Source organism: Haliotis cracherodii, unplaced genomic scaffold, assembly GCF_022045235.1.
Source record: "Haliotis cracherodii isolate W230 unplaced genomic scaffold, xgHalCrac1.p SCAF_10, whole genome shotgun sequence".
NCBI lineage: Eukaryota > Metazoa > Mollusca > Gastropoda > Lepetellida > Haliotidae > Haliotis > Haliotis cracherodii.
The window spans coordinates 35,625,239-35,697,327 of NW_027266265.1; the positions used below are offsets into that span (position 1 = coordinate 35,625,239).

The 72,089-nt window shown below is 39.7% G+C and overlaps 2 protein-coding genes across 2 annotated transcripts; both read right to left on the reverse strand.

The window, feature by feature from the left end:
- Positions 1-19,804: 19,804 nt before the first annotated feature.
- On the reverse strand, positions 19,805-30,047 carry LOC139449898 (superoxide dismutase [Cu-Zn]-like). The gene is made up of 6 exons (XM_071231491.1): positions 29,959-30,047; positions 27,708-27,903; positions 26,613-26,692; positions 24,603-24,787; positions 21,849-21,966; positions 19,805-19,933 (listed from the first exon to the last, which is right to left on the reverse strand). The coding sequence occupies exons 2-6, from the start codon at positions 27,841-27,843 to the stop codon at positions 19,805-19,807; spliced, it is 648 nt and encodes a 215-aa protein (XP_071087592.1). The 5' UTR covers positions 27,844-27,903; positions 29,959-30,047.
- Positions 30,048-33,281: 3,234 nt separating this feature from the next.
- On the reverse strand, positions 33,282-41,649 carry LOC139449905 (superoxide dismutase [Cu-Zn] 1-like). Its single transcript, XM_071231507.1, has 5 exons — positions 41,511-41,649; positions 37,681-37,763; positions 36,036-36,223; positions 35,460-35,577; positions 33,282-33,386 (listed from the first exon to the last, which is right to left on the reverse strand). Exons 1-5 carry the CDS (start codon positions 41,647-41,649, stop codon positions 33,282-33,284), a joined length of 633 nt encoding a protein of 210 aa, XP_071087608.1.
- Positions 41,650-72,089: the final 30,440 nt, after the last annotated feature.

A 72,089-nucleotide genomic window follows, 5' to 3' on the forward strand; every position in this document is an offset into this window, starting at 1 on the left:
CGTTTCTGGACGTCGTAAATTAGTATTGGGAGAAAAGATACAGATAATCGACGTGAAAAATGTGAGAATTTTCGGGAAAGACCAAACTTAATCTCCCCCACCTGTTCATAAAATGGACTTGTTTGACATTGCCGCGGTCGGATACTATTCAGGGAGTCATCATTATATAAATACGGGTATATGCTTCTTACTAACACCCTCAAACAGGATTATGTAAAGTTGATTAACGACTCGAGGTCTGATATAGCACTGCAAAGAGATATAAACCATTCAAATTGAAATACAGAAACTGAAATTATCTCAGGACACGTTTTGTGATCCAATCATATCATTTTCACTGCTATTTTGCCTTTCACACACAATTGAATCTGTTTCGACGGATAACTGAGATGAAGTTTTATATTAAACTGTAACTACTCCACGGCAATAGTCGTTCTACAACCCTTTCAAGAGCATCCTCTGCCTCTGCATAATGATCAACTGGAGAAACCTACATATTTCTTCGACCACCTACCAAGGATGTATTGGTGATATCTATGACAATAGTCAAAATCAGACCATTGTCAGGGGCAGATATTTAAAATCTATTTCGATATATTTAAAAAGAAGGTATATATAATTTTATAATTGTATATTTCCAGGTATATCCACCGCCCAGATCCATAGTTTAATGTCGAAGTTTAACAATAACAAAACAAATGTTTTAACATCAGTATAGAAATACCGACACGTACTAACAAAACTGCGACTTTCATTCTTGATTATCTGCCGAATTAGATCCTATTGGGCCGCAAAAGGCAAGATAAAAAAGAGTGATGACACAAGGTGTTCGCGAAAAAAGTAAGCGTGTCCTGCTCTACCTGTACCCACACACATCTTCATCAAAATGTAAGAGTTTCTTCGTTGCCTAACGCCGTAGCAAGCAATACTCATCTTATACAACAGCGGCATGTAAACAATGGAACCTGGACCGGATAATCTTGTGCCTTGGGCAATGAACTACGTCGTTGTGGTACAACGCCAGACTGTCAACCAAGTCACCAAAAATGACCCGAAAAATTAAATTAAAGTGCCTGTAAGTAAGCATTTGTGAAAACGCCCAGAAAAGTTCATTTTATCAGATAGCATTAGCATCATGTTGCGAAGCAACGTGTGCTATCTATCCAATCCATTCCTCTGAATGTCTGCAATAAGATTTCTGAAATGACATTGTTGACGTACAATAGACTCTGTTTTAGCAGAGATTTCGTTTGAATATGGAAAGGGCTTCATCGCTATTAATTAGATATGTACATGGAAATGCACTTTTTCATCCCGTGTTATCTCGGTCGTCAACTGATGTGTAATGATTATTCATAGATAAGATACACAAGTCATAGCAAGACTCTTCTTGTGGCAGCGTTTCAGTAGATTCAGAATAGCATTTGGCATCTAACCATAAAAAGACGGGGCTAAACAATTTCTCATGAAAGCATCAAGATTCGTTCTCTCGAACAACTGTTCATAAACGTAAGCCAATTCCACTGGTGTTATATTTTCATGTGCAGCCAGTACCAATGTACCAGCGAATAGTTATGTTTGCTCTTTAATCAGACGTTTATCACCAGCAAATTTAAGAAAAGATTATCTGTAAAAATGCGGAGCTTGAACAGAATCATCCCTTGATATAACACATTACACTACAGATCAATGGAGTATTTGTCCACACCCTAAGGATGAAAAGAGGGATTTTTCCCTTACAATCTATTACCAATTCTCTCCACGATCGTCTTTTTTAGACAACGTTTTGTATTGAAAACTTATCTGTGCGCCGCATTGGTGAGTTCTGATGGCTTTCTGGCGAGTTTGCAGATAAGGTAACAGTGTGTGGCTGTATAATGATATAACCGGGGCCAGTTGATGTTGGAACAAAGATGTTGATATAATTACCACTTTAGTGAAACCCACGAACATGTGCAGAGTGATGAACATACTTTTACATCAGTTCTGCTTTTGATGGACTGTCATTAATGAGGCGCTGTAATGAAGGTCCAGTAACAGGGATTCGAACCGGCGTAGGCTGATCTTATCATCTAAGGGAGGCAACTCTGCGGGTGATGAGGCAACAGAGAATATAGGACGCCCGTGTCCCATGTCTAGTCTGTTTTGAATTATCCTTTCATATCTAGACAGTACTAAAACCTATTGTAGTTATTGATATATCTTATTTATCTGTAAATATGAAATACTTTTATATATTATATACTCCATATTACTTGCATGTCTTTGATGGGGTAATATGTTTCGAGTACATCTTCCACCTCAGAGATGTCTTTTCGTGGTCTGTCATCACGAATCACTTTTTGACAAAATCGATATTTGTTTTTCCCCTCTGCTACATCTGCAGACACCTGCATCGGTCACAGTTTCAATCTATTAGCTTGCTTAAATACTTTTAAATCAATTGTAAACCAATATGACGGCAGGGCTGTCCTCGTAGCCATGTGATTAAGCAAAAATGATGTCGAGCAAACAAGAACACGGCGTATTGGCAAATGGAATTTAATTGCATTACGTTTTTAATCAACAAACTTTAGCTAAGAAAATATTTCTTTGGCAACACAGAAGGCAAGCTTTAACACCGGCTGAAAAATATTCTTAGGTTTAAATGAATTCGTATTGGCTGAGTCAACCTTAGACGCAACTGTGGCTAGGCATATATATCGACTGTGCTCCACAATTTGGGGCCATTTTCGAGTTAGGTGTAGCTGAAAAAATATCTGGTCTCAATAAGAAATCCTAACATCACTTCCATCATCTATCTATAATTATATATTATACATAAATAGATGGAGGAATGGATGGATGGATTGAACGACTGGTGAAAACATTCCGCTTGTCATCTAACCTGACACACAACATTTAAATATGCCACAGTGTGCATTGTCAGGGCTTAATGTACGTGTCTGCCTTACATGCTGACAATAAACTACATTTCAAAATATGAAGAATGATTGAGGAATTCCATTGAACGATGAGTCAATGGATATTCAATGTTAGAATATTATTGGTTCACGAACATGTTGAACTTTCAAGTCACACTAGAAACTTTGTGAATCATCATTGTTTACTTTACATACATGTAGGTGTCAAAGTTTCAAATAAAACGATGGATTTTCTTCGGGAACAAGATTGCGGTTATGATCCTCAGAAATGTAACCTGATACCCAAGCATTCACTGGAGTACATGCTATTGTGTCGTATGCAGTCAATCATTGTTTTAATTAATTTCAAACACTTGGCGTTGTTTAAAAGATTGATACGACACAATCACTTCACGTTGTACATTGGCGTTTATTGTTTTGTGCCACCCTCAAATAAATTGTGACATGTTTTTCAGTCTGTTGTATTTTCTTTAACCTTTTATTCTTACTAAATTGGCTTTTTTTAAATCGATGTAAGGCATTATAGAATCGTGATAGTTTTTGTGAATTTGTCATGAAGAAAATATTCTTTTTGTCCCCGGAATTGATGTTTCATAGTTCTACGCCCTGAAATCGAAACTATAATCTCCACGGAGACCCATCGTTCAACGGAATTCATCAATCATTCTTTATATTTTGAAATGTTGTTTATTGTCAGAGTGGAAGGCAGGCACGTACATTACACACTGAATGGGATTAAAAGAATTATGGAAACTTAACTACTCAACACCTCGATCGATTGTTGAAAAGTGAATTCTTTGAACGTGTCAGCAGCGTCGCATCACTTTCATTTACAAGAAACAACATTGAACAGTAACTGGAAGCGCCAATTCGAAATATTGAGGGGGTGATGTGGTTGCCTGGTGGTTAAAGCGTTCACTCGTCACGCCGAAGACCCGGGTTCGATTCTCGACATGGGTACAATGTGTGAAGCCCATTTCTGGCGTTCCCCGACGTAATATTTCTAAAAGAGGCGCAAAACTTATTCATTCTAAGGTTGAATGCCTAAATGTTATGAATCACTGAAAACATGTAAATATGATAACAGGTGTTCGTCAAATGGGTGAATATGATACATGTATTTATAAACATCGATGAATCTGCATTATTTTATTATGAATATCCTGGGTCCTGGTATATTGGCATGTCGCTTTATAAGTGCAAAAATCACCTCACCTCGTATATTTCTTAGGAATATTAACCCGTGAAGATCCAAGGTAGAATAGGTCTTCAGCAACCCGTAAAAGGCGACCATGCTTGTCTCACGGGATTGGGTGGTAATGCGCGCTGACTTGGTAGATGCATGTCATCGTGTCCCAATTGTGTGGATCGATGCTCATGATATCAATCACTGGATGGTCAGGTCAAAACTCGATTATTTACAGATCGCCGTCATACAGCTGGAATATTGCCGTTTTAAACAACAAACAAACAACCAAACACATCTAATGAATATTAAATGGTCGGTACTTTTCGATAGCACGTAGCAGTAGATCTAGACACATTTCAAGGACATTGTGTCATCTGCAGGAATAAATGGTTGGTTGGTTGGTTGGTTGGTTTGTTATTTTACACCGCACTCAGCATTATTCCAGCTATATGACGGCGATCTATAAAATAATCGAGTCTGGACCAGACAATCCAGTGATTAATATCATGATCATCGATCCCCGCGCAATTGGGATCGATGACATGCATCAACCACGTCAGCGAGCCTGACCGCCCGATCCCGTTAGTCGTCTTTTACGACAAGCATAGTCACCTTTTACGGCAAGCATGGGTTGCTGAAGACCTATTCTACCCTGGATCTTCTAAGCTACTGGTTTGACTTCTCTGTCAGTGAATTGTTTGATCAGTTATCACGACTATTTCGATGATGATGCATGTAATAAATTGGTTTCTGCTAGGATGGACACAATCAAAACAAGGGATTTCGGCAAAGACATTTTTCCATGTCAGATTAACCGTAGTCATAGGAAAACTATGTCCTTTACATTCTTTGAGTAGTATATTTTGCCGATGATGTGTATGACATCATCACCGCCAATATCACCTCAACTACCAACACCATCCCCAAAGACAACTTCTACCATAGAACGTGAGGATGATTTGAGGTTGCCTCTTATGTTCAGCAGACAAAAACATTATGCTGGACTCAGACTACAAGATACCCCATCTTCAGCCTGATCTACACGGACGTGCTTTCACAAGGAGGGTAAATAACACGTAGTAGTCCGAACACTGGCATTATATTGGAATAACCTCATCAGGTTTCGATATACCATCTGGCTTATGCAGCCTTGTGCGAAAATTACTCTACAGTAATCAGTCATTATACCATCCAAATAAGGAGGATTAAACCGTTTGCTTGTGATGGAAGCATTAAGAATCGTTCAGTGTTACCACTGTGTTCACAAATAACCCAATTCCACTCTGGTTATAATTTCATATAGAGCCAGCACGCCAGCAGAGAGTTTCGTGTTTGCACGTAAAACAGATTTGATTCTTTCGGTCCATATAAACTGGAAAGGGATTTACTATAGAAAAGATGTCGTCTCTTTTTATTGAAACTGAGTCTGAACAAAGCCATCCCCAGCTGCAAAAAGCACCTTCACATTGAATGGGTTTCTGTGGAGACAGTTTGTTGACATCCTCGGGATGAAGAGTTGAAAGTGTCTTTTTTATTAACAAACTATTACCGATTCTCGTCACGATCGCTCTTTTTCATCGACTTGGGTTATTTCCACAATTATCGATGCACTGTACCACTGAATGCTGATAGCCCGTTAGTGAGCTTGTCATAAAGCTAATAGAAGTTCTGCTGCCTATGAAATTGAATTGACGTCCCCGTTGTCGACCAAGTCCTAAGTCAGTGTTTAGAAGTTAAAAGGGGTTATGCTTCATTCTCTTGTGCAAATATTCCACTTAAGTCTAGGCGCTGTAAATTGTGCCTTGTGTCAAACGGAAACTTGTCCTTGTTAAAGAGGGGTAATCATCAACTGCTAAAAAATAATAATAATAATAATAATAATGCTAGAATTGTTTTGTGCACTTTTGCACATATTTATTTGTCTTATGGTCTTCTTGTGAAGCATGTCAAGACTGATGATGAAAACAAAGCATTCCACAGTTTACTTAAACGAGCCAAGGGTTTGGGGCATGATCTCAATGTCGGGATTGATTTTGTTGATGGTTCTGTACTACTGGACGGTACAGAAATGAGTGTCAACCAAGCAAAGTGCCATATCAAATCGGCCCAAACTCAGTTTTTCAAGGAGAGGCTATCTGAACGACCACTGTATCGAGTTTGTGTGCAGTGTGTGGAGAAAATCAGCAGCCCCGCAGAGTTCCTCATTAAAATGAAGTCGGCTGGCCTGAAAAGTGAAAAAGAAGGCTTTCTGTTTGCTGCTCAGGACCAGTCACTTTCAACTCGAAACCGTCAATGTCTAATTTTGCATCAAAATGTAAATACGAAATGTAGATTATGCAATGAAATTAATGAGACTGTCCAACACATTGTTAGTGGATGCCCCGCGTTGGCACAGACACACTTTTATTTTAATCTGTAAATAATAATAATAATAATAACTCCATTTATAATGCGCCAAAGTCTATTTTACCATGGCTCATGGTTATTATCCCGATCAATGGATCAGTGTACACTCGTTTTAATTCGGATATCCCCGTGGACTATACAACCCAAACTGCCTGTGATGCGCTATGTGATGAGCATCATAACGTTTCAGCTTGCATGCCAAGCAAACGGATTGATTTAAAATGGCATGAATCAAATTTTATCTTGTCACCCTTCAAAAAGACTTTGTTTCAATTTGGGAATATCTTATTTTCAAAAACTATCATTATTGTCCAAAATGAAATGCAACCTATAAAATACATAATTGCTTACAATATACATCAAATCTTCGAATGCACCACTCCATGTTGACGTTTCTGATTGTAGACATCTGTAGCATCAGCTGCTGATAATGGACACGGTGTAAAGATATTCCTGAAGTAGATTGAATCTCGTCGTCGCTTCTGGACGTGACTGTGGTTACAAAATCGCTTTTTGTGGAAAAAGAATTCCCCTGGTGATATTCGAGGTGATTGCCACATAATTCCTAGTCATAAAACACATGTTTAACTTGGCAATCGTAAAAGTCTAGGGTAAATAACGCGAATGGGTGGGGTGGTTGTGGTTGTGGTGATGTGTGTGTGTGTGTGTGTGTGTGTGTGTGTGTGTGTGTTCGGAGGGAGGGTCTGTTTCTGTGTGTGTGTGAGGGGAAGAGTGCGTGTAAATGTGTTCCATTGTATCCTCAATGTCGGAGGGTAGCCTGGTGGTTAAAGCGTTCGCTCGTCACGCCGAAGACCCGGGTTCTATTCCCGACATGGGTACAATGTGTGAAGCCCATTTCTGGTGTTCCCCGCCGTGATATTGCTGGAATATTGCTAAAAGCGGCGTAAAACCATACTAATTCACTCACTCACTCAATGTCGGACCGTCAGATATACCAACCAACTATTGATGGTTGTATTGAGACATTACTTTTTAAAACAGCCACAAGGCAACAACTTATGCAGTTTTTTACTTAAGTTCATTTTACCTTGAAGTATATCGGGTACCCTACAGTGCCAGTGAAATATAGAGTAGTAGTTGCATGAAAACATATTAAAGTATTTACTCTTATTCAGCTCCAATCTTGACACTGCTTGTCGTCGAGGCGACTAATGGGTGGTCAGGCTCGATGACGTGGTTGATGTATGTCATCGTATCCAAATTGCGTGGATCGATGCTCGTGATGTCAATCACAGATTTGTCTGGTCCAGTTCGATTATTGACAGTTTCCGTCATATAGTTTGAATATTGCTGAGTTGCGGATTTAAACAACAAACAAATAACCAAACAATCTTGACACTAGGATATCCCAATAACGGGTTATTTAGTACATCTGAACATTAATCGGATAGTTAAGGACAAAGAAGGAGAATATTTCCCAATGTACTTGATTCTTCCCAAAGCAGTTTCTTTTCGGTTGGGACGCTTGAGAATGCAGGAATATTAAATAGGCATCTTTTCATGTAGGATTAAAACGTACGATTATTTCAGCCATGATAAACAGGATTCAAAGAATCGTGTTCCTAATATGTTGACTATTTTATGGGCTGAATCAAAGTTGATTTCCTTCTTGCGTACGAGTATGATACTTTTGTTTGTTGTTTAACGCCGCACTCAGCAGTATTTCAGCTATATGACGTTGGTCTGTAAAGAATCGAGTCTGGACAAGACAATCAAGTGATTGACGTCATGAGCATCGATCCACGTAATTAGGATACGATGACATGAATCAACCAAGTCAGCGAGCCTGACCAACCAGTCCCATTAGTCACCTTTTACGGCAAGCATGGGTTGCTGAAGACCTATTATAACCCGGATCCTCACGGATCGAATCCCGGTTCGCTCCGTTTATATTTTACTAAAGTGGTCAACGTCTGGGAACTGCATCACTTGTGGGTTTCCTTCCACATTAGGCTGACACGCCGTGATGTAAATGGAATACTGTTAAAAGCGTCGTCAACTCACTCACTCGTCTACTAATACTAATATTGAAAACAATAATGAATTTGAGTGATCATCATCATAATCAAATATTTGAGCCAGAGTCTTTAAATCAAACTGCTTGCATGGAGCCAGATTTGATTATTTGACTAGTGTGGCCCAAGTGGCATCAATTCCCTTCCCAATCACAATTCATCTCCAAAGAGATTTACTGAGAGGTAAAGTCGGTCAAAACGCCATCATGCCTGCATGACAAATTGACTGTGAGGCAATGAAAACTTCCGGTGAGTGTATCCATTAAAATCAGGGCGAAGCAATCTATCCACAACTCTTGTTCCATAAATCAATACGAGGGATACAAGTGTCGACAGATTATGCTCCAGTATACCTCAATAAATTATGGTGGGCATAAAGTTAACCTCGCTTGGGGCAACCGGATCGACATTTAAACTGACAGTGCATACCGTAAATTATCGCTGTCAGTAACCATAACTTTAATCTCAGTCATCAGTGAAGGTAAAGCATGTTGCCTAACCAATAGTCTTTCATCGAAGTTTCATGGCTTTCCTTCGGCTTTGGACGCCGCTTCCAATAAGGAGAGCATTGTATCCTGGGCTAGATTATCCTAGATTAGCTTTCATCTTTACAACGATGACGTGTTAGTTTTCTTTTACACAAACGGTCGTGGAAATCTATTCCATAAGCTTTCTGTATTTAGATGCAAGGTACTTAAGACATAAAACAACAAGAAGTAAAGTGTGTCGGTTCAACAGCACTAGATCACCATCTGTCAGACTCCGATCTTGGTTTTCAAGGCAAAAAGGACCTTTAGTTAACCCTGCATCTTTCGTGTGAGTGAGTGAGTGCGTTGGATTTAACGCCGCTTTTAACAGTGTTCCAGTTATATCGTGGCGTGTCAACTTAATCTTGGAGGAAAGCCCGATGTGATGCAAGTCTCAGACGTTTACTACTTCGGTGAAACCTCACGAGTACGGGTATGGTGCTGACAAACCTAGAAACATATTCAGGGCGAACCGGTATTCGAACCCACAATCACAGGTTTCTGGCGTGGCCAAGGGACGCAACTCTGCACAGCGACGCCTTAGACGACTGGGCCACCCGCGCACCCTGCACATTTCGAACATGCCTTTTCTTTAAAAACTAACAGTTGTATTATTTTATGTTGAAACATACTTACGAAGAAGGGAACCCTTTAATAAAGATTAAAAAGAAACACGTGAGCCACGTGAAATTCCGGGTTAGAATTGATCTTCAGTAACTCATTCTTGTCAAGAGGAGACTTAAATAATCGGGTAGTCAATGTCAATGACTTGGTTGATGCATGTCATAGTGTCACATCGATGTTCATGATGTCAATCACTGGATTGTCTGGACCAGACACGATTCTTTTAAGACCGCCGTAATACAGGTTGGATGTTGGTGAGTGGGGAGTTAAACAGGAAACAAAAACAACCCCCTTACTTGTCAATTTATGCTTCTCCGAGCTGATGTAATTGATTGGGTGGTCCAGCTCGGTTGGTTATGTGCCATCCTGTCCAGCCGTTGTATCACTTATTTGTCTTGAACCCGCTCGATTATTTATTGGCCGCAGTAATATACCCGGAATTTCCTCGACCATATATATGTAGGAGTTTTTAACCATGAAACGTCCATGCCCCGATGCAGCTGAAATACTGTTGACAGCAGCACTTGTCACCCTCACCAACATGGAAACACTCCAGTGTTCCTGGAAAACCCAAAGGGGCGAAAGCAGATAAGTTCCAGCAAGTGTTACATGTGAGAGTTGTGTGTTCAGTTATGTTGACCCTGGCCAAAACGCTGATCGGCTGACATGTATATGATGACGATTCAAACAATGTCACCAATTACATATTATGAAATTTTGCAGGAACCTACGATTAACATTTTGACATGATCGAATACATAGCCATAACTGTTTACAAGAACAGTGTTGAAGATATCCGTCATTTATTAATTTTGCTTCTTGTCTCAATGGTAGACAAGCGAGCTTATCTTACTTGCTGAAAACGCTAATGAAACTTGTCATTGTCACTTTATAATCAAGGTGTTAGTTCGAGACGCCAAATATGACAAAGAGATTAATGGTGAACATCATTACCAGTACATGGCATCTTTTTAAAGTAAAATAATATTCGATACTTTTTTCGTTTGTACTCTGTTTAACTCCGCACTCAGCAATATTCCAGTGACTGACATCACTGACCTCATCTGTCCTCGCAATTGGGACACGACGACATGCATCAACGAATCAACGATCGCGACTCTTACGACAAGCATAGGATGCTGAAGACCACTTCTAACCTCGATCTTCGCGATGCATTCAGTGTTAGGAATGTCTCATTATTACGGTCAGGTATATGATGAGCAAATCACATTACTATTAAGAATTGACCTTCACTTTGCATAGGATGCTGAAGACCAATTCTAACCTCGATCTTCGCGATGCATTCAGTGTTAGGAATGTCTCATTATTACGGTCAGGTATATGATGAACAAATCACATTACTATTAAGAAATTCGACGAAAGAGACGACGTTCATACAATGTTTGGCCCTCACTCTATGAAGGTTCATACTCCAATGAACTCACACAAAGTGAAAGTCAATTCTTATAAATGTTTTATCACAATTTTTTACCCCAAAGGATGTAGGCCAAGATCTAAACACAATTTAATTTTTATTAATACGTGTGACTTCATGTTTACACTGACAGCCATACAACAACCAGCTACATCGCGGAGTAAAATAGTTCCTCAAAAAGAGAGGTGACATGGGCGTATGGATGCACAACTTGCTCTTCAGAAACATCTTACGCAGCACATGCATTCAAATCATATCCTCATTAGATGAGGAAGGTCTGTAAAGTCACAATGACAGCGCGTCGTAATACATTTACGTCAAGTACAAGACGTCAAAATGGCCGACACGATAACCGCGTGACGGGAGAGATTTCCGAAGTTTTTAATGAACCTGTGGCGGTTAGATGTGTTAGTCATCATTGATCAACTGGCCGATCATTGAAAGGTGTATAAAGATGCGCCAAACAGACACTAAGGTAAATTCATAGATTGCTGGAGACGGTCAATGTCAGCCTAGACACGGATCGAGTCGATACTACGATAGTTTAGACGTGCATTTCATCGTTTGTTCATTAGGATAGGCCGCAGCGAGGATATTCGTGAACAATCATGCAGTCACGCTCTCTGACATTTCTCAACGTATACTGAAACGCTGAGACCAAGAGTAAAGGTTCTAAATGATCAGAAAGAACGCTTATGTATGTTTTCGTGGTAGGGAATTCCCAGGGGTTTCCCCAGGAATGTGGAAGTAGTCCGTCAGTGTTTACGTCAATTCAAGTACCCGGTCTCGTGTCAAATTGTGTCGTTCATACACTTATGAACGTTAATTTCGCGGTCATGTGACCAACCTCTTGTCCAATGGAAAAGCCGTATATCGTGTAAACTTCAAATTAAAAAATATTCACTAATGACCTCCAGATGGGTCATTCTGTAATGATGAAAGGCGTGTATCCTCCAGGCCAAGTTTGGTGTCATTGCAATCAGGCGACCCCTGGGAAGAGAATAACTACGCGTCTATCTTTGGAACTGAAACCAAGACCCCTTATGAAGTTCCCATCGAACTTATTGACCCCTCGCTGTGGCATCAAGGGAAAGGAAATGAATTTCACATTTTGGAACAATATCTACACATATTACTCACGGTTCTCCATATCTTCCTTACCCTGGCTTCGGCCTCGGAAAACAAATATCAGTTCATTGCTTCATAAACTAAATTCAACCTGTTACATTTTTCACAAGCAATGTAACAACATGTTAGTAACTGAATCAAAACATGTGTCTGAAAGAGCGCCTAGACTCAGATCAAATAAACACCCGGGCACGTTTGTTTCATGGTAGTAAACGCCAATTATATTTATCCTCCAGTTAACATAACATTATGAATATTGATCGAACTATTGCATCCCAAATGTCCACAGCCCGATGGTTGCAATAAAACGAGGTTGTACTGCACTGATGGCAGTCGCGCAATATCGATGTCATCGATAGACTTTAGCAAATGAAGAACATTGTATTAATCAGTTACATTTGTGGCGGGTGCTACTGGTGGAGTATGCCTATATTCCTGGTATCATCACTATTTGATAGTGATACTTAAACACATACTCATGATATAGCCGGATTCGCACAATCGACTCGGCTTTTAGCAGTGTCTTCTTATGAACATGGAAAGTGTTTTGTCTCTTTTATTAATAATAAGGTGAGGTGAAATGGGATTATTGCACTTATAAAGCGGTGTGTGTGTGTGTGTGTGTGTGTGTGTGTGTGTGTGTGCGTGTGTGTGCGTGTGTGTGAGTTAGCTTGTACTAGTCCGGACTGATGCCGATAGTGCTAGCCCACTGCTCAAGTTAACATGAATACCCCACTCAGACACGGTATATTGACTCCGAGCCGATCAGTCCTTGTTTTAGACCCTTAATGGTGAGCGCCAGACAGGGTGACAACAAGTACAATATTTTAACGTCGTTTGTTATGACGCAGCCGGGGATCGAACCTCCAACATTCCGCCCTCCAGCTGGACGTTCCACCACTAGACCCATGAGACGCTCCTTATTCATTATGAAATAGGATCATTGAATACGATTACAGCAGATATTTATTATAATTGTCTAAGACCGCCTCCGTGGTCTAGTGGTAGAGCGGAAGCTCCGGGGTTCGATCCCCGACCGCGTCATACCAAAAGACGTTAAAATATGGTACTCGTTGTCTGGCGCTCGGTATTACGGGGCTAAAACAAGGACTGGTCGGCTCGGAGTCAGTATACTGTGTCTGATCATGAGTCGGGTATTCATGTTAAACTGCGGCATGGTATCTCAATGGGCTAGCACTATAAATCGGCATCAGTCCGGACTAGTACAAGCAGACACACACACACGTGCATGCACGTCGCTATATAAGTGCAATAATCTTGGACGCGACGTTAAACCCAATTTCACCACACCTCACTATGATTGTCTAAAGGTTTTTTGTCGCCTTGTTGCAGTGTTTCAGTTGGTTGTTGTTTTCATTGTCTGGTAAGTATCAGCAAGCCAAAAGAAAGTATGGAACGTTGTAATATGTGAACGGTTCAGAATGCTATGTTGACGAACTGACCCCACCTGTCTAGCGTTCATTCCTCTATCAGTAGTTGCAAAATTGATCGGAACATGTCCAATGTTGGGTAGGATGTTGTCTGTTTATCAAACGCCGCACTCAGCGATATTCCAACTGTATGACGGCTGTCTGTAAATAAGTCTGGGCCAGACAATCCAATCATGCGCATCGATCCTCGCAATTGGGATACGATGATATGCAATCATCCAAGTCACCGAGCCTGATCCTTGGATCACCCGATCCATTTGGTCGCATCTTACGACAAACGTACATGTTGACTCCGTGGGGGGCTTATTTCTGAGCCGGGATTCCCACCGGAAAGGGACTGATCTGATTCGTGATGATGTGGGGGTTAAATTTATTTTAGGAGATCTGTCGTTAATGTAATGTCGAAATTGTCTTCAGTAACCCTTTTTTGTCGTAAGGGGCGACTAAGGTGATCGGGTGGTGAGACTCTCTGCAGATCGATGTTCATGTCCAATCACTGGATTGTCTGGTCCAGACTCTATTATTTACAGACCGGCGTCAGAAAGCTGCTATATATGTAAGTACAGCGTTAAACAGAAACACGACAAACATATCTTGGGAATATAGCAGGCTGTCGGGTTCTCAATGTAGTGCACCCAGTCAAAGTTGCAAGTGAAGATTGGTATTTGTTTTCTACTGTCATGTTTTGCATCACACAGTGTAGTAATATTTCTTTGAAGTGAAAAAACCCAACATTTTTCAATTTTTCCGAAAGTATGCTTTAGTGAAAGTAACAAACACTCAACCTCATCCATTTGTCCGCATCCCTGGCCATCTTGGGATATGTTGCGCAAATGCTCCCAAAAAATCACCTCTTTCCCATTTGTGTTCCCTGCCGAATGAATAGATAGTGTATAGGGCGCTGCACTGAGGTCTGGTTCGTTGTATTTTCTCTGTTGCGTCAATGTTATGGGGCATAGAGACTGTTTATTGTCTCTATCAAATGTTATAAATTTATATTTAGCCGACAGATTTCTAATCTGGAAATCATTTTCAGTTTTATATGATCTGACCACACGAGCCACGAGTCATAAATGCCATGATTTGTGGTTTGTTTTCTACCAACATACAGACCTAATATATTTGATCTTGAACTTTTATCAATCGAGGCTCAGGCTTTCAAATATCAGCGTCAAATCACCATGGTTCTTCGACCAAACTCCGTTCTGTCGCCGACTTAAACATTTTTCAGGATGCCAGAACGACGAAGCATCCAGTTGGTGCCACCTCGTCTTATTATTAGCCTGTTTTTCTCAAATAATGGACGTAAAAGCTATCGATGAGATGATATTTTATGACGCGGAGAAGCAAAATAATCATGTCTGGGGTTTATAAAAACTTTTTTTGTTGACATTTTGTTTATTTTGTCAATTACATGCAAATAACGTCTTATAGCCAGCCCATCTATAGACAGTGTTGATAATCAATCTGACTACATTTTCTTTTATGTTTTTGCTATCATGTTTGTCTTTTTACAAGTAGGACTGTTGTAATATGTAAGCGAGTGTAAAAAGTGTACAATGCAATATCATTATGTCATATGCGAGTGAGTGAGTGAGTATGGTTTGACGCTGCTTTCAGCAATATTCCAAAAATATCACGGCGAAGGACACGAGAAATGGGCTTCACACATTGTACCGGTGTGGAGAATTGAAACCGGGTCTTCGGCGTGACGAGCGAACCACCGCCCCTCATGTCACAATTAGGGGGAGGTCAAATATATTCGAGTTATAAATAGTCCAACCTCGTCTCGAAACCCTAGGGACCAAAGAAATTGTTCGACTTGTCCGGGTTCGAAAGTATTTAAAACAGGGTCATGCGAGTCCCAGAAAATCGACACGTCCGGGTTACAATAGTGAAAATATAGTTTACCGGGACTAGACTGTGAGTTCCACACTTACATTGTACATTGTGTGGATTAGGATTTTATAAGAACTATACAGTTGTATCTTTTTAAACGGAGTATCGAGATAATGGTGTTCAAGTTTCTGTGAACATCACACATGGATACCGCCAACCTGGGTATAACGATTGAAGGCCACTTATGGCGTCCAACTTGAAAGTTCAACACCAACATTCCTTTGTGCTGATAGACTCCATAAGATGATCACCATATTACCTCTCCCTCACCGCTACCATAAAGATGGACATGTTAGAGCAAGAAAGAGATATTTAAGATGGAGATACTAGTATCTGAGCAAGAGTGGCAGAGAGAGAGAGAGAGAGAGAGAGAGAGAGAGAGAGAGAGAGAGAGAGAGAGAGAGAGAGAGAGAGAGAGAGAGAGAGAGAGAGAGAGAGAGAGAGAGATGCTTCAGCAAGAGATATTTAGGATGGAGATGTTTGAACAAGAGAGGGAGGGAGAAGATTGAGGTCTTAGGGTAAGAAAGGGAGCGAGAGGCTGACTTAGCCAAAACAGAGCTGATTTTACTTCCGCTTCTTCCTGATTACCCGCATACGGTCAGCGGTGAGAGCAGATTTACTGGAAACGTCGCCAGGGTTTGATGACATACAAACACGCCCAGCCTTAGCTGAAGGTCACATCGGCCAAGGTGCTAGAATTTACACTGAAGAATCGCGTACCTTTTTCGTGCCAGAATCGGCTTGATCTTGCTTCGAAGGAATGCATATCATTGAATATGATAATTGGCATGTCATCTGTGACATATATACCCGGGCTTGTGAGGTTTCATTGAGTTAGGGTCCCCTTAACTCACTTTGTAGGCATTTGAAAAGACAGAAATGATTCATCTGTGAACAACCTGAAACTGATATGTATTCCAGTTAACATAGTCTCGGGTAAAGTTAAGGCCAAGAACAGGTGAAATCTTTTAGCAATGACCTGATCTTGTTATCTTGATATAGAAACGGGCTCCGTCCGTCCGTCCGTAACGTTTCGTTTCCGGAGCAAGAAACCGTTAAATATTTTTTCATGCAACTTTGCATGTCTGTCAGGTACGAGCTGAACTGGTGCCTTTTGCTATTTAGAAATTTTAGAAATATTATTTTTTACGTTTCCGTGGCAACAAGATGGACTTAGGTTCTGGGAGGGTAGGGTTCGTTTCCGGAGCACAACTCATAAACCGTTTAATATTTTTTCATGAAACTTTTAGAAATTTATGAATTCTTCTTTTAAATGCCAAAAATTCAACTTGATACCCATTTAACCTATTTAAGGAATCTTAAAAGTCATAATAAATGTTTTTTTGTGCCTACATTTTGTGTTTTAGGTATCTCCATAGTAGGGGAAACTGTTCAAGCCTTCTACCAAGTTGTCAGTATGTGCCTCAATAATGGTTGAGGATAACTTTCGTTTAATGACTTCATTATCAAATCCATCATCCCTACTTCTGCATTGTTTATGACAGTAATGAGTGTGTGATAAGATGGCATACGTCTCTGTGTACTTTTTTACAGTTTTCAGCACAAGCTGATATAAAAACTTTTGTGCTGTAGAGTTTTAACATTCACATTTATAATATTGTCGTTTTTTTTTTTTCACTTTATCATAACACATGGTGATAAAATGTGTGTGGCACTCGTGGCAGTCTACTTCCTTGCAGTGAGTGCCGGTAACATGACTTGTAATATTTTTTCTTTCTCCCACCCTTATGAATTGAGTATTTGATGTTAGTTACTGGTTTTGTCAGTTTGTACTTCCATCATGTTCATTGTGGAGAAGGTTTCATTTTTTCTTGAACTTCATAGAAATTGTGTTTTGCAGCATTTTATTTTGTTTCTCCAGGATATTTTGGATTTGCATCAAGTAGATGCTCCCATGCTGCCTTTTACACCTTACAAAATTTTGAATATTTTCAAATGTATGTGTTTATGTGATCAAATTTCATAATAAACACTTCATTTGCTGGGCAGGCGACTTGGCCACGTTAGTGGCAAACTCTTTTTTTTTACAAGTTTCACCTCGGTTAAAAAAGGTTAGGGTTTGTATAGATGTAATTATGTCATGAATTCTGCAACAGGGGCGGGGGATATAGCCACGTTACTGGCAAACTCTTGTTGAAAATATGTTTTCTTTTGACCAGTCTGTATGAAACCAACCTGTTTGAACAGCCTAAACTGTACCGATGATTTGTTCAACATTCAAATTTAAGTGGGAACGGATGGCCCAGTCGTTCAATGGCCTGAAATTAGCTGGGCAAACTTGCACCATTTACTCGTACGAGAAGCACCATACCCGTGCGTGTGGGTACCCACACGTCAATCTTAACCGAAAGCGGTGTTTAACAAAAACTCACTCACACAAATGGCGACCAGTTTAAGGTTGGGATAACCATCCGCTACCAATAACAATACTAGGAGAAATGTTGTTCTACTGACAAACGATAAGGTCGTCATTGCTAAATAATGTTAGTGTTCGAATATTCGTCTATTACATTTCTAGACCCGAATGCAAGAGAACCCGGTGGCAGAGTGGGTTAGATCGCTGAATTTGTGTGCTGGCGATTAGGAACCGCACTATGGCAGCGCCGTTTCGAATCCCGGATGGGACTCAACCCCAAAAAGTACTAGAATTTGTATTTTACTAAGAAAGTGTTATCCCAAATATAACATTTGTTACGTTGGATCGACAGAACACGCTTTCACCCTTCGACTTTTCTTTCAATTGTTTTCCACTGTCCCTTAAAGAAGATTAATTTATATATAATATAGAGAAACGCACCTTCATCATTTGGTATTTACTCCGAAACTTTGTGTTCTTCACAATCTCATTAAAACCAGATCTTAGTTTTCGCTACCGCTAAACACTGATCTGAGGACATCCCATTACGGGTCACGTCAGACCGACCTTTCGCGAACTTTGACCGATCAATGAAATGACTGACAAGAAATCGATATTAGCCAATCAGAAGGCAGCTTTCTCGAGCTTTACGACACTAGTTGGCGATTACGCTTCGAAACATATTTTGACGTATTCTCGGTTAAAAATATTAAAACTGATAAAAAGAACATTCTGGAATGGCTTACAGGTGGCCTTGATTGTATGGATATAATCATAAAACCCGTAACTGTCGTTCGGAATACCCTCTGTTAAATACTTCGAGGCTGCATGATCAGAAAACACATTCCGTCTGTCACTTTCATGATCTGGTAAGCGAGGGTCTGATTGGTTGGATGAAAGGTCGTTCTGTTGTGATCCGTAATGGGATGTCCTCAGATCTTTGGTCAGCGATAGCGAGAACAAAGATCTGATTTTAATGAGATCGGGTTCTTCATAATAAAGAAGTGGACATCCAATTTCTCTAACTGTATCACTTCGAACATCTTCCCGAGGCAAGAGAGTTAACTGACTTTAAAAGTCCAGTTTCAACCCTTGCCGAACTAGGCTGGAATTCCTGGGCTCGAGCGTAGCGCCACCAGAGTAATGTCATTTCTATGCCTCTCCTATTGACAAATCAGAATCACCCTCTCGTATCACTTGCATTTGCTTCAAACAAAACGGTGGCGCCCAGTCAAGACGATCTGATTGATAATCAAGATCTATATTGTGATAAAACGAGTCTTACATCGCGAAGTGCATCAAATCACGTGAGCACCTTGATTAAAAGCATGAAAAGATTTAGAAAATATCTGTTGACAACGCGTTAGCGGTGATATGCTTTGCAAATCCTGCAGTCGACCAAAATCTGCATGACACTTTACGAACCGGATTTCGATTTCGGTGCGCGATTTTGATTGGACTATGCATAGACTCGTTAGTCCAGCCAAAATGTAACTCCATAATACCAGCCTAGTGCGGCAAGGGTGGAAACTGGACTTTATAGTCAGTTAACTCACTTGCCTCGGGAAGATACACTTCGAAATGCCTTTCAAAGATTTCAGTGTCCCTTAGTTGTGATAAGCTTTGTAAATGATAAAAACGCTTCTACCATTCCGAGTAGGTAATACTTATTGGATGTTCCGAAGAAATGACGAAACCAAAACAAACAACAATTATATTTTTATCATTTTAAGTTTCTATTCATATTTGAAGCCTTGTTCAGATCAGTGAATAGAGTGGATGTGCAACCACTGCATTATACATTCATTTTACATCTCGTTCCAGAGAGAACCGTCATTTGCGCGGATCACACAGCAGGCCAGTCTAGCACCGGCATTACCGTTCTCGAGACTGGCGGGGTTGTTTCCTCTGCCAAGGTCATCCTCTCCTGCGTGCACCTGGAACAATAACCGTAAACCAACTCGAAATCAACAAATTAAATACCACAGACATACCAGTTGATACCAGTGACCCAAAGAGCCCTACCTTCTTTCTGCACCATGTCTGTGGGGCATATGGATTTTATGAAACCAAAGCCAATCTTAAACAGTCTAGCCAGCTCTATTGTTAAATCAGCATCGGGGGAAAACCTTTGACAGATAATGAATTTATAGTGTAATAAAATGTCCCATAGACTATATGTTGGTCTATCTCTGCGCAGGAAGTAAAAGCTGACTGACACTTCAGTCTGGTTTACACAAAGCGATTTTATCGCAACCACTGTAGTCCTCTGACCGTCTCATAATGCTATCTATGTTTTTACCTCATATTTTTAGGTCCTCGGCCTGACTCAAACAAAATTCTGTTCTCTTCTCTTCTGATACAGTACTAAACGCTTACGAGACACCAGCAATCAAGTCTGACCAACAGGACATGACGTCAGGAACATCTATTTAATACCTGCCAGAGTTTTAATCGTAGCAGAGTTTTTAGCTCATAAACCTTCAAACAATCTCCAGCGACTTAAACGGTGGTGAAAATCCTGCTGGGGAACAGATTTATTGTAAGTCACTGTGGTATAATGTATAATTGTGCTGTGACGTTATAAAGACGTTTGACGCCAGCATATCTCGTATTGTGTGCGGACTGTACAAAAATGTCTTATTCTTCTGTGGTTATTTCGTTACGTAAAAAACACGTTATTTCAAAACCTTTCAGCACACATGTCTACTTTTAATCATACATTATACCTAAAATCTGCAATTATAACATAAACAAATATCTGGGAAAATGAGTCCAAATTGTTTTGCCATGTATCATTGTAATAAATATGAACTGAAGCTTTCGAAGCTTTTTGTGTTCCTAAGATACTGTAGATTGAAAATATAGCGAGAAGTCTAAAGTGTGATTTTCACCCACAAGGTCCCTTGTCTCACAGTGGGTCCCTTTTATTTTATTGGGTCACTTATTTATATTATATTATAATCTTTTGAAGTGTATTTTTATGTTCCTAAGATTACTGTAGATTGAAAATATAGTGAGACCCACAAGGTCCCTTGTCTCATAGTGGGTCACTTATATTATATTAAGGTGTTGAAGCTACAAAGTGTTGCCGACGTGAAGGAATTGACGGACTCGGATTCCGGGTAAACTGCCAGGCAAAAACAATACACCCATCTTTGATGGAGGCTAAAACAACCACCAAATAATTAGAATTATTATAGTTATGGTTTGGACCAAACACCAAACAAACAGAGCGAACAAAGTTCCACTCCGTCGGGAGCATCATGATGACACACCTGCAGTCAATCTGTGGTCAAATCGTGTCATCCTAGGCAAAATCAGGGTGCAGATTTTGGTCATCTCAAGCCGGCTCCACCCTCGATTATCCAGAGTATTATATCTCCATTCCATTATTCTATGAGCAGGGATCTTTTGAATGTCATTTCTGAAGTTTTATTAATCCTTAACATGTTTGCCGGAAGCTTTCTTGATTACAAATGAAATAAGAGGCGTCTTACCTACAGAAAGACTACCTCAAATTTCAAACACAAGGTTTACCTTCAATTATACCGCGGGCGGACTAATCCGAATGGAGGATTTTATTGTGTAATGATAAAATGGATTATGTCTTACGCTTCTGTGATAACTGACCCCGCATGGTTAACAAGAAGTGGAATCCATTTTGCCAACTAGACTGGCATGTTTTTATCCACTTTGGATAGAGACAATAGCGGTACCTATCAAAAAAGGTATAATCAGTGAACTGTCATCTCCGTGAACAAATTGCATTGAACATTATTCTCAACCAATAAGATCGCAGCACACACACCCTTTCAATTTGAAAATTAAAAAATAACCTGGTTTGCATACCACAATAGCCCTTCCCAGGATGCTCTGGTTGCCATCAAGGCTGGCCAGGTGATCTGTGAACGATGTCACCAGCTGGCCGTCTTTGGGAACGTCGATGTTGCCGAAGTCTCCAACATGTCTGGTCCAACCAAAGGAAAAATACAATTGAATATTGCAGAATAGTTATTACATTATTATTCAGTTCATTTGTTGGTACAGAGAGAGTGATCTTCACAGATGACCCACCTTGGCACGTTAATGAGTGAACTTATTCTGTTCTTCTCACTGTGCATTGTATGTTTATGCTGCTGCTGCTGCTGATAATGATGATGATGATGATCATCATCATCATCATAATTGATTACACAAACTTTTATCATCTTCATCATCATCATCATCATCATCATTGATTTCACAAACTTTTATCATCATCATCATCATCATCATCATCATCATCATGTGTTACCCAAACTGTGATATCAAGTTGACCAATTTACTTTTCATTGCTATCATTCTATAGCTCAAAAACGACGTGACGTCAAAGTTTTAACTCACTAATTCTTTCACTAATCTAGCCAAAACAGTTCCGGCTTCTATTGTTCTATCCTGAAGATACACGCGACTTTGATAACATTTTAATGCCGATTTTGGTAATATTCATGTTCAAGCAACATCACGGTGGACATCATTAATAGGCTTCACGCACTGGAGCCATATTGGGAATGGGGGGACTTACTAAAGGTTGTTGATCATGGTTACAGCTTTCCAGGCCTTAGTAAAGCTTTCAAAAAGTTTAAATGTAGACTTGTACCATATGTCCCCGTGTTCGTTACTTTCAACACTTGACTTGTCCTTGCATGTGTTTGGACCGGTGCCACCAGTGGAACAGGAAACACTCACCTTTTCGCAAACACCTTGTATCATCAGTATTTGATAGTGATCATAAACACATGCTCATGATTTTGTTGGAATCATACAATGGACTCTTATGAATATGGAAATATATCTGTACAGATACGAAATGTCTCACATTTAATTGTTACTAGAGAAAATTGATGAATGCACCAGTGACGTTTATGTTAATACCACTTGATGGCAGTTTTTTTTTCCGTTTGTACAAAATGGGAAGTAATAAAGGTGTGTTACTTATTGGACCGTATGCTGTTTAGCAATGCATTAAGGTAAGCTTCCAGTAATTATCGTCATTATCGTCATCTGAACAATAAAATAAAATAAATAAAAAAATAAATATCGTCATTATATTCTTCTCTGTAACGTTTGTAACAGATGTTGCAGGATAAAGTCAGATATATAATAATATTAAATGATTATATACTGTAACAGTCTCAAGTTACTGCACAATTGATATGAAATTATTATTAATAGCATAAATGGTTGGATGTAAGACTTCCGTGGACTACTGATACCGTCTTAAAATAACAAGATTATCAACTCGTATAGTTTGCAGCTGTTGCGGCGAAACATTTTAAGGCAATACTTTCTAATAAGATGTCAATACATTTGTTATTTCCATTTTTGGAAATGTCACTGGGTGACAGTCTAATGCAGTTTGTACAATATGTGAAATAATATACTTTTATAAGTAGCATCATACGACTCTTGTTCAGAAGTTGTTTAATCAAGGTTCCAACACTCAAGGTCTCAGTAAAACTTTCGAAAAGTTTTATGACACACATGTGGAGGGTATTTCAGTGACTAAAAATAATGTCCGATGCAATTCCCATGCTTTTTCAGGTGAACAATTGACTTGACTTTGAATGTGTTTGTGACGGGTGCCACCGGTGGGTCAGGATACGCTCACCTTTTCGCGAACACCTGGTGTCACTACTATTTGATAGTGATTCATATACACTTGCTCATGATTGAGTCGAAATCGTACAATCGACTCTGCAAAGATTTCTATTGGATATCGAAAGGTTTTTGTCCCCTTTGTATGTGACCGTATATTGTGTTGGTTCCTATTCCAACTGTGACATGATACAAGGCCGTAAAGACTTGATGTATGTTAGGGTTAGTTGTTTCCGGTATATAAAACACAGCAAACAATAAAAGTAATTTTCATCAGATATTCCGAATGCACTAAAATGTGCTTTCAGTAATTATTGTTAATTATATTCATCATATTTTATTGTTGGAGTATATAGTCAGATATGATATCAATTTAAATGCAATGTGTACTGTGACGGTCTCAAGTTACTGCACCTGTGACATGAATTTATTATCAGTCACATGAATGTATTTACATGAACCGTCTGAACTTACCATGATGATCATGTAGTGTATTTTGCAGCTGCAGCGAAGCATTTTAGGATAGTACTTTTTATGAAAATTCATATAGATTTGATGTTTCAAAGATTTCGTTGCGGTGCAAACAAATATAATATTGTGTATATAATAACGTGCATTCTTATAATTGATTTTTTTTTCAGAAGGTTCATCTAATTAAATACTAATATGTAAGCATCTTGTAGACATATTAACTTAATTAAAATGTTCATTAGCAACGAAACATGAAAGTTTGTAAAGAAATTAGATTCATGTTGATTGGACACATGCAATACATATTAGAGTCAATTCAAGGTGTAACGGCGTTGCAACACTTTGCCGCGCCAGGACCCGGTCGTGGGAGGTTTGAATCCCAAAGTCACGTCGATGGTAATCCTGCATTTGTGACTACTAGTCGTTGGGGTTTCTTCCCCCATTAAGCTGACATATACACTCATTCGTTCAACAAAGAGGTTACGCCAACGTCACCTGGTACCGTCTTCAGGTGCTCCGTGGTTGACGTTGAAGGGGTTGTAGTGTCCACCGGCACTAGTGCAGCCGTCAGTCAGGTCGCCGTAGGTGTGCACGTGGAAGCCGTGCTTGGTGACGTCGTCGGTGGGAGGGAATCCAGATATACTGACCTTGATTTCTATTGGCCTTTTTCTACCACATAACTGTGACACCACAAAAGGAGATTGTCAAGCTTTTGTCTTATGCCAAGGGATATATGAAGTGCATACATGGACAATAATATAACAGTATATTAGTACCTTAGGATAATGTAACGCAATAGAACAGTTATCTGATGGACTGAATGGAGTTTCCAGCCATATCCGTAGCTATCGACATAGCTATACCTATAACCATTTGGCAGAACCATCGATTTGCCGGATTTGTAAAGCATATGCGTCAACATATATTTTCCAAATCCTTGCTTGTTTCTAATCAAAGGGATCACGTTATTTGAAGCACTTCGCGAAGTGTGAACAGTTCAATTACAATATAGATCTGCATTATCGACCTGATCGTCTTGACTTGGCGCCGCCATTTTGTTTGAGGCAAATGCAAGTGATATGATTCCTTCTATTTTATAGGGGTATCTACTCTACAAATTTCAAAATACAGTAAGTTTATCTCCTAAATATACAAGAGATGATAAAGGATGCACTGAAATATCCACGTGATCATAAAAGAAATATCTAAGTAATGATAAAGGATGTAATGACATATCCAAGTGATGATAAAGGATGTAATGACATATCCAAGTGATGACAGAGGATGTAATTACATATGCAAGTGGCAATAAAAGATAAAATGAAATAATCCAAGTGATGATAAAGGATTAATGAAATATCCAAGTGATGATAAAGGATGTAATGACATATCCAAATGATGACAAAGGATTAATGAAATATCTGTTGGTGATAATGGATGTAATGAAATATCCAAGTGATGATAAAGGATGTAATGACATATCCAAGTGATGACAAAGGATTAATGAAATATCTGTTGGTGATAATGGATGTAATGAAATATCCAAGTGATGATAAAGGATGTAATGACATATCCAAGTGATGACAAAGGATTAATAAAATATCTGTTGGTGATAATGGATGAAATGAAATAATCCAAGTGATGATAAAGGATGTAATGACATATCCAAGTGATGACAAAGGATTAATGAAATATCTGTTGGTGATAATGGATGTAATGAAATAATCCAAGTGATGATAAAGGATGTTATGACATATCCAAGTGATGACAAAGGATTAATGAAATATCTGTTGGTGATAATGGATGTAATGAAATAATCCAAGTGATGATAAAGGATGTAATGACATATCCAATTGATGATAAAGGATGTTATGACATATCCAAGTGATGACAAAGGATTCATGAAATATCAATTGGTGATAAAGGGTATAAAGAAATAATCCAAGTTATGATAAAGGATGTAATGACATATCCAAGTGATGACAAAGGATTAATGAAATATCTGTTGGTGATAATGGATGTAATGAAATAATCCAAGTGATGATAAAGGATGTTATGACATATCCAAGTGATGATAAAGGATTCATGAAATATCAACCGGTGATAAAGGATATAAAGACATAATTCAAGTGATGATAAAGGATGTAATGACATATCCAAGTGATGATAAAGGATGTAATGACATATCCAAGTGATGATAAAGGATGTTATGACATATCCAAGTGATGACAAAGGATTCATGAAATATCAATTGGTGATAAAGGATATAAAGAAATAATCCAAGTTATGATAAAGGATGTAATGACATATCCAAGTGATGATAAAGGATGTTATGACATATCCAAGTGATGACAAAGGATTCATGAAATATCAATTGGTGATAAAGGATATAAAGAAATAATCCAAATGATGATAAAGGATGTAATGACATATCCAAGTGATGATAAATGATGTAATGACATATCAAAGTGATGATAAAGGCTGTAATGAAGCAGTTCTACTCACATTCATCTCCCTGAAGTCCACCCTGCCGGACAGGTTAACCTTGGCCGAAGGATCGGGGGACAGAATACAAGACGCATACTCTGTAACAAGTGAAGAATAGGTTGATTACATGTTTGACCTGACACAGTACTTTCCACATATTTAATCATGTTTAGCAGCTAGTGTATGCCGTTTGTAGAAGAATACCTCCAATGTTCGTACCTCTGAATGCCACTATTTTGATCATTGAATCTCAGGTTTTGTTTGACTTCAACAGCAAATAAAACATGGAATTTACCTTCGACAATTACATTTCTGAATACATCGGACAATGACATTGGAAATAACGTTCCTGTAAGTACTCACTGAGGAATTAGACGTTCACTGAGAAAAAAAGTCTCGTGCATTCTTCTAACTTAATTAGTTAAAGCAGTCAGAAGGATAGTAAACAGTGAATTTACTATCCTGTCTGGTAGAATGCACGCGGCAGCGGTAGATAGAAGGATATCATAGTTCAGATTTCGCGCCAAGACTGACTTCCGCCTTGATCAGTGTCACCCTCGCCAGTTGGTTATGAGTCAGAGAGTTCGATAAATGTACACTGGATTTCTTGTGAATAAGGAAATCCTCGCATTGATTTACAATATTCAAAGGCATTAGTAAAGCTTTGATTTTTTTTAAGGAATACATGTGGAGGACATTTTTAATTTGACGCATCTCTGACTTAAATAATGTCTATTGTCTATTGTATCATTTGTTATGTTCTCATGTTTTTCAGATGAACAAATTGACTTGTCTTTGCCTGTGTTTCTGACGCGTGCCACCGGTAGGACAGGATACGCTCGGCTTTTTGCGAACACTTACACCTATATTGTCATCACTAATTGATTGTGATTTATTAACAGGTCCTTATGATGAATTCGGAATCGTAGCAATTATGGAAAGTGTTTTGTATCGAATACTGTAAGGGAAATTCTCGCGATCACGAATGGTCGCATTTCTGGCAATAACCATGCAATAACTAGGATATTGCTTACTGCGTTGACAAAAAAAACCACTATTGCTCACTCAACTTATATCTTAACATGTAGGTGTCAACGTATTTTGCAGACTTACTTATAGTTACGCAGTCTTTGAACAGATATTCGAAGATGTTGACGTGGCCAGGTTGAGTTATTCCTTTTTCTTGGTATAGTCTTTCGTGGAGAAATGCCAGGTGAAGGCTCTGGAAGAAGGCCTGCCACAGATTCATCTCAGACAGTCCCTTTAAGAGTGCGGCCCTGCTGATGGTGTGTACAGAGAACTATATGATCTGGAATGCGTAAACCCACTGTGCTCACATACCCATGAGAGGAGGCGATCACTACACGGCTGGCCGCTCTAAAAGCTTACAGTAAGTTTAACCTTAAGATTAGACTGAAACAGTCTACATTCTATCATATTTATATATAAATGGAGCCATATTAACATTAACATATAAACAGTAAAATTTAATAAAATAATAGCATTGTTACAACGAGTTGTTAAAACGAGTTTCTGCATCTAGGTGTTTTGTACGTAATCGACGAGGAAAAATATAGTTCGGATGTTCGATATAATTTCTGAGATACAATGAGTGAGTATGGTTTACGCCGCTTTTAGCAATATTCCAGCAGTATCATGGCGGGAGACATCAGAAATGGGCTTCACACATTGTACCTCTGTCGGGAATCGAACCCGTGTCTTCGGCGGGACGAGCGAACGCTTTAACCACTGGTTATAAACTACCCCTCCGCTCCACTGAGATACAAAATACGACCAACTTAAGATATGGTTGCTTTGTTCAAGGGGCAGATGATTTTACCAGTGACTATGCTTTTGACATCTGGCGTCAATCAGAAGGGTACGTCCAAGGACTGTAATATGGGGGAGTAGGTCAGATTAATCCATATTGTGTCAAATATATTGAACAATATATCAAACTCTTTCATGTTTTAGATAAGAATGTAATTAGGCCGACATACTGAGCAGTGTTTTATCCTTCATTAAATTAAAAAAAAATCAAATAATAAAGTAGCTATATGTATATAGTCCGCACTCGTGACAAGAACTGTAGAACTGTTTGTGCTTGCATTTTTATGATCTTGGTTAGGACAAATTAAAGAGATTTTAACGATTTTAAATTTCTGAAAATTCGTACAATTAGGGGAAAATGAAAAGAAAAGAATATATCACTTTTAACCCCTGATTATTGTATATTCATCTTCAGATGACCACCCCGTGGTGTAGTGGATAGAGCGTTTGCCCGAGGAGGAATAGGTCGATGGTTCGAGTCCCTAGCTACGTCATACCGAAAAATGTTTATGGTAAAACATATTGTACTCGTTACCTGCCCTGCGCTCGGCATTAAGGGGCTAAAACATGGACTGGTCGGCTCGGAGTCAGTATACTGTGTCTGAGTGGGGTATTCATGTTAAACTGCGGCATGGTATCTCAGCTTGCTAGCGCTATAATTTGGCATCAGTCCGGACTAGTTCAAGCAGCCACGTGAATGCACGTCACTGTATAAGTGCAATAATCTTGGACACCGACGTTAACCCCAATTTCATCTCACCTCACACCTCCCATGTACTAACATAGATAAAAGTCAGATAAACAAACACAAAAGATAATCATTTTAAAGGCCGGCAGAACTATTCTCATATAGTGTTTTTATAGAAAGTATTCATATACACTGTATGCAAACAACAGCCTGTTCTGCATCACCTGACAGGAAGCACTCATTCGGTTACCCGTGAGTGAATATGAATTAAGCCTATATATTGACGAATATTCTATTATTATTTTTGTTTAACCCTGTCTCTGTGACCAGCCATAAGTACGCAAACGAAGTCCAATAAAACGTAATAACTAATTGCCATGATCGTTGAGAAAGTACGTGCACATATCGGTATATATTATATTTTGTATACAGTGTTTGTTAATTTGATTTTTACTCAGTAGTTGGCAATATTCCAACTTGATCAAGGCAGACTGAACCTAACTGAAATTTGGGTTGAGATGGTAAGGCAAGACAGTTGTGACGACAGTAGTTATACGTAAGGATGGTTTCTATATAGGCAACGGGTGTTAGGGCCAGGGCATCCAAAATATTTCTGTGATAGCGTATTTAAAAAAATGAGTGAGTGAGATCACTGACGTTTATCATCTGGTCGCTTCAGGGATTCGCACCCACGATCACAGATGTCTGACAACCCTCTGCAAACATTGTTGCGCCTTACATGAATCGAACCTTACGTGTCTCCACCATGTGGTCGGAATTACTGCTTGCAAAAGGAACACCAAGCCATGCTATTACTCCAAACTATGGTCACACATGCTCACTCACCTTCGAGAACAGTACGTCGACACAGATGACACACGAAGCTGGATCCTCTTCTAAAGAATATGAGATGTTTTAATCAATTGTCTGAACTCTGTCTCGTCCTGGTCTGAAACGGAGGTGTGTCATCCATATATATAACAGTTCCGTCAGCTGACCTAAAAATGGTTCGCGTGTGCAAAACCATCTGTTGCCATTCATCACATACCGCTTTGAAACTGTTCTCATCAAACAAGTGTTTAATGTTCCGAATATAACCTTTTCATATAAATGAAGGATATTCAGTATAATTATGACTGGATTATTCAATTACGAATAGGTTTTATTTGTTCTGAATTATTCATAGGCTATTGAATGATTATGTTTCTAAACTTAACTGTTGTGGTCGTCAATGGAAGAATGTTATCAGAACTGTTCATTAACATAAACAGGGGCACGGGTGGTCCAGTCGTCTAAGGCGCCGCGATTCGCTGTGCAGAGTTGCGTCCCTTCGATACGCCAAAAACCAAGATTGCGGGTTTGAATTCCGGTTCCCCCAATTATGTCTCTAGGTTTGTCAGCACCATACTCGTCGTATGAATCGTGAGGTAAAGATCTGAATCACCTCGGGCTTTCGACACTCATTAACCTGACACAGTCTGATGTAACTGGAATACTGTTCAAAGCGGCGCTTTACCCTATTCACTCACTCACTTGCCTTGATCTAAGTTTTCCCTGGTAATGGAGGAACGTCGGTCATACAAACCATTAAGTACTGTCAATGTATTTGTTATGGCGAGGGTCAACGTGCACCGTTAATTAATATCTGAGCGTACACAATGACGTATACATCAGAAAGTTGTCTCAAACACAATGTCCAAATCCTCTCCAACAACCATCATGACGTCACTAAAAGACAACTGCCAGAAGCAGTCAACATTCGCCGGCACCAGCCATCAATCAACAGAGATGAAGGCTATTTCATCCCATCCGCTCATTATGAACTCATTAAGCAAACATCACCCAACCTATGTATACATAATCCTAATAATTAGCTTCATGACTTATTTGGCTTCCTCGTCATGTGTTCTCTGTCCATCAAGTTGTTACAGTAGTATTCTTCCGTAGTCATTATTTAACCTACTCATGTTAATATCTCTCATGTATGCAATTGGCGTTACTGCTAATCCTCCACCTAATATATATATTCTGCACCATGTCCAGCCTTGCGTGACAACGGTATAAGGATCTATACCAAAACGTCGCCTCTATAGTATTAAAGAAGTTGCTATCCGTAAATTGTGTCTACTTTGTCATCTGTCAACTTTTAAGTAATGCCTATCAAACAATTCACGAAAGGTGACGTTACACTGCTATCTCGTCTTAGTTTATAAAACACTTGATCATACAAACATTCAATCCATATTTGAGTCACTCAGATATTTCCTGGCACTTTTAATAGATTGTCGAATATAATTTCTTATATGTCCCGACTTCCATCACTATACATGGGCCTATCATTTTACCATCTGCAATGTTTTATTGTTAATGATTGTATTGCTCTTTGAGATCATAATTTAATTTAATGTTCTGAATGTGGGTACTTTTTCTGCTTTGTCAAAGAATCAATGACACCATGACGTGACAAACATACATGTATTTACACTGAATAATTAGATTATTTAGTGGTCCACCGAAGTGGTAAGACCAGAACCGAATTTAGAGTTACCTTCCTTTCGTAACGGTTAGTTTGATATATATGATTAACAATCAGACTTTTGTAGAATTTCAAAATAGTTAATATTATCAATCTGGTGTTCTCCAGATATACTCTACCTACACATTGTTTCTACTCTGAGGACAAGAGATTATAACATAGGTTTGATCATTACGGCACTCGTTCTTAGAGAGACAGCGGGCGTACGGATATCACGGGAAGCATCGTGCAATCAACACAGACAGGAGATAGCAGCTGGGTTTAATGTACCGGCTGTCAAATTGATACTGAGACCAAATGACACTATAGTCTTGTATTGATTTAAAAAAATGAAGTACGACAGAAAAGATGAGCGTGTTGGTGGATTATGTTTCTTAGTTGAGAGAAATTCGCCAACATCGGAGAGAGGCCATTTTGCGAGATATCCAACGTTAATAGTCGTTAAGAGTTTGGTGTTCATTGACATGGTAATTATATTAGTGCCATGATCCCAACGTTTTTGCGGATGCTCATACCACTGGTTGAATTTGGTGAATATATAAAAAACAACTTCTGGTATATATATATATATATATATATATATATATATATATATATATATATATATATATATATATGTGTGTGTGTGTGTGTGTGTGTGTGTGTGTGTGTGTGTGTGTGTGTGTGTTTTATAAGCATCAGATTCACATTAACAACGACAGTTATAAAGATAACACATAATTGGATGAAGCCAGATGTACAGGAAGAATAACAAATATTGGTTGAATATTGCAAGGGCATGGTCTGTTGCAGTTCGCATTATAGCTCGCTTACTCTGCATCGGAATCTGTCAATTGTTTCCTCACTTGAATCACTGTATCTTTGTTTGACATCTTTGCACGTGACATCTCTGACCCATCTGTCACCAGTTGGCTCCTATTCAAATAACCGACTTTTTACGTAAGTATGCTACACTAAACCATGACGTCATATGGTAACGTGGAATGCTACTTGCCCGTCCTTTGACAAAGTGGGGCATTATCACATTACAGTGACCCACTGCGGGCCGTTTAATAATAATTCTATCTATTTCAGATGCTTTATCCCGACAACAACGCATGGTGTAACAAATTCATACCCTTGGTACTCATGGGTTCTCTATGGTAAACGAGGGGCACGGGTGGCCCAGTCGTCTAAGGCGCCGCGATTCGCTGTGCAGAGTTGCGTCACTTGGGCACGTCAGAAACCTTGTGGGTTCGAATTCCGGTTCGCCCTGATTATGTTTCTAGGTTTGTCAGCACCATACCCGTGCTTGTGGGTTTCAGCGAAGTGGTAAACGTCTGAGACCTGCATCACTTCGGGCTTTCCTCCCACATTAAGCTGACACGCCGTGATATAATTGGAATACTGTTAAAAGCGGCGTTAAACCCTACTTACTCGAGCTCACTCACTATGGTAAACGTACTTGTCCTGTACATTTATTGCTTTGATCTGTCAACCAACATTTACGGCTTCTTAATTATAGATGTTCAAACACGGAGTTATAGAGTTTGAGGCAATCACGTTTATTGTATACATAGACATAGGGCTATACAGTGAGTTCGCATATTCTACATCGAAAATATTCTCCCACACGATAGAACTTGGCCATATATTACTTTCCCCACACCACCGTGGTCGGTGGGCTCTCCCCCCGACCAATGACACAGCATCCTACTCTTGGTCCAGCGTCGCCAAGGTCATCAGTCGCTCCACGAATCTACAAATGTGAATGAAATTTCAGTTTAGTTCTTCAGAATTGAATACTATTTTAAAAGTCAGCACAGCAGGCTGACTATGCCAGATGTTATTTTAGATTCGTGAAAACAATTGAGTTTAAACTGCTGTCAGAAATAAAAGGAACACGAAAGGATAGTGTGACAAGAGAGACTAGGGCATCTACATGAATGCGAACAAAACCTTGAGTCATGACGGGATCGTCCCAATCGCCAGGTGTTGCAGACTCAAATCAATTCCTTAAAAAATCACTCCAGAGTTATTTGGGCTAAGGTTCAAATCACTCTCAAGTGCTTTCAACCTAGGCTCAGGTCATGATCTCTCCCCTCTACTGTTCCCAACACACTTACTCCAAGCTCGGAATACTCCCCTGAAATGAGCTGAAATGAACCCACCACATTGTCACTGTATTTTTCTACCCCTGTTCAGTTTTGGCACATGGTATTGATACGTTCACCTGATGACCTGTTTAGGTAGTAACGCACCATCATGGTGGGGAGAAGGGAGAGAGGTGGGCGGGTTCGATGCGTGCGCTGGGGGGGTTGGTGCTTGGGTGGGTTGGGGGTAGGGGAGATTTGTCATTCAAGTAACACTCTGGTGTAATCTGAGCCGGGGATTGAGTGGGGCCTCCAGATAAGAATACATATACTCGATAGCATATTTATGTCCATTCTCTAAATGTCTCATATATATAGCCAGGGCATTCTCCAATCCTTATATTTCGTCTTGTGGGACTACCATCTTTCAGGTGTATCAAAGTTCAGTTTTCAAAACATCTATTTGATTAGAGATGTTCGGATGGGAACCTTCGACATGATTTTTTTGTACGTGGAACGACGCTGCCAAAGTGCTTCCACAAAGTGCGACTAAGGTTATCTTCCAAACATTCGTGATGTACTCTGTAAAGTGGACAATGTCACCTGCCTCCAAATAACATTAAATGCCAAAGTAGACACAATTTCAGAATAGCTGTAAAGGCGACGTTTCGGTACAGATCCTTATATCGTCGACAACGAGTGAGTAAGTTGGGTGTTACGTTACTGTGACCTGTAATGACATGTCAGCTCACACATGGTTGTTTCTCTGTTTGTTTGTTGTTTAACGCCGCACTTAGCAATATTCCAACTATATGACGGCAGTCTGTAAATAATCGAGTCTGGACCAGACAATCCAGTGATTGACAACATGAGCATCGATCCACACAATTGGGATACGATGACATGCATTAACCAAGTCAGCAAGCCTGACCACCCGATCACGTTAGTCACCTCTTACGACAAGCATAATCACCTTTTATGGCAATCATGGGTTGCTGAAGACCGTCTACCCTGGATCTTCACGGGTATTGGATAGGGAAACCCAAAGGGACCACGTGTTCCATCTGTGTGAAGCGTACGACCACTGGTAAGGTACTTTACATAACTGGAAACATTAACAAGCCTGGATCTTCACGGGTCCAGCGCACACGTATTGTGAAGGGAAACCCAAAGAGTGAGTGAGTGAGTGAGTGAGTATGGTTTTACGCCGCTTTTAGCAATATTCCAGCAATATCACGGCGGGGGACACCAGAAATGGGCTTCACACATTGTACCCATGTCGGGAATCGAACCCAGGTCTTCGGCGTGACGAGCGAACGCTTTACCCACTAGCTAGGCTACCCGACCGCCCCGAAACCCAAAGAGACCACGTGTTCCACCTGTGTGAAGCGTACGACCACTGGTAAGGTACTTTACATAACTGGGAACATTAACAAGCCTGGATCTTCACAGGTCCAGCTCACACGTATTGTGAAGGGAAACCCAAAGAGACCACATAGTAGACGTGTTCCACCTGGTAAGGTGCTTTACATAACTGGGAACATTATCGGGGCGAATCTTCGTTCACACCCAAAATCAATGGATCCTGGTGCAATAAAGCCATAAAACTACACACTGAATTTTAGAGTCCTAGACGAATATTGTGGTCTCAGACTAAGAATCATAATCTTGGAATCGAGCTGTATTCGTACTGTACGTCTGTGTTGTAACATTATACATGTATAATAAGACACGCATACCACAAGGCTCCTGCCGATGAGTGAGTTCGTCCCGAACAGCCTCGCTACCGTATCAGTAATGGTTGTATTGACAGTGCCATCAGCTTCTTCCATGATGTTTCCGAAGTCACCAACATGTCTGAAACAAAACACGAAACTAGACCATAGCACAGAAGAGAAGTGGAATAGAAATAGGCTAGTGCGTGAGTGAGTATTGTTTTACACCGCCTTTAGCAATTTTACAGTTACTGTAATATCACGTTGAGGGAACCAGAAATGGACTGTTCATGTGGGGAATCGAACCCGGGCCATCGGCGTTGCGAGCAATCGCTTTAACCACTTGGCTACCCCTCCACCACAGAAAGAGAACAGAAATTGAACAAAATAGATTAGTATATACATTGTCCTTGATAGAAAGTTTTAAGGACAATATCATTAGTAACGTTGACCTTCAACTCGAACAAGGACGGACGTCGTCTCCCTGTTTCATTTTTAAATCCTTCATTGATCAACTCATGATTTGATTTTACTCAAAATTCGTCATGGTTCACTCATATGTTTGCGATTAAAACCAGAAAAGCAGACGTTTGACATTACCCCACTGTGCAGTTAGGACCGCCATGATTAGTTCCAAACGGGTTGTAGTGTTCCCCGAGGCTTGCACAGCCGTTACTGAGGTCTCCGAGGGTGTGGGCGCGGAAGCCGTGCAGAACCACGGTGTCGTTTGTCATAAATCCTTGGAGTTCAAGGTCAATTCTAAGGGGCGTAGGTCTGTATGTACAATACTGAAATAAATTAAATAACAGACTGAGTTTTTTTTAACTAATTTCAGAAATTTGACGACAGGATACATGAGGCGTAGATTGCACACATTGTTCCCTTAAGAGTGAGTGAGTGAGTTCGGTTTTACGCCGCTTTTAGCAATATTTCAGCAATATCACGGCGGGGGACACCAGAAATGGGCTTCACACATTGTACCCATGTCGGGAATCGAACCCGGGTCTTCGGTGTGACGAGCTAACGCTTTAACCACTAGGCTACCCGACCGCCCCTGTTCCCTTAAGAATCGACCCGGGCACTTCCTTTATAACTGTGCCATTGCTTCGACCCGTCGAACAAAGTTCGTTTGTTTGTTGTGTAACCCCGCACTCAGCAATATTACAGCTATATGACGGCTGTCTGTGTAAATAATCAAGTCTGGACCAGATAATCCAGTGATTGAAAACAAGAGCATCGATCCATGCAATTGGGATACAATGACATGCGTCATGCAAGTCAGCGAGCCTGACCGCCCGACCCCGTTAGTCACCTCTTACGACAAGCATAGTCGCTTTTTACGGCAAGCATGGGTTGCTGAAACCTATTCTCTCCCGGATATTCACGGGTCTTTAAAACAAAAGTGTCCATCCCTGAGCGTCTTCCTTGTATTCAGATGCGTCGAGCCGGTTACTATAAACCTGCAAATATGCTCATGTATACACAAGCTAAATATGTAAAGCTCCAAACGTGTTTCGAAATGTGCTTAAACGTGCTTAGGACTGTGTTTAAATCCTGATCGGAACAGTCTTTTCATGTGTTAGAATCTAAACACATGTCAGATTTAACCAAATACTCACTGCCCTCACAGCACCCGCCACCTCTACCCAATCAGATCAAAACATATTCGTAGCATAATATTTCAAGCTTTATACCATTTGCAATTCCATTTACTCGAAACTAGAGGGGCTGTGGGCTAGCCTAGTGGTTAAAGTGTTCGCTAGTCACGCCGAAGACCCGGGTTCGATTCACAACATGGGTATAATGTGTGAAGCCCATTTCCGGTGAGCACAGCCGTGATATTGCTAAAAGCGGCGTAAAACACTACTCACTCCAAGGAGATGAGAATAAAAATCGAATGCACACTGATCCTTGATGGGGGTAATAATGTATCGCTTTCAGCATGCTTCAGGCTAGGGTTTGGATTTTGGATTCATTAATAATAATAATAATAATAATGATAATAATAATAATAAAAGGCAAATATCTGTGTCGGCAAATGGCAAACAATGAAATCTAGTTTGCAATCAATTATATATAATCATTGATTATTTCAACAGGTGATTATTACAAAAAGTATAAAATATATTTCAAAATATCAAATCTTTTAAGCAATACATAAAAAAGCGGTGTCACTGAGGTCCTAATATTGCCCAATTTGAGCAAAGATTCCGACGAACAAATATCTACTTTGTTGTTGCCTTACGTTAAGTGTTTGTGACAGGCGTATCGTGCCGCTCACTTGTTCTGTGGTTCCGGGGTCTGCGGCAACTCTGCACACAGCGTTCACTGAAATATACAAACAAACAAACCACCTGCATATTTGTTTTACCTTAAAAGTTCAGTGCAGCCTTCGTAACCGGTCCTCGGTAATCTAGGGTATTATATTATCATCCTGTTATGATATTTGTAACGCGGAGAATTACTGATGATCTCCACCATCAGCTAAGCTCATCCAGATAAAACTGAAATAAGGCTTGCTGGAGTAACACAACCTTCACTCACTCACTCACTCACTCACTCAGTAAATCTATAATGTATCATGTATTTCTAGTCTGATATACGGCATATGGGATTGGAATACTCTGGCTCAAGATGGTTCTAGTGTATTAACTCAGTTAAAATATGCGTCATGCAAATCTTGTTAATTATTAATTCAATGAAATATAAAATGCATGAAGGTAATTTGCATTGACGCCCAGATGCTGAAGCCACTAACAATTTACTCGTTAGGCCTTACATCCTGTCAATATGCACGTCGGTGTCACGTTCATAACAGCCTTACAGGGTTATTCTGATGGTAAAACATTAAGAATTAATGAACTTTAATTATTCAATAAATTGTACCAATGGCGTCAGACTTACATCAAATATTTTAACCTACATGTTTGTTTATTTGTGCATTGTTTAATCCTAACTCTGCAATATTCCAGCTCAGTGTCACCGGTCGGTCAACATTCGAGTGACTGATATTGTGAGCATCGTCCTACGTCATTACTATTACACGTAATCAACCATGTCACCGAGCCTGACCACCTATCCATTTAGTCGTCATGAAAGGATGCCAGGGTATCTTCTGTAGCTAACCCGGAATAGCACGACATTCGTTACTCATAATACGTGATGATAATGACTTAATCTCTGACAGTCCCTTCCAAGAAGTGAATGAGAGAGTTGGGTTTAACGCCTCTTTTAACAGTATTCCAGTTATTTCCCAGCGTGTCAGCTTAATGTGGAGGGAAAGCCCGCAGTGATGCTTGTCTCAGACGTTTACCTCTTTGGTGAAACCCACGAGCACGGGTATGGTGCTGACAGACCTACAAACATAATAGGAATGACCATAGGTTTCTGGCGTGCCCAAGGGACGCAACTCTGCACAGCGAATTGCAGCGCCTCAGACGACTGGGCCACCGGCATTCCCAACCCCTTCCCAACAACAGCTCAAAGAACCTATAACATAATAAATCACCTGGTTCTGATGGAATGGGAAATGAATGTTTAAATTCAGCTTCTCTTGTTTGACATCGCATTCCGCAATATTCAAAGTAAATTGGCGAGTCTGGGCAAGATATTCCAATGATTGACATCATGAGCATCGATCTTCGCAGTAGGATACGATTACATGCATGAACCAAGTCAGCGAGTCTGACCACCCGATCACGTTAGTCTCTTCTTACGACAAGCACTGGTTGCTGAAGAACAATTCTAACCCGGATCTTCACGGGATTTTAAAGTCAACAAGATACAAAATGACCTTTGCCCACGAAACTTTAATAAAATTGTTCTCAGCAACTCGTTCCCAGATGGCCAGAGAAGGAGTATTATATGTCCGCTTCACATGTCTAGAAGCATGACACAAACACCTGCAGCTGCAGAGATATATCTATTATTGATTCATTGCGTAAAGGTGTTAAAAGGAGTGGTTTGTTTGGTTTGTTGGTTTGTTGTTTAACGCCGCACTCAGCAATACTCCAGGTATATGACGGCGGTCTGGAAATAATCGAGTCTGGACCAGACAATCAAGTGATTAATATCATGAGCATCGATCCACAAAATTAGGATCGATGACATGCATCAACCAAGTCAGCGAGCCTGACCACCCGATCAGGTTAGTCGCCTCTTACGTAAAAGGAGTGGAAAATCAAAGACTATGGTGTGACACATATAATGTTATACCGGAATCGAAGGCTGGCTTTCGGTCAAATTACTCTGCTATTGCCCAGATACCGAGTGAAGAAAAGAGGCAGATTTTACTGTTCTTTGTTGACTTTTCCCAAGCCTTGGCCAGTGGTCATCATAATGCAATATTTGGAAGAAGGTGCTTGGCCAGTGGTCATCATAATGCAATATTTGGAAGAAGGCGCTTGGCCTGTGGTCATCATAATGCAATATTTGGAAGAAGGCGCTTGGCCTGTGGTCATCATAATGCAATATTTGGAAGAAGGCGCTTGGCCTGTGGTCATCATAATGCAATATTTGGAAGAAGGCGCTTGGCCTGTGGTCATCATAATGCAATATTTGGAAGAAGGCGCTTGGCCTGTGGTCATCATAATGCAATATTTGGAAGAAGGCGCTTGGCCTGTGGTCATCATAATGCAATATTTGGAAGAAGGTGCTTGGTGTATATTATTGCCCACAGCAATTCCCTCTGCATTTGCACAAATATATGCTGATGATGTGTAAGCAGTATCAGACTCAACAAACGATGTCAAGAAGGAAATTGATATCTTACCAAGACAAAGATTATTGTATTCACATACGCTGGACTGCACAGGCTTTATGAGAAATGATATCTTAAAGGCACACAGTTAGAAACTGTGATTAATGACAAATATATTAGTTCTTTTTTCACTCCTTAACTCTCATTGTCCAAATCACAGATATGTTTAGCAGCACAAGCCGCAAAATCATTATTATCAATCAAGCGATTTCAACAAAACTTTGGACATATTAAATGTGATGAAATGTTTAAAAATTTGGACTGATATGACCTATAATATGTTATTGATCTGACATCTGGGGAACTACATACTGCAGAGTTATTGAACAAGCCCCGATTAGGTTCTGTAAAAGACATTTCAGTCTCAGCATTAATACAAATAACAACAGGGTACTTGGTGAGTGCGACAGAAACTCTCTACGACACCATTGCTTGTCACGATCAGTCAGCTACAGGATCTTTCATATCGAGGATCACCCATTACCACAAGATGCATTTGTTATGCTCAAGTCTCTGGGTGATTATGGAAAAACAACATGAGCAACCAACATCAGGACTATACTCTTCCAATATGGCTTTTGTTTTGCATGGTTAAGTCAAGTGATCGGTGATACTAACTTGTTTTTAAGTATTTTTAAACAACTTACATGTACTTGACTTTCTAAACCAAAATTGGTATCTGTCCGCAAAGATAGGAAAGACTATGAAAAGGAAAGATTGTTAAGATGGACGCTGTGTTCACCATACCACGAATAATAATATTATATCTCTGACGTCCACAGACTGCACAAGTCTTAAATGTATTGGCCAATGTATATCGAAAGATCAAAGAATCCGTCGCTCTAATAACTTATAAAATTATCTAGATATTCCAAGAAACGATCGGACATTGCTTGAGATTTATCCAGGATATTTTGTGTTATGGGACGGAGGCTTTGAATACTGAATATACTGAACAATACTGTATGTTCTTGTATCAACGAGAGAGAGACGCCCGGGCCAATGCCGGTTTGTCTTGAAGCCCATTAAGATACCAAGTAGCAGTTTAAAATGGATACCCCACTCCTATACCTACAGACTCTTTATCCCCGTAATGCCAAGCGCCAAAAAGTGCCCTATTTTGAAGTATTTTTGGTATGACGCGGTCGGGAATTGTTCCACCGACTTTCCGCTCTCCAGGCAGTCACTCTATCTACTAAACCACGGAGGCGGTCGAAGTCAAACGTGTATCACTTTTTTTATAAATTTCAACAAAATACATGGATGATCAGGATATAGGAAAACAAAGTGATTAACCTACTGCTCGTGTTTCTTACCTGTTTGAAGTACACATCGTCGAGGCCTGAAATACCTATGTAACCATCGATGGGCATCCCCAGGTGTAAAGCTATGAATAGCTAATAACGCCAGAAGTAGAACGCCGGTCGCACTCATCCTCAACACACAAAACATCATCGCCGATGACTGATCTGACTCTCTCGGACGCTCGTCTTATATATCATTCCTAATGTCATCCAGGTAACTCTGGGCCCTTTGTTCATCTTATGTACAGGTGGGCGTATTGTTCATCTCACGTACAGGTGGGCGTAGGTTCGATATTACTACACTATACTTGATCAAAAAGGTTTTTAATTTTTCTGTTTTAGATTCAAATGTCATGAGCTCCCTCTCATGTATGGACAGGGGGAAGTATTTTTGATAAAAATATGTTAAACAGCCTCCAGTGCTGAAATCCAAATTACATTTATAGAAAAAATGCAAATGTTGTTGGTTTACATGCTACACGGGTTACACAGGAGTGTTATGTGGAGTAATGTGTTAGAAAATTGGACTCATGTTGGACTCCTGTCGATATCCAGGAGATATATAATTTGCCAATGGTTACAACAGTTCAGCTGTATGGTTATACCTACTTCTTCTACTGCGATTTGTAAATAAAAGCGACAATACCCTTTCCTTATTAATAAGAATTCAGAGTCGATTGTACGTTTCCAACCATAACATCAGCATGTGTTTATGAATCACTATCAAATAGTGATGATTCCAGGTGTTCGTGAAAAAGCGAGCGTATCCTGCCCCACCGGAACCCGTCATAAACACAAGCAGATGCAAGTCAAGTGTTCACCTGAATAAACACGGGTACAATTGGTACAAGTCAATGTGCGTGATACTGGGATTCGAATTCGCGTTCTGTGGATCCATACATGCCAAAGGACGCATCATTTGCATAGCATCATATACGCTTTGAAGAGAATTACAAAAAATTGAGTATGCCTATTTGTTTTGGAATAGTTAAATGGGTTTCTAAGGAATTAATGATAATGTTATATGATAATTTTCCAATACGGTTGAGGATCTTATTCCAAAGAATAATCATTGCCACTTTCATCGCACATGGAAGACGTCCCATCTCTGCTTTTTTGGTATAATGCTTAGAAATATTTTTCACAAAGTCGCTAGATGTCTTAAGTCTCAGTTCAGTTTACCGAAAGAATAACACCATTTTATACCCAACACCCCTACCCTTTACCCTTTATTTCCCACGTGCTAAGTGAATGCATATTTCATTTCATGCTTATTTCACGATAATTGCGTAAATTCCGTTTTCAATGTCAATAAATTACCAAACGACGCGTTCTGGACGAAGTTATCCTATCAGAAATCACTGTAAAACAAACAGGAAATACTCACATCCCCCGCCAATATGACATGTCGGGTGTGTGCAATGCATTAGCTCCTGTGAACTATGTTCACTGTGCCTTTTTGTAAAGAAATATAGTATGTTTTTCAAGATCTGCTCCGGAAACGAGGACTACCTCCATTTTCAGTCTAAATCAAAGTCGTTGCCATGGAAACTCAAAAAATAACATTTAAAAAAAATCCAAAACTATACCAAAAGCACCAGTTCACCACTAGACCTATCAATGTGCAAAATATGGTGAAGAAAAATGGTACGTTTTTCAAGATCTGCTCCGGAAACGAGGACTACTGCCATTTTCAGTCTAAATCAAAGTCGTTGCCATGGAAACTCGAAAAATATTTTTTTTTAAATCCCAAACTATCAAAAGGCACCAGTTCACCACTAGATCTATCTATGTGCCAAGTTTGGTGAAGAAATATGGTACGGTTTTCAAGATCTGCTCCGGAAATGAGGACTACTGCCATTTTCAGTCTAAATCAAAGTCGTTGCCATGGAAACTCAAATATTTTTTTATAAATCCCAAACTATCAAAAGGCACCAGTTCTCCACTAGATCTATCTATGTGCCAAGTTTGGTGAAGAAATATGGTACCGTTTTCAAGATCTGCTCCAAGATCACTTCGTGGCGGGGGATAATAACATCTGTGACATAATTAACTTCCTCAAACATTTTCGACGAACATTACTTGTGTGTTTCTGTTTCGGGAGGGTATATAATAAGAGCCCACTTTGGCCGTTTGTTAAAATTACAGAAAACGTTGAAATATTGTTACAATAGTTCTGAAGACACGTAGCTAGCCCTTCTTCCAACTATTGTTTCGATCATGATCAAGACAAAATCGAATTATGATCATTAACAAATCTGTGACCATGATGAACTTTGTCCCACATGTTTGTTCTTCTTTTATCACATGTGGCACTCTGAAACTCAGAAGACTTGCTCATGTTCAAGTATCAGAAAATATCTCCCTCCAACGTTTTAAATCAGTCTTTTTAGATTTATTGCCATGGTATTGCATAAGTCTGTAACATGCTTGAACTACTGCAGAAAGACATCAGGTGAGGCCGCGACAAAAACTGAACCGCAGTCACCAACAGCTTCACAGATGGTTTTGTACTAGAATTCGAGTTATCTGTCCCTTGTTATTTTCATGAACATGGCAAACTTGATCGTTCAAGAAGTTTCTGGATGGGACATTTTCTATAATATATTGTCCCTTTCAGAGCGACAAGAAGGCGACGCGAGACCTTTTCGACTTACTTCTAATCTGCTTCCACAATACGGAACAAAACAACACATTCCTTCCAGCTTCCATCATTTCTCTGGACAGGACTGGACAAAAATTCGGGAGTGCACTCTTGTTAATTCTAGGGCCTGTCACCTATTGCTGTTGCCACTTATTTGACCTATTGTACAGCCGTTTTTATTTATTGATCACCTGAACCCGAGTGTTTAAATATATATTATTTATTTTTCGTTGATATTGTGTGGCCATTTCAATATTTCATAATTTAGTTCTGTGCGAACCGATTTCTTGGTTAAACTCTCTACGTTTCAAATTGGAAATCGTTTGATTAAAGGTCTCTCTGAAATAATAACCCTATCATTTTACAAAATGCAAGCAAATGTTACTGAGTAGTATTAGTTTTTTTGACTTCACGTCAGCAATATCTCTCATGATTAATTTTTTTTGGGTGTGTGTCTCTAGAACTGCTTAATCCAAGATCACGATTGCGACACATATGTCGCATGAAGCAGCTGTGTATGACTTACAGTTTAAATGCAGCAATTCCACACCCAAAAATGAGCGATTGAAAAAGGGAGTTGGTTAACTCCGTCTTGAGCAGTAATTCAATAATATCATGGCATTTCAACATTAATGTCGGATGAAAGCCCAACATGACACAGGCGTCCGGTTTAACACATTATTGAAATCCACGATAACGAGCATACTTACAACCAGATAATAATAAACCGGACGAACCAGGAATGCGAACCCACGACCATTGATATCTCTTCATAGCGATTTGAAGCGGCTTAGACGACTGTGAAAACCATCCCCCTTTCCTTGGAACAAAGAACAGATCAAATTAAGACAAGTGGTTGTGTATTATCACCCACATAAAACGTAAATACTATTATCGTGAGTGAGTGAGGGAGGAATATCCACTAATATCACGGCTTGGGGGCACCAGAAATGGGCTTCACACATTGTACCCATGTCGGGAATCGAAATACTACAATAGCATTTGATGTTCTCAAACATTAACGGTCCTGATAAACTACTTGTGTCTGTATAATACCGTGCAAGGATAACTACATCTACGGTATACAGTGATCGACATTATAAACATGACTATTTGTATGGACCGAAAGGATAATACTGTGGTCATGTGAGTATCACGTGACAGACCAGAGCACATCTGTCCACATTTCGATCACCGAAAAACAGTCGAATACTGTTTTTTTTAACGTTTTTTGATAGACAAGAAAGCCAATAATATATTGTGATCATAGTGTACAATGAAACCGATTGATACTAACCTGAACATGTATTAGATCACCTGTTGATCGCTATCGAGGAATATGTATTACATCCATTTAGTCACTATACTTAGTGACAATTTAGTTTCATAGTGTGTTGTTTGAATAAGATAAAATGTATCTCAAAGTTGGTTTAAATTTGCGTTTTTAGATTTTCTGAAAGATTTTCACGGCTGTTCATAAGCTCCATATTACTGGTATTTGTTTGTGGGCCATCACAATTTATGTTTCCAAACAATATTTTTGGTTACTGTTGTGTTGCTGTGTGGATATAGTTTATACAGCCTGATTTTCAGTTGTAAGGAAATTTATTCGTAAATAGTGCGTCAGTGTGTATATTTCTATGCATTATGGATAGACTACTTGGGTCGAAAGATAGACTGAAGCTGATGACAGAATCATGCAGTTATTATTGCTGTGCATATATTGTGTATAGACCTACAAATGTGGTTTGCAGATATAAGCAGCACTTATTGTTTTTCCCTTTAAGTTACATCTATAGGAACATGATAAATCATGTGTTTAACTTTGGCGGAATTTTTCTTGTTAGAACTCACGAAAAATTTCAACTGTTGTTAAATAAACATATACTGGTAATTCGTTCTGACATTGCTGATATGTCTGACAGTCATGTTACAAGAAACTTTTTTTCAGGTGTGTTTCGAACAGTACTCTATGCAAGATCTGCAACAGAAAAATGTATTATCTAGCAAAAAAAAACCCGTTTTTGCAGAAGGAAGGTTTCAGTTGGTTCTTTCAACATTTATCAAAGATGTTTCCGAGAGCGTACTTATCACATGCATTACCAAATGTTTCGAATCAAACGGTTTTGTTCCAGCAAACGTTCCCACGTTATATATACTGAAGACCTGAAATGGCTGTAAATGCATATACTACACTTAATCTTCTGGTGGATGAGAAGGCAGGAATTATGAGGGAAGTCAGAATCGTACTTGTATTATGCCAAATGTTTGTGTTTTTGTGTTCTCAGTACGTGTACCACAAAACACGCCAGTCCTTTAGTTGTAATGCATATTGTGTATACAAGATTGTTGTGTTATATTTCGTTATTTCTTGCAGTTTGTGTATCAGCTTGGTATTATATTCAGTTCATAATATTGATAATAAGAATGGGTTTAATTATTATAATGGATAAAAAGGAACGTTTCAAGTTATTATCTCCTGAGTCAGAGGTCTCAATAATGTTTTTTTCTTTAGAGAAAATAGTTGGGTTATAAAAAATGCTGTATTAGTCCTTTCAAACGTAATGCAAGGGGTACAGCTATTTTATTTAATAATAACTTTAAACTTGAGGTTACACATACAATGATAGATCAAGAAGGTAATTATGAAGCAATTAATGTTAAAATACATAATCTTGTCTATACACTTAGAAATTTCAATAGCCCAAACGTAGATAAACCAGAATTCTTTAAGAAGATAAATGATATCACAGAAAATTATAATTTGTGATGATTGGAATCTGGATATAAAGGATATAAATAAGGATACCTAGAATTACAAACACAGTAATAATCCAAAGGCCAGAAATGAGCCAACTGGAATTATAGATTATTTAGATTTAAAGGATTCCTGGAGGGAATCTTACCCACATGACAGACGTTTTACTTGGCGGCAGCCAACTCCTCTTAAGCAACATCGTTTAGATTTGTATTTAGTGTCACATAACTTGATGCACTCTGTTAGCGAGACTGACATTATTCGAAGTATTAATTCTGATCAGTTTCCTTGACAATATCATTATCAGAAGTGCAGTGAGGTAAAGGATTTCGGAAGTTCCGCCCTACATGATAAAGAATACCTAGGGAGATAAACACAAAACACAGAAAACTCTACTTAACGACAGTATGAAGATAACTAATGATAAGAAATACTCAATGAATGATCACTTACTCTGGGAAATGTTGTTACTAGAAAATAGAGCAGTGATGATATATTATCCATCAATTATGAAGAAAAATCTATAAAAGGGGATAGTAGACTTCAGGATCTGGATGTTAAACTGGACTTTGAGGATATAGAATCTGAAAAGAAGGAACTGTTAGATAAAATAAATAAAGTAAAAACAGATATAAAAGCGATCAGCAAACAAAACACATAGGGGCTATTCTTAAGATCCAAAGCTAAATGGATAGAACATGGGGACAAACCTAGTAAATATTTTTAACATTTTGAATTTAGGAACTTTCTAGATAAATCTATTACAGAATTAGAGAATGGTGATGGCGCAACAATTAGACACCAAAATAATATACTTGAAGAAACAAAATTGTACGACAAAAAGCTGTATTCAGAAGAGGACTGTACCCAAATAATTTGGAAGGTTTATTTTTAGGAATAGATGTGCCAAAATGATCGGACGATATCGCCTGTACTTTGGTGGGGGAATTAACTTACGATGAAACTTTATTTGCATTATAGAAAATGAAACATGGAAAAAGCCCAGGACCTGATGGTTTCACGTCAGAATTTCTGAAGTTTTTCTGGAATGACATTGACCGATTTTTAGTATAATTTCAGTAAACTTTGCATATAATAATGGATCATTATCTAAAACACAAAAACAAGCCTACCAAAGGGTAATATATCAAATAATATTTTGAATTTCCTTGTTAAATACATCATATACACTAGCAGCTGCTGTTGTCGCAAATGGGATTAGAAATATTTTGCCGCTTGTAATGAATGAAGATCAAAAGGGTGTTGTCCCTGGAAGGTATATAGGGCATTTTACAAGATTAAATTACGATTTAGTGGCCTATTCAGAATCCTACCTAATACCAGGCTTATTACTACTTATTGATTTTGAGAAAGCATTTGTCACTTTTGATAGAAAATTTATTCTAATGTATTGACATTTCGGTTCTAAGTATATAGAGATGGATCAGTATTTTTTTAACGACATACAGCCGAGTGTCCTAGTAAATGGACATTGTTTTATGGTTACTTTAGGCTGCCGACAAGGAGACCCAGCGTCACCATATATTTTTATATTGTGTGCTGAAATATTTGCACTTCTGATGAGGAACGATATGAGAATTAAAGGCATGGGAATAGGTAATATTGAATATGTTTTAGCACAATTTGCAGATGATACCACAGTAACCTTAGATCGAACAGAAAAGGGCCTATATACAGTTTTTAGTATACTAAATTTCTTCACTAGATTTTCTGGTTTAAAGGTCATTGCTGTTTAAAGGTAATTAACAAAATTAATATACAGGAAAAAAGATATCTAGATATAAGCCCTGTATGGAATAAAATTTTGACTGGTCTAAAGACAAATTTTAAGCTTTTGGGAATAGATTTTGAAAGAGATCCGAAAAGATGGTGGATATTACCTACATGTATATAGATAAACTTGATAAACTGCAAAAGAAATGTATTCATGGTCAGTGAGATCTTTGACAGAAATGTAGCTTCTGCCGAAACTGAATCATCGTTTTTCTTCCATACCAAACCCTTCGGATAACCTTATAGAACATTTTCAAAAAGATGTTTTGGCTTTAATTGTGAAGGGAAACATGATAAAGTAAAAAGAAATATTATGTCACAACCTTCCAGAAACGGCCAACAAACGGGCATGGGTGAGAAGATTAGTCAAAAGTAATCATAAATAGACCTCCGTTTCAACACGTATTCTCACTTTAAATAGACTTTGGTGGCAGATCCGTTTTATATGAATACGTGTATTATCCCATATGTTTCAAATTTGTTTTGGAAAAGATGTGGTGAAGGTGTGGTCAGTATATCTAGAAAAAAATGTTATTTAAAGGTAGAGGATATCGTGTTAATCCTTTTGGTATAATAGTAATTTGACGATAGATACTAAACATGTATGTTATGCTAAATGGGCAGGAAAAGGAACAAATGTTGTTAGTGATATCTTTACTTTAGATTGCGAAATTTTGAGTATTAAAATTCAAGAAACAATCGAAATTTAAAATAGATTTTCATACATTCAGGGGTATTAAAATGCACTATTGGATACTGTCAAATTAGAAATATTATAAATGTTGGTAAATGTTGAAATGAAGATGTATACTGCCTTTCAAGGGAACCAAAATGATTTACTTTATCATTAAACTCAGGATTTATAAATAAACATCAGGTCAACAGAAATGGGAATACTTGCTTCATAAAGATTACAAGAAGGATGGGTGGGAATCCATTAATCTAATGGCTTCAAGGTGAACACAAAATGTGAATATGAAGTGGTTCCAATTTAAAATCATACATTACATAATGTCAACAGACATGTTTTTGTATAAAATTGAATACATAGACTCCTTTTGTGAACTGGTACCAGAGACCACAGAACACATATTGTCTGATTGTACTTATGCTGCTCTGAATGTTTGGAAAGATACTAAAAAAATGTCTTGAAAGGAAAACTGAATGAATAATTAATTTTACTGGTGAAAATATTTTATTTGGTTTCAGAGAAAAACAATAATCCCTTAAATGTAGTATGTTTGGTCGTAAAATAAACAATTTATTAAAATGAGCAGAAACGAAAACAAACCTTTTTTAAACGAAATCAAAGAGAAGTATTAAAGTACTACCAAATATCTAAATATGTTGCCTTTTCAAATTGTAATCAATCACAATTTTATGCCTTTCGATAATCTTTTCATTCTCTTTTTTCAGATACTGATTTTAGGAGTGTGAGGAATGCAAATGCTCAGCACTCACCGGTAATACTTCTGTATGGTTGAGCTGAATATTTTGAACTGTCACTCTAAGTTTTAAGAATGTATACACTGTTGCAGCTGATGAAAAAATAAATATATCTTTGTATCATGTACTATGGGGAAATATTAAATACTTGATCAAACTACAGATTTCAGATCCAGAAATTTTCCCATATCGGTCCTACTGACCTTCTGTCAAAATAATAGGTATTGCTTGATTTGGATGTGTCGCATCGCGTACCAGTTGTGCACAGACAGTCTAACAGCCTCTGTAGCTCATCTGACTTATGAAGAGATAATTTGATGACACTTCTACCTTATTTTGAATCGTGTTGCTTATCGCCGCACCTTTTCGACGGCGTTCTGTAAATAATGGAGTCTGGACCAGACAATCCAATGATTTATATCATGAGGATCGATCTACGCAATTGGGATACGATGACATGCATCAACCAAGTAAGCGAGCCTGACCACCGAATCCCGATGAACCATGTACTATGGGGAAATAAAAATATTTAATAATATATAAAAAATACTCTTAACAAAAAGAAACGCAATACGGATATTTTTGGCCATGAAAGCAAAATTAGCGGATAAAATAAAGAGGTTTAATGTATTATAGTGTCAGTGAGCCATTTCCCGGATCAAAATGATCACAAGGACATGCAAACCATTAGTCGGGAAACACGTACGATTTGGAAAAACGCACCCAGTGCATTAACAAACGGGTCATGTAGCTGCACACACTGCACGTGCAGCAGCACTACGAACAGTATTAAAGTGCAGGGTTTTTGATTGCCTGGCATCTGCGTCAATCGAACAGTAACGGATCAACAACATGCCAAGATTAACAGAAGTGCAAAGCAACAACGTCATAGGCCCCTTGCAGGCAGGGGAATCCCGATCAGCTGTAGCCAGGGTTTTCAATGTAGCACCCAGGACATTCACAAGACTTTGGAATCGGTTTCAACAGCATTGGTCAACACGTGATCGGCCAAGGTCGGGACGACCAAGAGTAACCAGCCCCGCCCAAGATCGCTGCATACCACTGCGCCACTAACGTGAATAGACGACCACAGCCATCTCAACCCGCCCAAATACCCGGACTGGGCAGAATCTCTCACCAGACCGTACGAAACCGTTTAAGAGCAGGAGGTCTACCAGCAAGACGTCCTGTTCGACGCGTCATATTGAGACGACAATATCAAGATTTCTCCTCCATCGAGGTGATGGAAGAGCACGGGTCTACAGACTTCGGGGAGAACGTTACGCCGTAAACTCCTAATAGCAGGCAACGGTATATTCCAGCAGGACAACGCTCGACCGCGTACAGCAAGGATTACTGAAAAACAACGTTGATGTTCTCCATATCCCCGGATTTGAACCCGATAGAGCAACTGTGGGATGAATGGATAGACGGCTACGCCGACGTCAACCACAACCCCAGACGTTGCAGCGGTTTGCTTTTGTGTTGCAGGCCGAGTTGGCTACCATTCCCCAGGATGTGATTCGCATACTGGTCTCTTACATGGGAAGGAGATGTCAGGCCGCAATCGATTCCAACGGGGGACATACTCGTTATTGATGGTAGCTGACCTTCACCATGGAATTTTCCTATGTACCGATAACTGACATGACTAAAATCACCAAGTGTTCTCTCCACAATATTTTGACTCAATACCGTGTACGGTTCCTCGTATAAATGTATTTTCCTACCCCATACAAATCTGGCTTTGCGTTTATTTTTTGAAGAGTATATTAAGGATTATGGTTCGTCTTTGAGACAGGGATTTGGTGGTACATTTGCTGGACCCACCAATATCTCTCTCTTTGTATAGATTTTTATGGAGTTTCGGAATCCATTACAAAAGTGGAATGGACATGTCTTCGTGTTTTAGAGTCAAGGCAAAAGATGACAGAACTGACTTGTTTGACAGATTTCTTCCGAAGTTAACACACTGGCCTTATATGTGGGATTATTTGATGTGTCATTTATACCAAGTACTTTGATCAAACAATTAATGTTGTGATGCTTACATATAAATGGTATGTTATTTGAGGCCTTGTCAGTGTGAACAACTAAAGGCTTGTCGGAAAGTTAACGATCATTCCAGTTTGGTTCGTGGCTTAAAGTGGAAGCAATATTCACCGTCTTCCGTTGAGGTTCATGTTTACTTCCTGTTTCTTGTAACTGAGCGAAAATTGTACAACATGTCATCTCCCGATGCAAAGTGCACCCAAGATTTATTGATGAGATCTGAGGTTAATCGTCATGTTGCTGATGAACGTAGAAGAGGCATATGTATCAGACCCTTTCGCAGGGAGGACGCTGTAGTCGGAACTCTGGTTGGTTTACTGATGTTAGCAATCACCATTTTGACTGTCGTTTCGAATTGGAAAAATAAAACTTCATAGCAAATAGACAGTGAACTATTTTTGGCGACCCTCCTATTGAACCAACCCTCAGTCTACAGTCTATCAACGTTTCTTCACAGTGCTCGAACACACAGTTTGTCTTATCCTATTCAACACGAGCTTCCGTTTGTCGTAGCGAAAATCGCGACGTACTTGACGTGAGACTGTTTCTGAATGAGAAACCAACAATAAAAGGTATCACGCTTACTCAGGGCGAATGGAAAATGATCTTACGTCTGAGACCTTTCATCCGTGCACAAAGCAGATCCATGAATGAACGGACAATGAATAAACGATCACTGCCTGAATGATCTCCACGAACAATTTAAAATTACATATTTAGGCTATGAACAATGGGCTAAAAGACGATGAAAAGAAGAAGAAAGTACTCCAAGTTTACTACACTCATCAATGAAAACCTACATGCCATAGAATATAGCACTCGAACAGAGTTGTAGCGATATGTACTGGAATAAAAATACTTGAATGTAAATGATAAGATTGTTACTCCTTTTGCCACGATAGTCGAGACACTTTTACCTCCATCGAATATGCGTTTAAGGTAAAGTGCATGTACGTGTGTGTGTGTGTGTGTGTGTGTGTGTGTGTGTGTGTGCTTGTACTAGTCCGCACTGATGCCGATTTATAGTGCTAACCCACTGAGATACCATGTCGCAACTTAACATGAATACATCTCTCAGACACAGTATACTGTCTACGAGGTACACAGTCCTTGTTTTATTGAATGCCAAGCGCCAGACAGGGAAACAACAAGTACTATCTTTAAACGTCTTTTGGCATGATGCGACTGGGGATCGAATCGCGAACCTTCCGCTCTTACACTAGAGCAGTGAGACGGTCCATGAAATAAAGAACACATTATAGCTTGGTTTTACGTTTTGCAATATGTATAGTTAAGAATAAAACATAAACAAAAAAAGTGAAACTTAAAAAATGAGAATTTATTTTAAAAACGCATTTCTAATTTTCGATAACATGCACACTCTCTTCATACGATGGTAGCAGTTCCCCTCTCGCGTTGAAGGGGGGGGGGGGGGGGGGGTATTAGGAGAGTGGACGATATGCGGTGGCTGCAGACTCTGCGTAGTGGTGTTGGGGGAACCGTCTGCCATCCAGATGTGGAAGGCTGGTGTGAACCTTGGCATGCAATCAGTACTGGTTTCGATGATGTGGCTCGTTGTTCTATCAGAGAGTAAACAAAGAAAAAAAGACAATGAGTTCACAAATAATGATTGTAGGAGGATTTGAAAACGTAAATGTATATAAAGTATCTCGTCTTTACACTGTAGACTATTATAAAAGTAAATGTATATAAAGTATGTCGTCTTTACACTCTGAAGACTATTACAAACGTAAAAAGCTACAAGGCTCAATACAACAGTATATATAGGAGTTGTTGAGGTTGCGGTAGAGGTGGGGGTGTTCATAGTATCGGTTGTGGCAGTCAATGCAGTCCCAAACTGCAAGTCTTCTATGATGTTCAAAATGTCCTCTCTTCGTTTCACGAGCGAATGAAAGGCATCGGCAGTCAAGCGGACTACGTTTTCACTACCATCTATACTTTGTTTTTTGGTGTGAACATAAACCCTCTGGTTTGAACACCGTTACATCAACGGTGTCGTTAAACCAATACTTGACTCTATTGATCGACATCTCTTCTTCTTTTCTCTCGAGTAGGGTGAATAAAACAATGGTGTAGCAAGACCCCTTACCGATTGGAAGGTTCCAATTTTTAGACCATGAAGAGATTGAAAAAAATGATTGGATGTCTGTCCCAGATGAGGACGATTATGGCTATATTACAGAATGTGACCTAAAGTCATACACGCATATTGCCAACCTGTCTGAGACACAAAAGCTCTTTAACTATCGGCTGAGTCGGACAAGGATGACTTTTGAAAACACATTTGGACGGCTGAAAGGACGTTGGCGATGCTTATTGAAACGTCTGGATGTTGATGTTGATTTTGTCAGCAGCATCGTCACCACTTGTGTTATTTTGCATAACCTATGCGAAATGCGGAGGGAAAATTTCACGGCGGGTGAAATTAATGATGAAGGTGATGAGGAGGAAGAAAATGGAGATGGCGAGGAAGTCATATTGGTGCAAAGGAACTGAGAGACGATGTCTAAAAATACTTTTCAACTCACTGAACTCCTTAATAATTACTAAACAGTAGTGTGGGTTTCAAGACCACGGTAGTGTTGTAACAGTTCTATTGTTCAGTGACTGATATTTACCAACAGTATGTGTAGCCATGTTCGTTGGCGTTTGAACAGAAGCATTATATTGCAATTAAAATCTTTAAAATTTATTCCCACTTTTCATTTGTCTCGCATCTATTAACTTGAAGAATACTTGAACTTGACAAAATAACGACTAACAACGAATATATTTTCCGAAAAGCTCCTTTTATTTGACACAAAATATCTAATATCCTTATGCGGATAATAAGAAAGTGATAAATCGTGAAAAGTAACAAAATGTACTGACATCTGCGTCAGAAGGTAAACAATAATCCGAATATTTCAGTGATAGTAATTAGTTCTAGGGACTGAATTAAATGTTTGCAAAATGTTTTCAAACACGACACATTACAACTGATAGAATGAGTTTCCTGATTCTTCATAGGACACATCTGACTGATCCATAGATGGTCGTCGTTCTGGTGTACTGTATGCCGGATACTGCTGACCTGGCGGATTCCAGGTACCTCCAAACATGTTTGGCACTTGGGTGTTGAAGTTCTGGGGTAGGGGATGCTTCACACGACCTATGATCATCTGCATTATCCGTAATTGATGATCTCTTTCCTCTCGCTTCAGTCGTTCTTCAACTTCTAATTTCTGCTTCCGTGTCAAGCTGTTTTTCTTCCAATTACATCATTAGAGTTTCAAATTTGCTGTTAATGTCCGAATATACCTGCATGACCGTTCCGAGAGCGGTCTCCAACCTTGTTATTTTTTATTCTCTTGTCTGTCTTCACATCTTTCTTCTTTGGTTCCCTATTATCTGTCTTCCCATCTTTTTCACATCTTTCGTTTGTCTTGCCACTCTTATTATCATTTGAATCGTCATTATCTTCAACTCTGTCAGCTGTATCATTTCCATCATCACCCTTCTCTTTCGCAGGCTCTTCTGTCTCGATGTCATCTCTTTCATTGTCCTCAAATTTGACCTCCACTTCTTCTGAGTTATCGCTTTCATCTGTCATGTCCTCATTCGCTAAACGCTAATTTCGAGCCATGCTTTCCAATAGATTTACAGGGGAAGTCGCTGGACTTTGTCCTAATATCTCATTCAGGTTGCTATAGAGTTTTCGCCCTTTACCACTTGTCTTCATGTTTTTCTTGCAATCCCAAAATGTTCTCTTCAACGTGTGTATGCGTATTTTGCACTGTGCACTACTCTTATGAAATCCTTCCATTTCCATTTCAGCTGCAATCATTGTATATATTGCTCCTTTATTCCTCTTTGGACCTTCGAGCTGTTCTTCAACATTTTTCTCATTTCATACCGATAACAAACACTCTGTCTCTTCATCACTCCCAAGAGAGTCCACGGGTAGACTTCCTAGCATTTGTTTTAGGGTAATAGCTCTTATTTGGTGGCATTTTCTATGGCAGACTTCTAAACCATGCACACTCCAGACGGCTGTCTAGAGGAGAATAGCTATGATGCAATCCCTGTTGCTAAATATAGCTCATGATGTCAATCACTGGATTGTATGGTCCAGACTCGATTATTTACAGACCGCCGTCATATAGCTGGAATATTGCTGATTGCGGCGTTAAACAACAATCGAACAAACAAAACAAAATATAGCCCTTATGAAATTTCATTCGGAATTCTTTACTGATTATCAGTATCTTGGATTTGATATGCTTACGTAAGCAAATAGAGAATCTGTTCACATGACCAGAAATACTCCAGGAGCATTTATACTTATGAGTAAATATACTTTTACTAGACCTCATCAGATGTAGCAACTACTCCTGGAGCATATTTACTGGAGCATATTTACTCAAGTAAGCAAATGCGTTCACAATCCACCATAAATTAATTTACTTATGTAAGTATATATACTCACGTAAGTAAAGTGTCCATGTGAATGGGGCTTAAACTGAACAAAAAACAGCAAAGGGAGTGAAACGCTCTTGGGTAAAAAACATCTGCGGCACGATATGTTAAAGGAGTGTCTTTTCAATAGGAAACAGTTTTGGGCTAACTTCAATCACATTCGCTCATTTAACAATACACTTTACACAGTGAAAACCAACAAAGTTGCAATCACACCACTCGACAATAAAAGATACATTCTTGAGGACGTCATACACACTGTACCCTATGGTTATAATCCATTTGATTAATTGTCGTGTCCACAGGGGAGGTCGGGTAGCCCAGTGGTTGAAGCTTTCGCTCGTCACGCCGAAGACCCGTTATAATCTGGCGATTAAGGTGGATGAGGCAATACTTTGAACCCGTTCCGCTTCACTGCGGCAACCGCAAGTCGACAGGTGTGCACTCTGGCATTATCATGTTGGAGCAGCACACCTTTTCGTGATCTTTCACGACGTTTGGCAAGAATAGCAGTCCGCAAACGGTCCAGGAGATCGGAGTAGTACTCTCCAGTAATAGTCTGGCCACGTGGCAAGTAGTCAATGAGCAAGACCCCTTTGGTATCCCAAAAGATGGTTGCCATGACTTTGCCAGCCGATGGTTGAGTCTTAAACGTTTTGGGACGGGATGAAGCAAAGCCAGTCCACTGCTTACTCTTGTTCTTTGGTTTCTGGGTCATAGTGGTGTACCCAGGTTTCATCACCAGTAACAATTCTCTCCATAAAGTTGTCTGCATCCCGACTGCATTGCGTCAAAAGTGCCTGACACATTGACGCACTTACAGCCTTCTGATGATCACTCAGACTTTTCGGGACCCATCTGGCAGACAGCTTCCTCATACCCAGACGATCATGCAAAATGGCATGGACACTTCCCTCTGAAATGTCCAAGGCCGTCTTTGACAACCAGTTGTCTCACAGCTTCACTGGTTTGGTCATTGGTCACCTCTACAGGCCTGCCAGGGCGTGGCTCATCTTCCAGGTTCACCCGACCCCTCTTAAATTCTGCAACCCAGAATTTGACCAGTGCATACGAAGGTGCACTGTCACCATAAACATCTGACAATTCGTCATCTATCTCCTTTCCCGGTTTCCCTTTTAAGTAGAGGTACCTAATAACAGCCCTGTATTCAACCTTTGACGAAAATTTGGCAGAATCTACCCTTGCCATCTTTATAGATCACGTGTGTGACTTCAAATACAATTTCCTCAGTGAAACTTTGTCTATGCACGTGACATATATTGGTGCACAGCACGTGACAAACATGCAACCGTTAAGATCTGATAAATAGCTGGTTATATATTGAATGGCCCTCGTATATTAACTAATGTTGAGGTAGTATTTACTTTAACAAAACTTACAATAAAAACAAATTGCTATACAACCTACAGACCATACTAGAGCTTTTATTAAAAAAATATTTATAACGTATATACTTATTCACTTAATTATTTATTATCATATAAAATACTGATGCTATAAGAGGCATTTCGAATCTAATTCACATTGATCGGAAAATATCTTAGATGTAGACTGTCAAAAAATTACAATAACAGTAGCATTGGACAAAATTGAAACATTTATTATTATTATTATTATTATTATTATAAAACACCATTTTTAATAAATTAAAAAAAAAACTAAATCAAAATCACATTGATAGAAAAATATCACAGCGCAGTAAAAATAAAAATAAAAATTATTGGTAATAATTTAAAATACTAAATCACTGAATATGTTATAAACCTTACTAAACCTTATACTATAAGAACCAAACATCTAATTCACACACTAAAACCAACAAACAATTAATAAAAAAAAGCCCAAAAAGCAAAAAGCAACACAAATTCTGTTAGAAACCTCATATATACATATATACCGTATTCGACGTAATAAGCGTCCAGGGTGCTCTCAAAATTAGAAATAGGGGACCCTTATTAGAATAAAAAAATTATGAAACAAACCCAGAGTTGAGAGCCTGAAATAATACAAAAGAAAAGTCTGTGCGTATAATACACGACAGATATATTTCTCCAGAATGTAATTGCCCATAAATAAGGGTGCATATAATATACGAGTACACGAATGAATAAGTCTTGTGTACATTTTGAAGGGGCGCTAATTGCGATTGTTCACTAACCAATATATTAGCAAATATCGCCGCGGGTGCTTATTAGAGCAAGGACGCTTATTACGTCGAATACGGAATATATACTCACACACATACATGACAAAGTAATAAGCTACCCAAACATTTGCCAAGGACCAATACGTTTGGTGTAAAACAAGACAGTTGTAGGTTGAAGTGGAAACAATAAAGAAGAGTTATCAGTGTCATTATCAACAGAATATTAGCATTTAAATAATAGATGTTATAAAGAGTGTCTTAGTTTTTCATTTACAGACTTAGAATTGCAAAGAATTGGTCCTTGCCAAATGTTGAGAAGTATCTTTTAATTAACCTTAGACCTTGTCATGTATGGATGTGAGCTTGGAGTGGGAGCAACAGTGGGGGTGGAAGAGGTAGAAAGCGGGAACAGTTCAAGGCTATCCGGTGACTGATTCTCACTTACTGTTGCTGCTGGTGAAATAGGTGCAGGCAGTTGAGGGTGGAGTGTTGGAGACATGGCGACAGTCAGCGACTGATTCCGTGGTGATGACAATGGCGATGCTCTTTGTGGTTGTGGAATGAGTAGTGAGTGAGTACGGTTTTACGCCGCTTTTAGCAATATTCCAGCAATATCACGGCGGGGACACCAGAAATGAGAATGAGTGGTGACAAGGTTGGTTAGTTGGTTGTTGTTTAACACCGCACTCAGCAATATTCCAGCTATATGACGGCGGTCTGTAAATAATCGAGTCTGGACCAGACAATCCAGTGATTAATATCATGAGAATCGATCCACGCAATTGGGACTGATGACATGCATCAACCAAGTCAGCGAGCCTGACCACCCGATCCCGGTAGTCGCCTTTTACGACAAGCGAAGTCGCCTGTTTCGGCAAGCATGGATTGCTGAAGACCTATTCTTCTTCTAATCTTCACAGGGGCGGTCGGGTAGCCTAGTGGTTAAAGCGTTCGCTCGTTACGCCAAAGACCCGGGTTCGATTCCCGACATGGGTACAATGTGTGAAGCCCATTTCTGGTAATATTGCTGGAATATTGCTAAAAGCGGCGTAAAACCATACACACTCGCTCTAATCTTCACGGGTCGAGTAGTGACAAGGAGAGGCTGGATGTTTGTGAATGTGAAGTTGAATGCAATGATGCTGGTGTTTCACTGTGAGATGGTAGCAGCTGCTGTTGTTGAGAGGAGAGATTTTAAATGCAGTGCCTTATCAACTTTAGTAGAAATGAGAGAATTGCAATTAGCAAGATCACCCCGCACAACACCAGCACTGACAGCATTAAAGCATAAAACTATGCTCCTGGAGTTGGTTGTGGTGACTGTATGCGATGTTGACACGGAGGTTGGGGGTGGAGGTGGTGGAGAGGTCTATGGATGATGATCTGCTTGTATCGGTTGTGAAGGTGGCATCCGTTGATGGTCTCCTAGTTGTCGAACTAGAGGTGGTTGGAGTGGTGGTGATGTCATATGATGGTCCTAACACCAAACATATAATTCCAGAAATCAAGCAAAATCAGGAGGAGGGAGACAGACTTTGTCGACCCCATCTTGTTGATGTACCATACGACGGCTGCATTGTCTGATTGGATCATGACTGGCGACGATTGTAGAAGATTCGCCCAATGAGTGATGGCGAGAAAGACCGCTTTGAATTCGAGAATGTTGATGTGTAAGCTTTTGTCGGTACTTGCCCATCGCCCTGCAGTCGGTAGGTCGTGAAGATGAGCACCCCAACCGACTGTGGAGAAGAAGAGGCGGTGTACCAGTGTAAACGGCATCAAGGAGACTGGCGCAGTCATTCGACTCCTGAAGCCACCAGTGAAGGTGATCGCGGAGGTTCAGCGGGAGCCGAATCTGGAGGAAGGGCCGGAGGAAGCACTGTAGTGGGCGTAGGTGTAATTGACCTCGCAAGGTGAGGGCTTGACCTCAGAAGTCCGAGGAGTTCTTGCCATTGTCGGAGAAGTAACATCTGAGAGCAAATGCTACATGTGTCTGTATTTTTGCCCACCTGTCTTGGGGAACAAACATCTTTCCCACCCGAGTGTCGAAAAGGGCTCCAATAAATTGGAGACGCTGAGTTGGGATTGTCTTCGACTTGAACTGGCATGAACCTGGATAGAGTCATCTATGAAGGCCTCGAAGACAATGCCTCGGCAATGCAGGAACTGTGCCGGTGAATCGTATTGGCGAACAAGAAAGGCAAAGACCAAGGGAGTTGATACAATCATGCCTTAAAATGGTCCTCCCAAGGGCAATACTGGAGTATACCGCGTCGACGTAATGAAGTAAGGGAACCCATACGGGACAGGAGGTCCATTACTTCTTGAAACTTGTCATGGCCCCACGAATATGAGCTTCTTCTGATGAACGAGCGCGGGCAACTGACATGGCAACAGCTTCTGTAGTAGAGAGTATGGTTGATAAGAAGGGAAGCGTGCGACGTATAGTCTGGTCAATATGAGCCAATTCTTTGTCCTCCACATTAGCAGAAAATGTAGAACGCTTGGAAGTGATATTATGGATGTCGCTATCTAGTTCTGGGGTCGTAGAGATGAGTTCCAGTGTCTGTGTAGGTAAAGCGAGGAGTCAGTAACTTGTCCCTATGGCCGCAAAAAGTAGCAAAGGCCATATCCAAATTCTTACTCATATCTGTGAAAACTTGTTTAGGTGGTAGGGTAAGAGTGTTCGATGAGGGACCGGTGATCATAAAGCCAGTGGGTCGATCCTCCTTAGTAGTACTGCGGGGAAGTCCCAGTTTATCAGCAATCCAAAATAGCATGTCCGTCTGATCGACTACATCATAGTCACCATGAGAGTAGGCTGACGAAACTGGATCACCGTATGCAGTAGTAGAAGGCATAGGTAAGGTAGGAGTCTCGGCTGATGGGAAGCTACGATGATCAAGCGCCTTACACACCGCGTGTACCAGAGTCTGAAAGTTCGATTTGGGAAACGAGGAAGATTCCGTGCAATGATCCCACGCTGTAGGGAGGAATTGACGATCCTGCGGAGTCATGCGATTCATAGTATGGGAGTGCTGAGGTCGTAGAGGTGAAGGAGAACGGGGTCTAGATCCCTGGCGACGTCTATCCCTTGGAGACCGAGGATGAACCGGAGAATCATAACAATCCGACGTTTGACTGTTTCCTGCATTATAGTCCTGATAATCCTGCTAAGTAGAAGGAGTAGAACTTGGATAAGTCTTTGACCTATGACGACTGTCATCCCTATGATGTTCAGGACATGGTAGATGGTTACTGTCTACTTCAGTATCGCTTGTAGGTGTGCTATAGATTGAAGGACTGGTGTCCCTCTTCTGTATCAGTCGTTGATAGGTCTCCCGTGAGAGTAGTATCATCGGTTTCGTCATCTGTATTGAAGTCCTTAGACGGTTCGTCCTCCAAATACCTGACAAATGCCGACACACAGTGTGTTACTTTCCGTTTTACTTCTTACTGTCCTAATGATGTATCTGTAACGATGCCGTCGCATTTTAATGGCTTCTTCTAATGGAATATTTCCTATCAGAAAATTGTAAAAAGTGTAATGACAGCCTTGAACTGCTGCTTTGTTAGGTGAGATAGAATGACTCTCCGCTGAGCTGGTACTGCTTTACTTATCAGTTGTAGGAAATCAAAACATTGGTAAATGCACTCTGTCATGTCTGTTGTTTTGTTTCTGTCTTTTTATAGATATAAGCCTGTGGACCGTCAAAGCAATATGGTATATCAACGTTAGAGGCGTCTTTTAACGATTTTATGCACGCTTCTTTAGACAGAAACACCTGTTGAGACTCTTTGAGTGTAATTTCCTCGCCTCTGTTAAATTGAAATCTTGTAGACACGGTATGAGGGACAATGCAGACGATCTTCCAGCAGTAGACCTTACTCATGTCGTAGTTGCTAGATAAGTGATTGAGAACTCTAACAAAGTACAGTTTTATAACATGTTTAGTCTTTGGGTAAATAGATGGTACAAAGTTCACCTGGTACAATACCAGTTCTCAGACGACCATACTCTGGATTGTTATGGGGAGAAGTGTCCACCAAGAGATAATTATACTTTTTGCCTCCTTCCACAGCATCTCGATATGATTCTGTAAAGTATTTGGCTTGTGCTGGAAAGATTTGTGAGGCTAGAATTTTGTGTTCATTCTCTGAACGGGGATTGGACATCAAAATGAAAATGTGTGTATTTAATTTAAACTTATTGTGCGAGCGAAAGAGGCTATAGGGTAGGCCGATTGTTGAAGATTAATCACGCTAATACCCAAATGATGAGAGTGTGTTGTATACAAGGTTAACATAAGCTTACTCCCCGCTATTTCCATCATAAGATTATCGAACACCAAAATCATATTGTTGTGCGAGGTTTCAGAATGTAACAAAAGTAACAAAATGACGCTGCGTTTGTTTTGTTTAACATTGCTCCCATGATGCATGTTACATTACACTTGCATAGCCATAACCATGGTACACGATATGGAGAAATTGGGAAATGTATACAAGTTCTTCACATTTTAGAGAGATAGTGGGAAAACATTTATGAATTATCGAACTGCCCAAGCTATATGGTTTTCAATTCATACCATCAAGTCTACGGTATGATGAATAAACCAAACAGGTATATGGGTGGTCTCAAAAACAAACCTGGGGCGTAAAAGGATATTAGACAGCTTTGATACAGGGTGATTAGGTGTATAGTGTACAAGCTTTATGAACAGAAGGTAACCCTAACCCTGACTTGCAGTAGAATTTAGAAGGAATAAAAAATACAGTTAATGTTAACTGCACTAACTATTGCCCTCCAAGAGATGGGATTTCGATACACTGCGCATGGCGATGACCGAGCACTTTTCAGGGGAAAATATTCCATCCTGCCTATGAGGTCACATTGTCTCCGCACCATTCACAACTATCACAGTCAGGGCGTCCAGATAATTTACCTTGATGAATCATTCCGCTAACTACCTGTGGCTATCGGCAGATGGACAAAAAGCATCCATGGTAATCGTGTCATTGTTTTGCAGTGTTCTTTTATATGGGGCTTTTTGATGGATGTGTGCTAGTTTTCGATGCGAAAAAGAAAACTGGTGTTTTTCGTAAGGTAATTATAGGAGATGATGTGTTCCTAGACTGGTTGGAACTTCAGCTATTTCCCCTTTTATACAACGTCAGTGTCGTTGTCATAGATAACGTCTGAAGGCGGCCACACAGGAATATATGACATTGTCGACTTCAGACCATATGAAACGAAAGTTGCAACATATGGTTTGGATTGCAGTCCTCAGTTGATCTTTCGGGACGTCATGATATTGACATATATTCAACATGAAGGCAACTTCTATTTCAAAAACTAGGATTCATTTACAAACATCATTGAAGAAAGTTCAGTAAAGTTAGAGGACATTTTACTTTCAAACCCATCTTCATGCAGATATCTTCATGTGGCACAAAAAATTGCAAAACCTATTTTGATAACTGATCCTGATTTCAAATCTAATTTAACAGCGAAAACATACTTCACAAAATCTTTTGAAGACATTTCATATCAAACTAAAAACGTCATATATTGCATTGAATGTACCCTTTGTTGATCGATTTATGTTAGAGACACAACGGAAATTAGCGACACGAGTCAGCAAGCATAGATCGGGCATCAACAAAAATGTTTCCAATTGTGTCTACCAACGTACCGATAATGAAAATCACGCAATCCTTTGCATGAAAGATAGGATATTGGAGAAAATATTCTATCCCTCTAATAGCCTTTAATGCAGTCGAATGTCAAGAGATAATCATTGGATTCGACTGTGTACAGCACTGCCATATGGATGTAATGACAAAATAAAAGACTTTGGCAATCTTTCTAACCAATGAACTGCTTATGTCAATTTATTGATTCTGTTTCGGGCATCCCAAAGACGTCGACGCAGCCATTGTCACAAGAAAGGACGAAGGCTAAATGATGCCATTCTTTGGAAGATGTGTTGCCTCTCCTTCAGGAACCATTGGGACTGCACAAAATACGAATAAGACTTTAACCCTGTATCATTCAAATGAATTTAACGACTCCAGCATCTTTTACTGATGGTTGGATCTACAAACAGTAAGTTCCCACAGTATTGACTAGAGAGTATTGTTTTTGATATCGCTTTGAAACGTTTGGCCAAACCAGAAACAGACTCCACTGAATCAGACAAGGCCACAATTTCTTGAACTTCAAATTTGCAAACAAGGGAAATAATGCCTTAAATAAACTAGTGTCCAAAAGAAACGATACCACGTGTTTGCAACGACATAAAAGAAAAACTAAACAAGGCAGAAGTTTAGGATTGGTGTTATGCTTTTGAGAAATCCTTTCACAACATCTGTACACAAATTTCATTTCAATAAAATCTGTACAACCAATATGACAAGCCTTTAAAGATGGGTGGGGTCGAAAAATGAACATTTCGTTAGAGCACTGATCACAGAAACAACGGGAAATGTCACACCACACGTATCAAAGTCAAGTCAGTAGCGGGTATGTCCACCGTGAGCATCAATACATGCCAGAACACGCCTACGGACTGATGACATCAAACGTCTGATGACGTTGGGAGTGATGCGTTGCCATTCCTCGAGGAGACATCGTTCCAAGTCCTGGACGTTGACTGGAGGCACACGGCGACGTCGGATTTGCCGATCGAGGTGGTCCCATAAGTGCTCGATGGGATTCATGTCCGGTGAACATGCGGGCCATGGCAAAACCTGTGCGTTGGCGTTGGCAAGGAAGTCCTGTGTCAATCTTGCTGTGTGTGGCCTTGCATTGTCATGTTGGAAAAGGAGTCCACGAGGCTGTTGCTGAATAAAGGGCACCACAACAGGCCGTATGATGTCATCAAGATAACGCTGTGCATTCAGGTTTCCACGAATTACGACAAGCATCGTTTTGACGTCACCACATATGCCACCCCATACCATTAACCCTCCACCTCCAAACGGCCGGACCTGTTGGATACAGTTAGGCGCCAAACGTTCACCAAATCGTCGGAATACAAACTACCGTCCATCGTTTCTGAAGATGAGGAATCTGCTCTCATCAGAGAACATAACACGTGCCCAGTCCCGCCGTTGCCAACGTCGAACTCGCCTGGCCCAGATCAGTCTGTTGTTCCGGTGTCGAGGCGTCAGGAGCGGTCCGCGGTAGGGATGACGTGGCCGGATACCATACTGCCGTAGTCTCCTGTAGACGGTCTGTCGACTGATCCTGTGTCCCAGTGCTGTAGCCGCCGTGGACGTCGCTGTTACGGTGCGGTTCCTCAGGTGTAATACCCGGATGTAACAATCTTCACGGGGCGTGGTTACTCGTGGTCTTCCACTCCTGGGCCTGTCTGACGTCTGACCTGTCTGACGTAACCGCTGCATCAACCTGGTGATAGTGATGCGTGCGCAGCCCAACCTTCTGGCGACGTCGACGTGTGACGCTCCTTGTTGGACCATTCCAACGGCTCTCTCTCTCTCGATGGCTGTCAAACGTGGCATATCTTGTGTTCTTTTTGTTGCTGTGATATCAACGTGTCTGATCAGCCGTTTTATACAGTTTTTATGCACGTGCAGAACATGCTAGAGAGGGAAATGTCACTTTCACGAAATTTACGTTTTTTCCCGGAAGTGATCACGTGTTCCCGGTATTTTTTATCGACTATGCTGTGTTTGGGATGTGCAATACGAATTGGCATGTTTTCATACTAGACAATTCACTTAGTAAAAAACAATTTTGAAAATAAGTTGGTATCGTTTCTTTTGGACACTAGTTTATAAGTAACATTCTCAAACAAAGATCAGTTTTCAAACTCCCCCAACATTTCAAATTTCAGGAACCCCTAATCATTTCATATTCCAATACGCACACAATTTCATCCTGGTTGTTGCAGAACGTGAACTTGGCAGCTCATGATGTAAATTCCACTACTTGTGGCTGCCAAGACTCATCAACCTGCAGGTCATATTATTATAGATGACTTCGCTATTGTTGACAATAACAGCCTTCCTCAGTTCTTCAAATATGGACCTAAATACCGTGAGCAACCTCATACCAAATGGGATCACAACTTTAAAATCTTTATGGATGCTGTCGAAGAATATGCCAAAAAAGGGGACTAGGAGAAGACGAAGCTATTGGATGTCTTCCAGAGTGGATTATTACGTCTGTGCGTAATGTTGTCATTGGTAGAATGCACACTCTTAAAAAGAGGAAACAGAATTTGAATAAACCCATTCTTTTCCATCGAGCTGCCATCCAAAGTCTGGCTGCTCTACATGAAAAGTTTGTAAAGTACTGACGGAAATGCTAGAAAACTGCTTTTCTGGCTTCATTTAATTAATACAAGTCATAGTACTATAAAAGAGCATACATCAAAATAACGCAAATTGCCCTAATCTAGCGTGTCCTAACTGACACTGTGATATCATACGCGGCATTGCATGAATGCTATTTAGAAACACGTTTTGCCACGCCTATTTTCGCGCACCTGTCGACAATATCTATCGACCTATTGCCTGGGACACAATTATTAAAGCGAAAACAAAATCATCAGCGTGTACATCGCAGATGCATGAATCATTACCATTTATATTCAACGTCACACCGAATGGTGACCCTTATTTCACAACTAAAGTTCAAATAAAAAAAACTTGCATGTGGTGTGTTGATTCATCTTCTATCGTTTCCGGGTCACGGAAGCATGCAAGGTCAAACGGAAATGTTTACATAGTAATGTGTAGTTTTCTATCAGGATTAAATGTGCAAAATAATTCGTCAATGAAGCACCGACTGTTTGATATCGCCCACCGTCTTTACAGCGCCTTATGCTAAAACAATTCAGCAGGCTAATAAAGGTTAATAAAGGCAATATAAGATGAAATGTGTACGCGTTTATGAATATGTGAGTAATATAAATCATAAAGCTTTTATGATGATGATCATAGCGCTGTGGATGTCAGTCGCCAATACGTAATACAACATTGTCAATAGTCTGATGTCCAGTTGGCATGTAGTGTCGAATGATTTGGACAACAATGCAGAAGATCACTCCATTATTGTTGTATCATGATTAACAGAAGAAAAAGAAGAAGAGGATCGACCCAGTATTGTTGTATCATGACAAACAGAAGAAGAAGAAGAAGACGATCGGTCCAGTATTGTTGTATCATGGCTAACAGAAGAAGAAGAAGAAGACGATCGGTCCAGTATTGTTGTATCATGACTAACAGAAGAAGAAGAAGACGATCGGTCCAGTATTGTTGTATCATGACTAACAGAAGAAGAAGAAGACGATCGGTCCAGTATTGTTGTATCATGACTAACAGAAGAAGAAGACGATCGGTCTAGTATTGTTGCATCGTGACTAACAGAGGAACAACAAGAAGAAGATCGGTCCAGTATTGTTGTATCATGACTAACAGAAGAAGAAGAAGAAGATCGATCCAGTATATGACTAGTTTATTGTAGTTTATTCAGTATCAAAGGTCATATGGCCAAGAGTACAAAACATAAGATACACATTTTGCGCTTGGATAGGTGGGGTAGAAAAATGTAAACAAAACAATATTTATAATGCATTATATGGGCAGTTTTCTTTTCAAATATACAACAATATTGTTATAAGCTTAACATGTTCTGTTGCTAACAATTGATTGAATTTTGCGCGTGATGGATGCAGCTTTCTGTCTTCCAAACTAAAAGGAAATCATATTCATCTTCAAATATAGTATTTCATTTATTGCACTTAAGTAAATCAGTATTGAAATTGTGATTGTGACGAAGCTGTTGAACACTCAGCTGATTTACAAAATATGCGGATACGATCTTTGTTTCGACATTAACGCCCTTATGTATTTCACTGGTTTGAGTATGTCTATGGTTGGCGAAGCTAAGCAGCAGTTCTGGTCAAGGGTTTTGCCATCTGGGTTCCATGTTGGTCTCAATAAATAATTCACATTAAATGTAGAGGTGATCGTGTAAGTGTGTTTCGGTCATTAATGCATTAGGAATAAACATTGTATCAAACGAGCCATAGAGACAGATAATGTCACTTAAATTCTATCGTCACATACGTTTCCTAAGATTGCCTGAAATATTCAATGGTTGTCAAATACTCAGAAAAAGTGCTTGAATGTTTGCAATCTCAGAAAATAACAGCTCAATGATGTCAAAACATAATATGTCATCTTCAAAAGTCGTCAAAAATGAAAGCAAATGCCATCCGCAGTTTACCGAGGAAACTATATGTGAAATACTGGACGTCCTCACAGACACCATGTCTACGGGGATAGGGTTTTAAGTAGTAGGCACCGATTTTATTCCCCTATCTCTATGCATACGGCTCAGAATTTCTGTTCGGATTGTCAAAATCAAATCGAGGGAATTTGGCAAAGAAATTAAAGAAGTTCCAATAATGGTCAGATAGCTAATTCCCTTCCACTGATATACCGGCGTGAGCTAGAAATAAAGGAGATCAGAAAAACCGCATCCTGTGTTATATTTAAATATATCCATCAAGGTTAAGAGTGACACAAAACTATCCACCAGAATGTTTCAATCCAGCCTTTAGATAGACTAAGTTAACTTTGCGTCGAGCAATATTCCAGCAGCTCCAGCCTATGGTGACAACATTTCACATTTTGCGCTCAAATCGAGCATGTTCTTTCCACGAATATTTCAAAGAGCGTCGTACGACTCTTGCTAAATAGTTTTCTGACCAGAGTTACTACATCCAAGACCCGTGAAGATCCGGGGTAGTATAGGTATTCAGCTTGCCGTAAAAAGCGACTATGCCTATCGTAAGAGGCGACTAACGGGATCGGGTGATCAGATTTAAAATCAGATTTGGTTGATACATGTCATCGTATCTCAATTGCGTGAGTCGATGCTCATGATGTCAATCACTGGATTGTCTGGTTCAGACTCGATTATTTACAGGCCACCGTCAATTAGCTGTAATATTGCTGAGTGCGGCGTTAAACAACAGCCAAGGTCAAAGTCATGATAACTCTGAGTTCTGACCGAAATAAGAGTACCTACATGTATCATATTCAACCTGTATTCAACGTTTAACAGCAGTATTCCCACGGAACCACAATATCTATGGCTTCCTGGACCTTCCATATCACCAGATTGAAACCCGATATATAGAACAAGTCAGATCGCAGCGGACGACAGCGTCATACTGAAGTGCAGACACTACAACAACTTGCACAAACATGCCCTACAGTTCGAATAGGCTGTCATCCAAACGTGGGACACCACCACTGACGACGTTTTTGCGTTAAAACAGGCCATCTGGTTCCGCCCTGTCTGTCAGTTATCCATCCCAAACCTGACAAGCCATGTCCTATGGACGATGTCACGGATTTCATATTGTTGTCTACAATGTTTTGTGTCAATGCCTAAACAAGCAGTTTTTGAATTTATTATTGTTGACTTTAATATGAACTGCCGGACAAAAGAAAGGATACATTCATTTATGATGGTGGCCAAAAATGAAACATTTGATACTTGTTCTATTGGCGGTATAGCATGTATCATATGAACGAGTATCTCACAACAGGAGAGGTGAGGTGAGGTGAGGTGAGGTGAAATGGGGTTTAACGTCGCGTCCAAGATTATTGCACTTACATAGCGACTTGCATGCACGTGTGTGTGTGGCTGCTTGTACTAGTCCGGACTGATGCCGATTTATAGTGCTAGCTCACTGAGATACCATGCCGCAGTTTAACATGAATACCTCACTCAGACACAGTATACTGACTCCGAGCCGACCAGTCTTTGTTTTAGCCCCTTAATGCCGAGCGCCAGACATAGTAACAACTAGTACCATCTTTTAACGTCTTTTGGTATGACGCGGCCGGGGATCGAACCCCGGACCTTCCGCTCTCCGGGCAGACGCTCCCCCTCTTGACCACGGAGGCGGTCTTCACAACAAGTGACGTGCAAATCACGTTTGAAGGAACATGCGCGTAGCAATTTTACAGTCGACTGTCATGATCATGGTGAGTTAGTTCACAGATATTTTTAAAAGCGATGATCGCACAAGTGTCCAATGGGGTTTGAATCTGGTGACCGCATAACGGAATCGTTGTGCGCAGCGATGAATTCCAGGAGAACCTTTTCAATGTGCGGCCTACCTTTGTTGTGCTGTACGAGTTTTCCCTGCTGCTGTTGGCGAAGGAATGGTAACAGCATGGGTTGAACGTCATCATTGAAGATCTGGTCGTCGAGGTTGCCATGATGTCCGTTCCCAAAATATCCTCCCACCCCTAAAAACCCTCCCTCCACTGCCACCATATGGATGCACCTCAAGAATGCAGCCTAGCGTCAATCGTAAGGTAGAAGTGTCATCAAATTATATCTTCATATGTCAGATGAGCTTTATAAGTTGATATATTGTCTGTTCACAGCTGGTATGTGATCCGACACACCCAGATCATTACAACGTGAGACCTGTTGTTTTGACAGAAAGTCAATAGGACGTTTTAGAAAGGGAAAATGTATGGATCTGAAATCTGTAGTTTTATCAAATTATATTATATTTTTTATAGAGAAGTGAAACAGTTAGGCGATACTACATGCATCATATCAATGAGTGTCTCACAACAGTGTGTGTGTGTGTGTGTATATTTTGTCAAATGTATGACATGTATTATCTGTAGGAACATATTGTTTATACTCGTCCATGTTTTTGACGGACAATATAATTTACATGTTCAGTAACAGTGAGGACGGGCATCATTGTGTGTTTCCGTGCTTTGTTCAGGTGAACAATTGACTTGTCCTTGCATGTGTTTGTGATGGGTGCCACCTGTGTGGCAGAATACGCTCACATTTTCGCGAACACCGGTTGGATGGCCTGAACCACTTCGGATTTATATCCGACCTCAGGTTGATACACCGTGATATAACTGAAGTACTGTTCAAAGTGGTGTTTAATGCGATCACTGTAGTGTGTTTATGCAACTGTCCAAATTTTGTGTAGTGATGTTATGTAATATGTAAAATAAAGCATATTCAATTAGAATATACTTGCGTCAGTGTATTTTATTAACGCCCAAAACCGTATTTGTTAAACACAGATCATATACACGCATGGTGCCTTGACTTACTATTAGTCTTAATAGGCCATTCCGGAATAAAATAGTTCCCCCAAAAGCGAGGAACATTTGTTTTAGTTTGTATAAAAGAAATATATTCAAAAAATATCCTCATTA

Excerpts from the sequence above, each read along its gene's own strand:
- LOC139449898 (XM_071231491.1), bottom strand. The coding sequence starts at position 27,843 with ATGAATCTGTGGCAGGCCTTCTTCCAGAGCCTTCACCTGGCATTTCTC. Across the intron at positions 24,788-26,612 it reads TGGACTTCAGGGAGATGAAT|TTATGTGGTAGAAAAAGGCC; the intron begins GTGAGTAGAACT and ends GTGGTGTCACAG. Across the intron at positions 21,967-24,602 it reads GCACCTGAAGACGGTACCAG|ACATGTTGGAGACTTCGGCA; the intron begins GTGACGTTGGCG and ends TGGTTGGACCAG.
- LOC139449905 (XM_071231507.1), bottom strand. The coding sequence starts at position 41,649 with ATGATGTTTTGTGTGTTGAGGATGAGTGCGACCGGCGTTCTACTTCTG. Across the intron at positions 36,224-37,680 it reads GCCTGTCACAAACACTTAAC|TATTGTACATACAGACCTAC; the intron begins GTAAGGCAACAA and ends AATTTATTTCAG. Across the intron at positions 35,578-36,035 it reads GGTCCTAACTGCACAGTGGG|ACATGTTGGTGACTTCGGAA; the intron begins GTAATGTCAAAC and ends GTTTTGTTTCAG.